Consider the following 58,464-nt stretch of genomic DNA (forward strand, 5'->3'; position numbering starts at 1 on the left):
GGACTTTATTATTTGTATGAAAAGTATGGTCTTAAAATGTAGAAAATTATGTTTGTAATTTGTAAATCGTGTGTTGTATTTGTATTTACAGCCATTTTAGAATGAGAAATTATATTTATACAACCATTTCAGCATAATTTTTGACAATTTTTTATCTGATACTCACATTATATTCTTATTCTCTTTTCCTTTTTATCTTTATATTATTTTTGACAAATAAAAAGAGAGAACAACAAGGTTGTCTCAAAAATTGTTTCAAAAGAGTTGTACAAATATCATTACTCTTTTAGAGAAGAGTATGATGATAAGTGATCACACATTTAAAAATATGTCTTCCTTGGAGGATGGAAACATACCAAATAACATTGAAATATTTTGTTCTTTCAAAAAACATTGAAATATTTTCGTCGAGTGTTGTTGTTCTCACATCCATTATTTTCTAGAAAAACATGAAAATGACCAAAAATCCAGCGGTTTTTCTAGTTATAAGTCAATGGTAGTTAACTATCGCTGGATGTGTTTGGTTATTTCCATATGTTTCTAGGAAACAATGGATGTGAGAAAAGCAATTCTCATTTTCGTCTGCGGGTATACAATAAGTGATGGGCCTGCATTTTACAAACTCTACTGCTTGTATTGGACCTAACTGTTCCGTTTCATAGGATTGTTAGAAATTTACTCATTAAGCTCATAATATTGTTTTACACACATCTATTATCATTTGGTTAGCGAAAAATTAAATATTGTTTTGCTTCAAAATGATAGTTAATTGTTGTTCTTAGCTTTTTAAATTGATTAAATCACATTTTAAATCAGATTAACCGATTTAAAAATTTTCCCGAAAAGTAATTAATTGTAGTTGGGGTATTTTGGATAATTTGGGTCGACATTGGGACTGGGAGAAATTTGGTAGATGCCTGAAGAGCAATTTTCATACATTCAGGTAAGTTGAGGGGATCATAGAAAAAATTCTTTCACTAATTTTTCAAACTAAGCTCATACACCGTCGGGAAATAGAAGATCAAAGTAGGGTAGAGCCACGGGCGGGTTCGGGCTCGAACTCGGCAAAATGTATGAAATCGATCATCCAATTTAAAGATCCAATTCCGCCCACAAATTAATACGGTTTGTGCGGGTTTTGGTTTGGACGGCTCTCGGTTTGATCGGGGGTGGGTTGATTCGGTTATTTCTCCAATATTTTTTTATTCATCTCAAATTTATTTTGCTATTCTTTTAATAAGACTTTCATCAATAAATTAAAAAGAAAAAGGCCATAGATCAAAGTATCATAACAATCATTAAAATATCACGTTATAAAAAATTTAACAAGAAGAAATGAAGAATTATATATATTTGAGGGTGATATGTATAATGGATTGGGCTTTGTGGAGTAAATTTTCTTATAGGACGGTCGGGTTCGGTTTACACGGTTTTAGATTTGTAAAAATCGGGCCCGACCGTCTAAATCCACATAGACCCTATTTTTTAAGATTTCTTCATCCGAGACCCGTTTTAACCCGCCCGATAGACCTGCGGGTGACTCGGATATATCGGTTGGTGGGTGGGTTCGGATTTTTTGCTCATCCCTAGCTCAAAGTTCCTACAAAAATGCTCTTTTGGAACTCATGGTTGCTCTCGGATACTCGAAAACCGCCATTTTACCTCCAACTGCTGTTAACTACAAACATATACATGTTGGAACTAATAGTTAACTGCTGTTCCAACAGTAATTAACTACAGTTGAAATCTCGTTTTGATTACATCGTAGCTAACTCTCATCTTTGATTGAGGTCTTGTTAAAAACAGCATTTCACCTTCTTTCTTGGATTCATCCCTATCAATTGCTTCTATATAATGATGATGGTCTATCATGCAGGTTCTTGGCTATATCAAGCCGGGCACTAACTCAAGGACATTTTAAGAGAAGTACGTAGAATAAGAACACGATCACTTATCCAAAAGACACCAATAGTATGTGTTAGTAAGGTGTGAAACATAACCAAAAAACCCTGATGTACAGTTAGAAATTTAAATACAACATGCATATTGATGGCACATACTAACACTGACACATTTTCATCGAACAAATTTAATGTCAATGTCAGGTTAAACTTCTCCAATTATTTGGAAAACTGTTGTTCACACATTTGATAAGGCTGAAAAACATATGTAAAAGACGAAAAGCCCCCTCGGCAGTTAACTGTCAAAATTTATTGGAACCGGCTACAGTTAACTACCGAGGAAAACCTCGGTAGTTAACTGCCAATGTTATGTTATAAGAACAGAACATACATAGTTCCAAAACTCCATTGTTACGTTTTTTGTTCTCCTAGGTGCGATTTTGAGCAATTTCAAGCCATTCCAAGAACATTTCAATCACAAAGAAAAATAAGTTTTTTGAATCCTATTGCATTGCTGTTTTGGGGTTGATTTTTTTTTTTTTTTGTTAAATTTCGATTATATAGGTTTGATTGATTTTATGATTGTATGATGTTAGATTTATGTTTAGGTTTTATTGTTTTGACGATTTTATGATATGTAGAATTGTTTATTTTATGATTTTAGGATAGTTTAGGTTGTTATGAATTGTTTGTTAGGTTTAGGTTTTGATGAATTGTTGTAGAATTGTTAGAATTGTTTAGTTTTAGATGTAGGTTTTGATGATAGTTTAAGTTTAGGTTTAGATTTAGATTATTTGATTTTATGGCATTGTTGTTTAGTTTAGGTTTTGATCGCCAATTTTTTTTTATGTAGATATGTCTCAGAATCAGAACCAGGGTAACGTTTAGGGTGATGACAAGAAGAAAGAAAATTCGCCTACGACATGGCACAAAATTGTTTGTGATGGTTCCAAAAAAAAAAAAAAGGGTTCGAAGGTGCCGATGTACAATCAGTCGAGGTTGAGGAGGAGCGGGAGGACATGCTATTTTGGTCCTCAACCAAAAGAAGGTGCCCCAGGGACTAGCGGGAAACCCGATTGGCTTGTGTGACCAGGAAGAATGAATGTAATGGCTTCCAATGCCTAATTATTTTGGATTTTTTTATGTTTTTTTTTTGTGTCGCGCGCATTTTGCTTGTCATTATGGTACTTTGAATAAAATCGCGTTTTGAATAATTTCGGTTAAAATCGCGTATTTCGATTAAACTTGCGTATTGAATAATTTCGATTAAAAATTGCGTATTTGAATAAAGACTAATTAAGTCTAACGTGAATTCGAATAAAAATTGTGTCATGAATATATAAATTCGAAAAGTGGTAAATTCATTACATTATATTACATTACATTCAAAGGAAGACAATTGATGATATCTTTAGTTGATCTCAGCAACGTCACCCGCATATCGATCCACTGAAAGATGATGTGCTCCCAAAACATGTTCGTCACGTTTTCGTCGTTCGTTAATTCCACCCAACTAAATGATACTCTTCCCTCGTCGAGCATTGGACGTTTATAACGAACGTGTTACACCCTAATTGTGTCTCCGAGGTTGACTCCTTGGTTGAATTCATTCAGTTCATCCTTGAGACCTCTTAACGTTACACCAAGGCACCGAAATTTCAACCTCTGAGGTTCTCCGCCGTTGAATTGTGCATGAAGTCGATCCACCCGGCCATTGTTTCAAATCTACACAATAAGAAATTAAAAACAATCAATGAAAAACTCATTCAAACATTTCATCAAACACTTGATGTGCAAATTATACATAAACCCTAAAAATCATAAAAATAAAAAATAAAAACCTAAACTCTAAAAAAAAAAAACATAGAAATGCAAAAAGTGTAACAAAATTATTCAACTAATATCTACTCTTAAAATAAATCATATACTCTTACATGTAAATATACTTAAAAACTAAAATAAAAAAATAAATATAAAACACCAAAATAAAAAAGGCTAAAATATGGTTTTGGTCCCTGCAAATATGCCTCGTTTTGGTTTTAGTCCCTGCAAAAAAAATTTGTTGTTTTTGGTCCCTGCAAATATGTCTCATTTTGGTTTTGGTCCCTGGCTCCACTTTTGTGATAATTTGCACACGTGTCACATGATGACTTAACCATTTATTAGAGAAATAGTCCCTGCAAAATCTTTTGATTTTGAAAAAGGTCCCTGCAAAATATTTTGTTTTTGGAAATAGTCCCTGCAGGGACTATTTCCAAAAACAAAATATTTTGCGGGACTATTTCCAAAAACAAAATATTTTGCAGGGACCAAAAACAACAATTTTTTTTTACAGGGACTAAAACCAAAACGAGACATATTTGCAGGGACCAAAACCATATTTTAGCCAATAAAAAATAACCCTAAAATTCTAAATTATAACATAAACATGATGCAAACATTTTAACAAAATTAATCAATTAACATCTACTCTAAAAGTGAATTATAACATATGTAAATCTACTCAAAAACTAAAATAATTTAAATCTACTCAAAAACTAAAAAAAATACCATTTATAACAACTAAAATGTAAGTTAATAGCATTATGATTACTTACTTGTGATTTTGTTGAATAAATTTGGTAGGATTAGCTTGGGTTTTTTTTAAATGAGATTTGAAGAAATGTGTTATGAGTTTATGCATATGAGAAGTCTGCTAACTGTCGTTAAAGGTAAAATGGTCATTTTAGAATACTTAAGAGCAAATCGTGATGACTAAAAAGCAATTTTCAAGTTCCTAATAGATTTGTGACTTACAATTCCACACACTCTTTATTGACATTCTATTTGTCTATTTATTTTTATATTTATACCAGTTAAAAATCCATGCATCCCACACTTTCATCTACTTCATCGAACTTTTTGATCTGTCGTATATGGATTTCTTTATTTTGCCTATATTCAGCACTTTGTAATGTGGCAATTGTTTCATACTCAATTTATTTTAGCTATACAGAATAAATGTGTTGATGAAGATGGATTTGGCGTGCTTAAATTGGGTTTTTTTATTTCATGTCGTGAAGGCGCGGGTGATATGCTGTTATTCCTTGGATCACATTTCAATAGTCAATCATGAGTTATAGAGCATTGGAGCTCAAAATGTTTATACACCACTAGGAAGAAAATTAACAACTAATTAAAATTTATTTAAAGAAAACAAAGAAAAAAAAGGTAAAATCTATATTTACGACTAATTCTTATAGCAGTGATAAAATCAAAGGTGAATTTTCTTTTCTTTTCTAAGTCTCCATTGCTTAATTAATTTTATATTTTTTTCATAACAAAGAGTTTAGATGAGTTGAAAACTCACTAGGATCATGGCATGTTTTAAGGTTCATCAAACAAATATGTTCTCACCCAAATGGTGCATAATATTTGTAGATGACTTTATCATGGTAAAAAAAAAAAAAAAAGCTTAAATAAGTAAAAGGTCCTTGTAAGTTCGTGAGATTTTGGTTTTCGTCCCTGTAAGTTTTTTTGTTGCGAGACAACCCCTGTATTTACCAAACGTTTTGACATTCGTCCCTGCCGTCCAATTCCGTGAAAAAAAAACGCTGAGCTGGCTAACGGAGGCTTATGTCGCACTTTGTGACTTGGCATTAATTGATGATTGGGATTAGTATAGGGACTAAAATCAAAAACGCATTTTTACATAGAGACTAAATTAAAAAAAAAACGTAATCTTCAATTTTTGAATTTTAAAACATGAAAATCCTCTCTCCTCTCTCCTCTCTCCTCTCTCTCTCTCTCTCTCTCTCTCTCTCTCTCTCTCTCTCTCTCTCTCTCTCTCTCTCTCTCTCTCTCTCTCTCTCTCTCTCTCTCTCTCTCTCTCTCTCTCTCTCTCTCTCTCTCTCTCTCTCTCTCTCTCTCTCTCTCTCTCTCTCTCTCTCTCTCTCTCTCTCTCTCTCTCTCTCTCTCTCTCTCTCTCTCTCTCTCTCTCTCTCTCTCTCTCTCTCTCTCTCTCTCTCTCTCTCTCTCTCTCTCTCTCTCCCCCCTTCTTCCTCTATTTGCGCCCTAAAACTCAAAACTCATTTCCTTCAACAATGTTCAAGTTGTGTATTTTGGTTTGTAATGGTTTGGTTTATTTCCTTTGAAGTTTGATTGTAATTGAAACATGGATTGTAATGGTTTAATTGAATTAATGGAATGATGTTTGTTTGTTGCCCTTTATAGTATTTTGTGTGCTGAATTTGATAAAAAAAAACATGATTAAGTACTAACAAGCAGATAAATAAAAGTAGCTAAACATTAACTTGTCAAATTGATTGTAAATTACAAGTCATATGGCTATTAACAAAAGTCAGGTTACATCAAAACATGAAAAGGTTTATAGCAAAATTACTTAGATATTAAGTAGACATGTTGAAAGCAAAATAACTTAGACATAATTTAGACATGTTCATAGCAAAATAAAAGCCTAGTTGCATCTATTATGTAGGTTCTGTATCTTCCCCATTAGCTCCACCTCCTTTTTGTGAAAATTGAGACTGATTTTGAGTGGTTTGAGCAGGTTGTGACTGAGCTTGAGAAGTAGCTTCAACTACAGTAAATTGAGAAGGCTGAGACTGTTTTTTTGCAATCACATTTGCATCAGTGTAGCTATGTTGGACCTAAGCATATTAAAATCAAAATTAGATACACCATAGTTGAGCATATCATGAATGTTTACATACTTGATGTTTACCTGTATAACAATACCAGAACTTCTAGGCCTTTTTATCGGATTTTGATTGGCTTTAGCATCCTCATCCTCAATCACCAATGGTGCCTGAGCATTACTTCCAGCTCCATGCTTGTTTTTCACACACTTGAGTTTCCTGCATCTATTACTCCTCCTCACACTTGACTGATTTACAACCTTAGCTGGGTTTTCTGCATCTATTGCTCCTCCTCCTCGCACTTCTAAGCTTTTTCACACACTTGATTTTTGTTGAAGGAAATGGGTTTTGAGTTTTGTTGAAGAAGGAAAGAATAGAGAGAGAGAGAGAGGGAGGGAGAGAGAGAGAGAGAGAGAGAGAGAAAGAGAGGAAGAAGGAAGAAAGAGCAGGGAGAGAGAGTGAGAGGAAGAAGATATGATTTTCATGTTTTAAAATTCAAAAATTGAAGATTACGTTTTTCTTAATTTAGTCCCTATGTGAAGATATGATTTTCATGTTTTAAAATTCAAAAATTGAAGATTACGTTTTTCTTAATTTAGTCCCTATGTAAAAATGCGTTTTTGGTTTTAGTTCCTATACTAACCCAGTCATCAACTAATGCCAAGTCACGAAGTGCCACATAAGCCTTTGTTAGCCAGCTCAACGTTTTTTTTCACGAAATTGGACGGTAGGGACGAATGTCAAAACATTTCGTTCATACAGGGGTTGTCTCACAACAAAAAAACTTACAAGGACGAAAACCAAAATCTCGCGAACTTACAGGGACCTTTTACCTATTTAAGTCAAAAAAAAAAAAAATCCATTTACTATCACGAAAGGTAAAATATTAATGATTTTCCTTTTGAAGAAAAAAATGATTAAAATTTAGTAAGTGATACTTCCTCTAGTCCCTATTAGTATAAGTTTAAAAAAAAATTGGTCCTATTTATAAGAAAATTTCATAACTTCTAAAGTGTAGTTATTTTTTAAATGACTTTTCTCCCCTTCATTTAATGATTATTTTTAATATTAATAGATGTATTTGTTGGAACAAAATGTATCTAGCAATAATAATCCTTAAGAGTTTTGATGATAACAAAGTAGTAAAAATTGTCAATTGGATATGCTAATATTTGTTCAAGTGTATAGGACTATAGACAAAATTTGACATCTTAAATTGGTCTTGAAAGAACAAATAAAGAGCAAATACATCAACAAAAAGGGAAGCTTAAAGCATCGGAAGAAAACTGCTCCTAAAGTGTGAAGTGATCCTGAAGACAAAGTGCTTCTGAAGTGATGACGTCATCAGAAGCTAGTTCATCAGAAGTTGTGTATCACCAGAAGGTACAGTTCATCAAGAGGTGGAACTTAAAGTTTTCAAAAGTTGTTTCAAGGACTCTAACTCGCCTAGAAATTGCAGAAGACTGGAAAAGTATGGCAACGACTATTTTGAAACGCATTGGATGCTTATTCTTCAAAGAGTGTTGACATAGTACGTTTGTACGAAGTGTACAACCACTACTTCCACTACTCTGTTTTTGTCTCTGCTACAAGACAAGGATAACTACTCTGTCTGCAACAATTTTTATTCACATTGGGAACGCATTTGAAATTGATTCTTCATAGGACAATAACCATATCAGGCAAAGGATCATTGGTGATAGATCAAAAGCTTCAAACGACTCTATTTTGAATGTGATGACATTTCAACGTCTCTTTCACACCTCTATATAAAGGAGTGAAAACTCAGAGTTACATAAGAACAATATCACGCATTAGCTAAGCCAAAACTCTGTTGAAATTGTTCTCCACTTCAAAGTTCACTTAGAATTTCTTAACAAAGCTTATATCTTAGGAATTCTAGAGTCTTTAGAGTCTGTATCTGATTTGTATTGTGAACACCACTGATTGTATATCAAGTGTTCAACCTCAAACATTTTTCTTTATAATTCTGTTTGAATTAAGAAGTCTCTTGCAGTTGTGCTTGAGCAATAGAAGTCTCTTGATTGTGTTCAGGAGCATAGGAAGTCTCCTGCAGTTGTGCTTGAGCAATTTTAAGTCTCTTACTAAGTTTAGTAGTGAGCATTTGTAATCAGATATTACATAGTGAACTCCCCTTGGAAGTGCAAGGGGGACAGGACTGACTTCCGGTTTGTGGAAGGAACCTGTATAAATTGCTTGTGTCTTTCTTCTCTCTTTCTCTCTGTTTTATCCGCTGCATTTAGTTCTGAACATCTCTTCAGAAGTAGAACTCTATCTGCTTCTGAACTGCTTATTTCAGATAGGAGAAAAAGAAGAAAAAGCTAACACAATTCAACCTCCCCTTCTTGTGTTTTTCTCACCTTCAGTATTAAACTTTCACAATTTTTTTTTTGTAGATAGACGAAATGGCAAAATCATTATAAACTCACACACATAAGTGGAAGTACTGGGGTTCGAACCCCGATCATAATATCCAACCTAACAATTTCTACATTTTGGCAGTTGAACTGGAACTTGTGGACTCTTTCACAATTTTTTATACGTTGAATATTTATAAACATATTCAAAAAGTTACGACAATTATTATGATTATCAAGTTTATTATATAACCCCTTTTTTAAGTATACTAAAGGGACAAACACAATAAATTAATATATTCAAGAGGCATTTAGCAATGGTTATAATTTTATAAAGGTTTTTAAAATTTCATAAATGCTTAAACGAATTAATTAATTTTATGAGAGCAACAGCTTTATACACTATAATAAAGATATCAAATTACATCTTATTTTTTAGATACAAAGAGGAAAATATATGGCTGAAACTTTAAAGTTTGTTTACGTTATGATTCTATTTTTATCCATATTTCTTGTTATAACAATATCTAATTCTAATCCTTACATTATTAATATTTTGTGTAAAACAGATAAAGATTGTCCAAAAGTTCAAGGAGCTAATATTAGGTGTCGTAGTGGCAAATGCGTACAAGTCTAATTCTGAGATGAATGAGTTATTTTGCTAGCATAAGAATAGTAAAATATACTATATGCTAGAATATTTCACAAGCTGTCATTTAGTTTTTCTGTATGCACTAGAAAACTGTATTTTTTTTATTTTTTTTTCTGTAAAATAAGGAAGGATGTCTAGGCTGGAGAGTCTTTGAGCATGGAAGACAACTATTTTCCACTTTTATTTCAGTTAAATTATTATCTATTTTTTATTAATAATTTCGGCACTCTTTTCTCCTAACAGGAGTTTTTAACAAATCCTACTCCATTTATTTTAACTGTTGTGTAATGTTATCGGAATTTATAATAGGAAAATTGTATGGTGAAGTCATGAGAATGATTTTTTTGATGAAGTTAACACTATAGAATCAAAAGTGTTGTGAGTAACACCTCACTTAGTGGCATCAAAAGTCCAGTCACCATAGTATCATCAATTCATCAGATTAACAAGAATACACTTAATCTAGTTTTTATCCTACCTTGTTTTAAGTGTAACACCCTACAAAGTGTAACACTTAAGACTATCACATGATATCAGCAACTTTGTTTCCATGTTAAAGATGTCAACAATAAAATAGTACCGGTAAGTCCAAGATGTTGCAAGCATTACTAGTTGAATTATTATTGATCATTAATCAGTAATCAACAATTTAAAAATGATTCAAACATTAAAATTAAAATTAACTTTTTCAAAAAAATCAGTTTCATAACTGCACCGTAGAAACTCCCTTTTATAATATGGTATTCATTTAATTTCTACATGCTTGTAATTTTGGTAGCAAGTGGAGTGGAACAACATTAAAAGCAGTAAGCCTCTCTAAATAGGTTGAGCACAACAATAATTCTCCCTTAATAGGTTGAGCATAGTAATCCTCCCTCAATATTTTGTGCATATTAAGCCTTGAGGATCTCTTAGACTTAAGAAGCATCAATGAAAGGTTATTATAAAAATTCTCGTAGACTCGAGAATGAGATTTTAATTTTGTACATGTCAAATCATGACTTAGTAATTGCATAAAATCTCCACACAAAAAAAATACCAAAGATTCCTTTTTATTTATTCTTAAGCAAGTCCTCAAAAGTTGGTTAGTTAAGCCATCAATTCTATTTGTCTTTCGTTTCGATAGATATATCTATTAATTATGATTATTTTTCTATTGATTCTTTTCCAATTATGTATAGATCCATAAGTCGATCCATAAGTCTATATGTGTGTGTATAAATCATGTTCATAGATTAAGGAAAATGTATGAAAGCTCTATTTGCCTTCTCCATTCTTTGAGTTTAGTCCTAACATGAATGAGTTATGAGTTTCTGTATATGACAAATTTGGAACGGTAATTAACTATTGTTCACTAACAGATGGTTATTAACTGTCGTTAAAGGTAAAATGGTCATTTTAAAATACTCGAGAGCAATTCGTGACGACTAAAAAGCAATTTTCACATTCCTAATGATTTGTGACTTACAATTCCACACACCCTTTATTGACATTCTATTTGTCCATTTATTTTTTATATTTATACTAGTTAAAAATCCATGCATCCCACACTTTCATCTACCTCATCGGAACTTTTCGGTCAGTTGTATATGGATTTCTTTTGCCTATATTTAGGGATGACAATGGGTATCCAATGGGCAGGGTACTATACTACCCATCCTCATACCCACGTTTGTAAAAAATACCCGGGCCCGTACCCTCGTGGGCAACAACTTTAGTGCCCTTCTCCATACCCTACGGGCACCTAAGTGCCCATACCCGCACCCATTACCCACAGTTTAACTCTGAAAAGACAATAAAAAAGCACCACAACTGAAATACAACTATGATCCAGAAAATTTCAAATCAACTCATAAAAGAATATGAATGGTACTATTTAACCAAATAAAAAAAAGTATGAATTGTAGTATTTTGCGGGTACCCATCAGGCCTGGGTCCAATGATATCCCTTTAGAAATATGAGATTCAAGAAATAGTTACCGGGAAACATAAGAGATGGATAACAAAAAGCAACGAAAGGCATGCAGACGACAGAGATTCAACGCAACAAGAGGCTAGGTTTTGGTTACTGTAATAAGCAATTTTTAGGTTTAGGTTTAAGCTTAAATAGTTAGGTAAATTAATTAATTAATTAATATATAAATTATTTATTATATTATATAAAAACATATATGTGGGTTGTAGGACTGGGTAGTATAGTGTCCATACCCGTGCCCGTACCCTTTTAAGTTTGCGGGTAATTACCCGGGGCCCATGCCCATATCCATGAAAGCTGAATTTTACCCTATCCATTGCAAGTATTTTTTGTGGATGTCCATCGAACCTGAATCTAATTGTCATCCCTACCTATATTCAGCACTTTGTGTGCTTAGTGTTGTGGCAATTGTTTCATACTCAATTTATTTTAGCTATACAGAATAAATATGTTGATGAAGATGGATTTGGCGTGCTTAAATTAGGTTTTATTATTTCATGTCGTGAAGGCGGGTAATATGTTGTTATTCCTTGGACCACATTTTCCACTCTAAAATAAGATTCACAAATATACATAAATAATAACTATTATTTTTTTTTTTTTAAGTTAAGAATTAAAATTAATTTAAAGAAAAGAAAGAAAAAAGGTAAAATCTATATTTATGACTAACTGTTATCGCTAAATTTAGTGATAAAATCAAAGGTGGATTTTATATACTTTTTTCTTTTCTAAATTTCCATCGCTTAATTAGTTTATATTATTATTATAGCAAGGAATATTAGATGAGTTGGGTTCCACATTCAACATGATCGTGGCATGTATCAAAGGTTCATCGAGCGTTAGTTCACAATCTTGTTGTGTTGGTTTTGGACTTCAGAATGTGTTTCTCTTAAGATATTCGATTTTCTTTGATGTTAATTTTGGTGGGTTAATTTGAATTAAAAATAACTTTCCCCTTAATTAATTTAAGGGTTAATGGTGCTTTACCCCCTGTAATATATGTTATTTTTTGTTTTCTCTCCTGTAAAATATTTTTTTTGATTTATCCCCTGTAAAATATATTTTTTTAGAATACCCCCTAATAGGTCATAAAAAAACGACTTTATTTTTTTTTTCATAATTTTTTCGTTTTTTTATGACCTATTAGGGGGGTATTCCAAAAAAAATAAAAATTTACAGGGGGTAAATCAAAAAAAATATTTTACAGAGGGGAAAACAAAAAATGACCTATATTACAGGGAGATAAAGCATCCTTAACCCTTAATTTAATCTAGTAGTAATGTGATGTCATTTTAATAATTTTTTATTTGAAAAGTTCTTTATAAAGATTAAAAACTGCAATCACATGAACCCATGAACATAGTTCAGTTGACATTAACTTTGCAGTTTGTAAGGGTTTGGGTTCGAACACTACATTTTCCGTTTAATAACATTAAAATGTGAATTTTGAACGAAAAAAAAAAAGTTAAAAACAACAATTACAAAGAAATTAAATTTCAATCAACTATGCCCAGCTATCATTAACGAAAAACTATGCAAACCCAACCAACTACGTAATACTATAGAGTATAGACTCAAGAAAAAAATTACAATCAAAGTTTTACTTAATTTCCAAACCAACGCGACCAAATTAGTGGATGGAAACGTAACCACTCCTCATAAAAAATCTATATATTAATTTACAAAACAGTAAAAGAGGGATTATAAATAATGGATAACAACAATGATTGTTTTTTCCCTAAAAAAAACAATGATCGTTTTTAAGAACAACAATAATACTTAGTTTTAATTTTTGCAGCACTTATTCAAAGCATTATTTTTTTCTCGATCTCTTTTACTATCACATTATTCTCTTTTATCTCTTTTTCTTTCAAGTCTATATACATATCGGATATCTACCAAACATTTTGGTTAGAACATATTCTTATTTTTATTTTTTTTTATAAGTTTTTAGTTTTTTTTTTCTTTTGAAGAATTATAAGTTTTTAGTTGATATGTCGTTCTTAACATTTTATATGTCCAACTAGTGTGTGCGTCTGTCAGAAACTTCTTTGTTTAGGTGAGAGTGAAAGTAACGACACAGTTAAGTTTCAAATGATAGCAAAATATTACCTAATACCTAATCACCATCTCCACCTAATTTCCAAAACCAAATTCATTAAAAAAAAGCTCAAATATATAACCGTACCTATTTTGTTATTCAGTACAATCATTTAAATGAAAAAGGCCAAGTAAAGTGATTATGATAAGCAATCTTCCACACACACACTTGGCTTTGAAGCAAAGCAACATATATAAAGCCCTAATAGTATTTCAACTTCTTCTCTCAAAAAAAATAAAATAAAATAGTATTTCAACTTCTGAATCACGCACCACCCACCATATATATTTATGTATCTCATATTTCTAACTAAAGTATATGATCATTTATATTTTCATGTTGTTTGTTGGTATAAAAACACAATTATATGTTGAGGGACAAAATGTCTTAACTTGCTTACAACATGTAAGAATGATAGTTTTTCTCCAATTATCATTACCTGGAAAAAATATTTAATGTAAATTATAAGATGTAAATAAAATTATAGAAAGTATTATAATCATGCTATTATACTTAAATTTATTTATATAATTTCATCTCGCATCTATCACTATGATTCACTTCGATAATTTCTAATCAAGTTAAAATAAACACAAATTTTACGAAATGAGAATAGAAAACGGTTTTACAATTACTTCGAGAACATCAATATTCATTCATTCAAATTGTAAAAATTACATCGATTTAGACCAATACAAATCTCAAAATGCTAAAATTAAAAATGATGAAATCATGAACAAACTCATAACATCCAAGTTTATAGTAAAAAACGACATAATGCATACAAAACGAGACAACATAAAGGTGTTTGAAATACTCATGTCTCTAGATCAATAATGTTGAAGATGCAAAAGTTATTGCTTGAATTTATACTGGACATCAAACGAAGAAAAATCGTCAATTTGAATCGAAGACCACAACAAAACGAAAAATTAAAATACTGCACCAAGACAATGAACACCTACACAACAAAATCACAGATAGAACTCAAAAGAAAAACCAAAACTATAAAAGAAGAAGAAAAACAAACAATTTTATAGAGATGATTTTGAACCAAAAACAACCTTAAATCATCCCTCTTCCAATGATGAAAAGAATGCAGCGGTTAGATTTTTTGTTGGGTACTGAAACATCTTTTTGTTGGGTACTGAAACATCTAAACATCATATAGTTATTCCTTTTTTTATATTAACTTTCTTTGTTTAAATGACATTACATACACATTTCTCTTCTATTTTTCCCCTTAGGCATCTACGATGGTAGGTATTTATCCTTATAAGCGAAAGTGCTAAATAGACATTCTCATTGTTGCATAAGAAATATGAGTATTTATAGAGATTTTTTGAAAAAAGAGTATTTATAGAGATGTGTACTTTTATAGTGACTCTCTTCAATTATTATTATATTTTAATATTAAAAAAATTAAATGATAATGATATTGAGTATTGTGAAGCCAATTTAATAAAAATTCTAGAGGTGTTAATTTGAAGATTTTTTTTTTTTTGGTTACTTTAATTTGAAGATATTAGGTGCTTATTAGTTATAACTTTTAAAAAATTATAAAATTAGTTATACGTATATGAGGGACCACTTAAGTGCCCAAAAGAGGGAACTCCATTGTGATATCTTATTTTGTAAGGAAATTGATTTTAATAATTTCATTTCCATCATCAAAAGACATAAGTTCAATCGTTTCTTGACCTTCCACTTTCTCATAATATACTAGTACATTCTATGATTTTATTTTATTTTATTTTTTCTTCCAAGTCTTTTAGAGTAAAGTACTAGTTAGTTTGCTATATTAACGTAAATAATAGTGAATTGAGTTGGATTTGGTGAATGCATGCAAATAATGAAGCCACCATTCTCACCTTCTTCCATTCTAAGAAGCAAAGGTCGTTTCTCCCCTTACCTTTTCACCCTTCTAGCTTTCATTCTTTTCGTTACTATTCTCTATGGTGAAGATTTCATGTGCATCTTTGGTGAACAACTCTATAACTACTCTAACCAAGACAAATTCTTCTCCACACCTGGTGAGTCCATTGTTTCAAAAAATCCTACAATTTTTTTTATTTTATTTTATGTTTTTTGCATCAAAAAGTATAGAGGATATATTCATACCCATAATAGAGTTCGAACCTGCGCACCAACATATTCATAAGATTTTATTATTATTAATATCTTAAGATTTCAATATATTATGTTTTTTTTATGGTTTATTTGATGTTTTTGTATTTGGGGGTGAATTATGAAAAAGAGAGGGTGAAGAAGCAGATCAAGGTGCCATTTGCGGTGGGGAAGACGGAGGAAGGGTGTGATATATTCAGTGGAAGGTGGGTTTGGGACGAGGATACTCGACCGTTGTACGAGGAATCAGAGTGTCCGTACATACAACCACAATTGACTTGCCAAGAACATGGGAGACCCGACAAAGATTACCAACATTGGAGGTGGCAACCACACGGTTGCGATCTTCCTAAGTAAGTGTTTATTTATTTTGTTTACTTCTTATTCAAGTTTGTAGCTATAAAAGATGATTTTTGTGTGACAAAAATGCAGATTCAATGCTAGCTTGATGCTTGAAACACTCCGTGGAAAGAGGATGATGTTTGTTGGAGACTCTCTCAATCGTGGTCAATATGTTTCTTTTGTGTGCCTTCTCCATCAACTCATTCCCGAGGATGCTAAATCCATGGAAACCTTTGATTCACTCACTGTTTTCACAGCAAAGGTAAATCACATGTTATCTCCGATCGAATAAAGATCATAGTGATCACTAAAGAAGCAATAAGAGTATTCATGTAGGAGATTAATAAAAGAACGAGATAATAGTACAATAGAGAAAGTAATTTATAAAGAGTGAGTTGGTCTAACTAACTCTAACTACCTATCAACTAACTCTAGTTGATTCACTTTAATGTAATGATTATAAGCAAAAAAAAAAAAAAAACTTCATACTTATTTTTTTTTTTGAAGGAAAAAACTTCATACTTATTAAAAAATCATTTAAGTGCAAATAATTTTTCTGATCACATAAAAGAGAACTTGTTCTAGTTATATAGAAGAGTCCTTATAGAATAAATTATAATACTTGAGGTTTTTTTTTTTTTTGGCGTAAACTAGATATCTTCCGCACGCAACTGCAGAGACTAATTCTCGAACCTTGTAGAACTTAAATGGACGGCAAATTCTTCTTAAAAGTTTTAACGTTGTTACATGCTCAAAGTTGAGATATATTTTAGAAATGATATTAAATAGAGTAAAAGTAGTTAATGATAAAAGATTTATAATTAGCCATGGATCATTAGATACAAATTATAGCATATTAACACAATAAAGAAGGAATAAGAGATTGTGTACCTTTAGGATTTAGGATTCATGAAGGATAGCTGAAGGATGATAGGGATGACTACCCTCATTCCGTTTAGCATCAGAATGTTCAGAATAGTTTAACCGTCTGATGAATGACGTTTAAATAGCTAAACGGCTGAGGGCAGGGACCTCTCATTGGGCTTAGCGAAATGGTCCAACCCATCACAGTCCATTTAGAAAGAATAGTCCAATCACACATATTCATCAACTAATTAGTGCTTAACACAATAATTTATATTATGACATTAACTTATAATAATTGATTATTATCAATCTATAATTGATTAATTAAATAATTAATCCAACAGTTGATTTGTTAATATTTGAGACCACTAAATATAATTAATTTTGTGTCTATATTTGAGACAAGATCTAGGAGTTAACTTAATAGTTATAACTACATAAAAATATGTACCATTTTGTATTGTTGATTTTCATGTGTTTAATCAGGAATACAATGCAACAATAGAGTTCTATTGGGCACCTTTTCTTCTAGAATCAAACTCGGACAATGCTGTTGTTCATAGGATATCAGATAGAATTGTAAGAAAAGGTTCAATAAATAAACATGGTAGAAATTGGAAAGGTGTTGACATTTTGGTATTCAACACTTATCTTTGGTGGATGACTGGCTTGGAGATGAAAATCTTGTATGTTCCCTCTTTTGCTTAGCCCTTTTCCATTTTTATTATTTGAAAATTAATTAATATAAAGTAATAATCCCTTTTCAAATTTTTTAGACTTGGATCTTTTGATGATGAAGTAAAAGAGATTGTCACAATTTCTACGGAGGATGCTTATCGTATGGCTATGAAAAGTATGCTTAGATGGGTGAGGTTGAACATGAATCCAAAGAAAACTAGAGTCTTCTTCACTAGCATGTCACCTTCTCATGGAAAGTAAGTATAATTATCTTCTCTTTCTCTAACCATCTCTCATTTCCACACTCTACTCCTTAAAAAAAATTCTCTACAATTTTGAGGATTAAAAAGAGCAATTAACCTCAAATTAACAAGTAGCATGTACACCCTCTGATCACTATTATAAGCAAAACTTTATTCTTTAAGTTTATTCAATAAATTACGTATGTAGTCTATATTATAGACTAAATATATCACTTATTCAATGAACCAAAATGTGATTTTTTGCTTATAACCGTGATCAGAATGTATACATATATTACTATCATAATACACCAGTTGTAAGTTCTAATATTTCAACAAATATATGGCAGGAGTATAGATTGGGGAGGTGAACCAGGAGGAAGTTGTTACAATGAAACAACTTTGATTAATAATTCAACATATTGGGGTTCTGATTCTAGAAAGAGTATAATGCAAGTGATTGGTGAAGTTTTGAGCAAAACAAAAGTTCCAATTACATTTCTTAACATCACACAACTCTCAAGTTATCGTAAAGATGCACACACTTCAATCTATAAGAAGCAATGGAGCCCTTTAACTAAAGAGCAATTATCTAACCCTGTAAGCTATGCTGATTGTGTACATTGGTGTTTACCTGGTCTTCAAGATAATTGGAATGAACTTTTGTTTGCTAAGTTGTTTTATCCTTGAAAATTGTACACAGTTATACAAATGTATTGTTGTTCTTTTGGATCATGGACTCTTGGATGTGACACTTTCATTTGTACACGGAAAAATGTATAGCTACGGTCATTAATCTTTGTTTGCAAAGGGTATATGTGACGATAACAAGGAAGATTCAAATCAAAGAAACAAATGAGGATTTGTGTGTAATGTTAGTAGTTGCTCAAGGAAAGGGAAAAAAAATAAAAAACAAATATATGAGAAAATTTGATTGATTTTTTCCCCCTTTCCTATAACTGAAATACCAAATTCCAAATTTTTTGTAGTTTTGGTTCTAAAGCTTGATGTTACCATAATTTTTTTTTATAACATTGAATTATCTATATATTGTAAGGAAAATGCTAACTAGTGTCACAAAGACCCTAATAGTTAAAAAACAAGTATAATGTGCATATTTCGAAAGCACTAGTTAGTATAACCCTCATTGTTGTTCACGACCATCTTAAACATTATAATTTTTACTAAATGAAGTAAAACAAACTCAAAATTAAAGACCTCGATTAGTAACCAAAAAAAAAGACCTCGATTAATTTTGAGAGCCTATGAGTGCTATTGGCCCCCTTCCACCCCTTAACAACCGATTTTTTTTTTGTGGTGTCCTGGGTTTGAACCGTAAACCTTGTATTCTTTATGCATTGTCTTTACCAACTGAGTTAAGCTCACGAGGTCTCTTAACAACCGACTTTGTTGTTATCGAATGCTTTCACATGTTTGCATGACCATTTCAATTTGTTGGGCTGCACTCACTTGTCCCATCTACGAAATGGGCCAACACTTAATACCTAACGTGAGTAGATAGAAAATTGCTATTCTCACTTTTATTTTTGCTCATTTTCTTAATTTAGCGTGAGTTAACTCACGCTCGACGCTTTTCAACTTGAGTTAACTCATGCTGACATTCTTAAAATCGGTTGAACTGACTTAAAAAATAATTGAACCGATCTTAAAAGTGCTAGTGTGAATTAACTTACACTGAAAAATGTCGAGTGTGAATTAACTCACGCGGAATTAAGGGAATGAGCAATTTTGAAAGGGGAAAGAGCAATTTTCGAGTAGATATGTTATGGTTAGTTAAATATACCTTGTAACTAACTTTTTTGTCTTCTAGCTTAGTTTGTTAGATATGAGACATTATTTGCCATACAAGTAACTGCAGTCTGAAAAATGTTACATAGACACATTTTATTTCCATACACCCTTGTACACCCCATGCACTAGGAAGAGAAAAGAGGAGAGGAAAGAGAAAGTGTGCTTGTGTGGGATCCACGTAACTACGTGTCAGATTTTTGTGTGGGTGTCAAATGATGTATTGCCACCTAAGGGTGTCTATGTATCATAACTCCTGCAGTCTAGGTGTATAAATGTTACTATGATTACTTCACCAAAAGAGTTAGAGATGAGTTGAAATAAGTCCAACTTGGTTCGTTAAAAATTAATTCAACATAAAAAACTTGACTCTATATAAGTTCGAACTTGACTTAATTCAAACTTACAAAGAAATCAATTAAGGTCAATAACTCGTCTCAATTTAAACTCATGACCAACTCGGCTTAACTCAATAACACAAACCAAATTAACCAAAAGATAAAAAACAAAAAAAAAAAAATCATATTTCTATAAATTATAAATACATGAAGTCATCAACAATCATATGTTGATGACCAACCTAGTTCATTTTTTACTGAGCTCATTTTTTTGTCTAGAAGTAATATGATTAGGTCCTCATGAGAACCGTATATATAGGGTGTAGTCATGAATGTTATATTTTAAATGACGTTTATTTGGATTTCAAAATAATATTTGCAACTCAATACATGATATGATCATTGTGTTCAAAATCATCTTCGAGCATCTTTATTGTTACCTCCAAGTCAATTTTTATTTCATAGTAAATAAAATAATTATATGAAATTAATTAATTAATAATTATGTGTGCTTGAGTTGAACAAATTAATTTGACTCATAGTTCAACATTGATTCACTTACTTCAATAAACTAATTATTCAATCGAGTCTTAAATTATTTTTGAGTTTTTTATATTTATCATTCTGAAAAACACTAAAACATTTTTATGTTAAGATTAATTTTAAAACTCGTTTTTTTATTCAATAAAACATATATGAATGTCATCTTTTTATGTGAGATCTATTTTTAAAATATACGACTCAAATAAATTTCATGTAATAAAATAGTGATAGTTAGAGAGTGTTAAAAAAAGTTGTATAAAACACTCCTCCTTTAAAAATAAGAAGTATTGATTCCAAGAGGATGGCATTCTATCACGAGTTTATCCTTCAAAATTGCTTTATCTTTATCAATTTGTCGGTTTAGTAGAAAAATTCTTGGCTTCCTTTTCCCCAATCAAAGGAAGTATGATATGGCATGATTTATGTCGTTTATCAAGCTCATCTTTGTGCACAACAACACGTCAATCATTTTATAGCTTTGTGTGCTTGCTGAGAGATGCATTATGAGTATATAAATTGTAGTAATTGTAAATCATTTTGGGGTCTTGCTAACCTTCACTCAAAAAAAAAAAAAAATTCTTGCTGACCATTGCTCGGAGGTTAATGGTTAAGAAAGCCAAAAATATCATATTTGCATTAGTTTCAACAACATTTTAACATTTAAAAAGTTAAATTTATCACTTTTCACTATTTTCCAATGTTATATTTCTATTTTTATTCCCTTATCCAATACCCCAAGAGCAATGATTAGCATTCTCCATCATTTTATATCATTTTTGAGAGGTGTATTGGAGATATGTAATTAAATTTTTTTTTTTTTTAAGAAATTAAAATGAATTATGTAATTAGATAATAGTTAATTAACATATATTAAAGCTCGATCCTTCAAAAAAAAATTAAAGCTTGATGTAACCACTTTACAATGACTTTTATTCATTCAACCAAAAATCAAATTAAATTTTCTCTCCGTTCTCTATTTTTTTTTTAGTCATTCAATTTTGTGATTTGTCTAATATTTATGACTTGTAACAAAATATTAGATTTGACATTGCAATTGTTACTTTGATTTGGCATGTGATCTTATAAATTGTACATTATAAAATTTTGATCTACTATATGACTCGTAAGTTGCACGCGGGTCTAAAACTAGTTTTTGCAATATAATACAAACTTTAGAATAAACAAAATGAAAAAGGCCCCTATTCATGCCTACTAGGAAATCAACTTGAAATTTCATCGACCACTTCCAACCTGTCTATAGGGTGAAGCTAACATTTGTACTATTGTATAATGATAATGATGAATATTATATTAAACACGACAAAAATTAGGGAGAATATATATGTTAGTTAAGATTGAAGAGGCAAAGATTCAAGGCAACTTGGTTTTTTTTACGTCTCAAGTTGAGATCATCCAACACAAGTTGCAAATTCGGTGATTTTTTTGGTTCATATCAACCATAGAAAAGTTTAACGTGACGTCGTAATCCATATTTAAATAATAGTATGGTTTCAATTCCTATATCTTTTCTTGACTAATAAGGATTCGTGTATGCCTTATGTCCAGTAAAAGTTAACAGAAGCTTCATAGAAATTTGCAATTACCAATGACCAATGTCTCCTCTCACGTTAAGGACTGACAAGTAAAACCAAGAAGCAAAGAAATTCACTCTTGCCTTCTGAGTCAATGGAAGACTAACATAAAAGGTAGACCGGCTAGATTGTCTTAGATTGTTTGGAGTGCATTTTCAAGAGTCTCAGATCGGATAGATAAAAGTGTTTGATGTGGTATTTAAGGTTAGCGGATAATTTTTTTGGGTTAGACTCTACTCATGGGTTTAAACCTTAACAATTGGTACTCTCGTAGTGAGCTGGATCAGGGAAATGGCTACTTATAAGTTGGATTAAAGTGCTCCAACGAACACTGATAGGTGAGAGAAGCCTCCAAAAAAGAAAGGGCTACTATCGGGTTAATGTCGGTAGAGTGAAAGTCGTCGTGGATGTCAGCTTTTTAAAGACATGACAATGTTAGAAGTCCCGCATCAGGTAGATTAGGAGTCCAACATTAAGTAGATAAAATTGTTTGATGTGGTAGAAGCATTGTGCTTAGCAAGTCAATCCGCACACTCGTTGCCTTGACAGAAGGTGAAAAATAACAATTCAATTTCGATGATGCAATTGGGCAATCTGACTAATCAAAGGAGCATATGGATGATGATGTTGGGCATCCAACATGATTAGATCAAGAGTCATCCAAGAATATGATTCAAGAATAATGTTCATGTGTCCCGCATCATACGCAATACAAAGGTCTTGAAAAATGACATGCAATTCGGCCGTCAAACAAGAAGTAATACCACAAAAACCAGAAAAAACGCAACAACCAATCATCATTATTATTTCTTATAATTATTATTGAGAGATCCTAACTTAATAATATTATACTTATTGTGTTATGTTTCTCCAAATAAAATGAGAAATTTAAGTTTTTGTTGTCCCACATAAGTAATTTAAATCACACCACACACAAAATCACTCTTTCTTAAAAAAATTGTTACAAAGTTACACATCTAACCATTGTTCTCAAAATCAAGATTTTGCTTCTGATAGAAAGAGGATATCAAAATTGAAAATTGTAAAATCAAAATCGAGGATTTTATTAAACTACATTTATAGGATCCATACAAGATAGAAAATTCGGAAAATCGCAATTGAAGGATTCTACCTAAATGACTTAAAGTTAAAACATAGATGATACATCAAATCATACACATACCAATTCTATGGATAAACCCTCATCATATTGACACCTTCATCTTTATCAATTTCATTATTTCATCCATCATCACGCATCATTTCCATTTTCACCTTCATTGTCTCTTTCTTATCGAACAAAATAAGAGTTTGACGAAGACGGTGACAGATGATGGCAACAAAATGGAAACGATTGAAACTGAACTCAAAATTGACCATTAAAAAAAAAAAAATAAAAAGGTCTTACTAACGAGTGTCCTAAGGGCAGTCATTAAGGATACTCAATCAAGAAACTATTCATTGGAAAAACTTAATATTTCAATTTTCGATGCATAGAATTCACAAATTTCTATAAACCCTTACTATTTAAAGTTCCGATAGAGTGCCCTTAAGGCACACATTATCATTTTCCATTAAAAAAATGCCTAGAATCCTTCACAATCGTGTAAAAACCTACGATTTTCCAACGATTTCATGTGATTTTGTTGGGACCTTACCACAATTTTGCATTTTTTTTTATTCTACTATCGATTGGATTGAAGAGGGTGAGCAAAATCACAATACCATATAATTTTGCAATTTTGATCGCGATTTTGACAACTATGCACCTAACCATTATAGGTATGATGCGGAGATTATGAAACTATGATGGCAAAGTTCTTTTTTTTTTTTTTTTGAGAGATATGATGGCAAAGTTTGTTAATATGCGATTATATTAAATATATAATTAAGTTTTAAAAGATAATCTTAAATCAAAATCGGTTTCATTCTCGAGCAATCAAACATGTCAAAATTAATTTTACATTTTTAAAATGAATTTTAGCTCGTTCAAAATTATAACAAAACATACACCAAATTTTACAAGTAATGCAAGTATGCGAATAAGCTCTCACTTCATTTCAAAACTAACCAAAGTTACAAGAAAAGGAGGAATAACATGAATACATATGACTGTCAAGGGAGTCAAGAAGTGATCTGTTAATTAAAATATTAATCAACCTATTTTCTACAAATCAAAAAATAAAAGAACACTAATGACCATTCATCTAGTGCAAATGAAAACACCAGCTTTCATCATTCCTAATGAATGGTAAAATATAAATATAAAAGAAGATAGAAAGAAGGGAAAAAAAACTACATAATAGAACTCCATATATACCAACATTATATCAAGTATCAACACATGATATAACATCATATATAGTACATTAATTCCACCATTGCAGTTTTCTCTAATCTTCCCCAAAATAACCTATTGATTTATCTACCCAACCCACCCCCAATTTCCAATACAGGCTTACAGTATCAACATAATTACATATGGATCCTGATCTGAAACCTGTATTTGAAACAAAAAAACTCAAAATAAAAAATAAAAAAACTATCTTTTCCCATCTCTGATATTCTCGCGCACCCTATACGGATTATAAAATCCGGAAAAAATGGAGAGTTTTAAAGGGTGTTTTACACTTTTCGAATTATATTATCCGAAATTTGAAGGATGCGCGAAAAATCAGTAAGATGGAAAACGAAAACATAGAAGAGAGCTTCTTTCATTTCTTCACAGTTTCTCTGCGATCTGAGCCAATGACTGCAAATTACACCGAACAATGGTATCAGCAAAACTACATGTTTCTTCCTTAGTGTTACCCTGTGGTACATCAACAACATATGATTCAATGACAACTGTTCCTCCGTTACCATCACCGTGCAACGTTGTCACTGACCGGTAATTCCTACACCTATGAACACCACCAACAACACTGAAACTAATAACATGGCGTTCTTCATCAAGAATATCCAACCTCTCGGTGCTTGAAACAGCAGGTAGACCGGAAACAAGTCGAACTTCACGAAGAGCACCAACACGAATGCCGTCACCGGAGGCAACTACGTTGCAGCTTTTAACAAAGTGTTTGTAGCCTTGAGGATAATCAAAGCGGCGGACGACTGACCAGACGGTTGAAACGGAGGCGTTGATTGTTTGGATCACGACGGAGTAGCATTGGTTTTGTCCCACCACGTGCATGTGGTGGTCTACAACCGTTTCTGGAACAGAAACGGTTGGTTTTAAAGAAGAAAGCGCGTAACGACACGCTTGAATTTGTTTCGGACAGTTAACACCGTTAGTAATAGCAGTGTTAGAGTCGAACCGTTGGAATTGAACTGGTGAAGGCATTTCTATTTTGCGAATGCACGAGTATTTTATTAGTAATGAAAATAAAGAAGAAGAAGATTAGTTATGTGAAGTTAAAATGTTAGATTAGATATATATGTGGAGGGTGAGAGAGGGTTTGAGAGGCTATTATTTTTGTAACACAAGTTGGTGGTATTTAAGACTAAATAAGAGTTCTCTTTCTTTTTCTCTTCTTTTGTTGTTCAAAGAGACAAAGAAAATAAAAGTGAATCATAGTTGCTATTGAATTAATTGAAGCAATGACATTACGCGGTGGTTACATGCAAGTGGATCAACTTGTTGTTTGTAAGAATGCAAGTTGCATAACATCTTTAGACTTGGTTTTATCAATTACATTTATTTATTTTATTTTATTTATATCAAAGTGCAACTTTGCCGTATTTTATGTATTAATATTAATATTAATATTTTAAGGTTCACTTGCTAATGAATATTCTCTATTTTATTCCACCAACTTCACCTTCTAGTACCACCAGTCGTTGCAATGTTTCATGTTGTTGTTTATTTTATATTTGAGAAATTCTTTTTTATTTTTGGTGGTGTTAAAATAATGAAAGTCATGCACGAATTTCAAGGGTATCTTAGGAAACGGATAATGTTTGAAGGAACAGTCTAGAAACTCCGGCGGATAGGCAAGTTGCTTGCGATATTGTATTCATCAAGTGATAGAAGTTTATCAAAAGAAATCAAGTGGTAGAAGCGGCACGCATATTTTGAAATTTATATATGAATTAAAAATGCTTGGGAAACATTTTTCTCTTGTCTAATTTTGAGAAAAAGAAAACTAGTTGTTGGTGTGATCACACAATTGTAAGGATCTATAAAGGAAAAAAAAAAAAAACCATTAGAAAGGACTAAGAACATCCACACTAAGGCTCTATTCATCTAGGTACTCTTAAAAGACCTAAATTAGTGTGGTATAGATAATCACATTAAATTAAGAACAATTTTAAAAGAGTTAAAATGTTATTCTTTTCAATCATACTTGTAATGTTAACATCAAACTTCTATACGGTATGATACCTTTTTTTTTTTTTTTTTTTAATCTAACATGTCGGGAACTACCTATGTTTTTCGTAAAGTTTTGAGGAGGCTCCCCGCATCCTTGATCCAACACTAGACACTACTCCCACTCTTTCATAAAGTTGAATCAAAATACGAAGGAAAATTATCACATAGTCTTAAAACAATCACACATGTGAGTTTAGACATCACATTTCCACCTAAAATCTTAAAATATTTAATAAATGAGTCATCTTATTTATATATTGTTCAATATCAACTCGTCCATTCAACATGAGACATCTAACTCACATTTAACATATCAATAATATTTCGAGTCACCTCTTTATCTTAGTGTTTTATCATGAAACATCTCAACACTTCTTTGTTGAGTGCTTGTTCTTTAGTATTATTACATTTTGTGCTTGATCGATTGAACAATAGATTTAGATGTGTTATACCAAATAATGTTATAGAACATGTTCAATTATTTTGTAGTCCATGTTTAAATAGTAAATGTTACATGCGGTTTGAACGACTTGTGTTTGATCTATTTAGAAAACTCAAAATACTAAGATGTTTCAACTAAAGGAACTTGTTAAGGATAATATTACTGTGTCCATTAAAGGGTTGATTTACATTAATGGTTGGTGTGATCTAGGCGTGACAATGGATTGGAATGGGGACGGATTTTATGTTTCCCGTTACTCCTAAATATTTACATGTTATCTTACTTATATTTAATAAGGATGAGAAATTGAATTTCATCCCCGTCATCGACAAGTACGGATATTCCTACCTCATTTCCGTTTCTGCGATAAAGAGATGATGGTAATCAATGTTTATGGTGATGGAGAAGAAAGAGACCGGGGAAGTGAGATATGGGAATTGCACTCACTCTTTCATAAAGTTGATCAAACACTGGGAATTGCACTCACTCTTTCGTAAAGTTGAATCACACTCTGATATCGGTCTAGAACACCGAAGTAAATTGTTACATTGATAAAAAAACAACGACAAATGTGAGTTTATACATCACTTTTTTTACCTAAAATCTTAAGATATTTAACAAATTAATCATCTCATTTATATGTTATTCAATATATACTCATCTATTTAATGTGAGACTTCTAACTCACACTTAAAATATCAATAATATTTCGATTCATCTTTATGTGTTAGTGGATTTTCGGCGAAGCTCGCACAATTTACGAAGGGGCCAAATATTAAAAAGAAATAAAATTTATTTTAAAAACTAGTATATTAAAGTTAATCAATAAATAAAATAAATTTACAATAATTTTTACTTATATTTAATGAAATGACAACGAAGAAAATAAAAGTTAAACAATAGTTATTTATAAAAGTTGAGCTTTATAGAGTTGTAAGAACTAAAATTTATCCATAATTGACACTAAACTAAATATATTATCAATATTTGTTCAATATCATCTCTTTTTAAACCAACAAAATTGTTTGGAGTAGCCAAATAATATATCAATGGAGTAGTTACATATAAACCTATACTAATTTTTAAGTTTTTCTTATCCTTTTGGTTGCCAATGCTGCTTGAACGGTTGAACATTAGTTAGTTGTGTCATAGCGAATAATGTGATAGAACATAGGCTTAATTGATCTGTCAGTCCCTGAAGAAGAAGAAGAAGATACGAAGAAGAAGAAGACAAACCTGAGGATCTTCTTCACCAGCCATTCCCGTTCCTTCGTTCTCACCAAGTTCTTCTGATGTTTTTCGCTTTCTCTCACTAAGTTGCACGTTCTCTCTCTACGTTTCTGGAAAACAAAGAGTTATGCCACGTAAATGCCTATCTGAACTGGACTTAACGTTTTTTGAAAAAATATGACGGAAAGGACTAGATTAGGTAACGTCAGCTAAGTTAAGGGACGCGTTTGACAAAGTTAAGATTTATGAGACCAAATTGAATAAAAGAAATAAGTTAAAGGACTGACAGATCAGTTAAGCCTAAAACATAATAAGATGTTCAAATAGTAAAGTGTGCCGTTTAATTTTACATTTTGTCGGTCAATAACATTTTGTGGTCCATGTTTATTTAACTAGTAAAGTGTGCCGTTTAATTTTACATGCGGTTTGAATGACTTGTGTTTTCAACTATTTAGAAAACTCAAATGAAAAGAGTAAAATGTTTCAACAAAATAAAGCTGTTGAGGATAATACTATACTACTGTGGCCATTAAAGAGTCGAGTTACATTAATGGTGGACAAATTCTACATATGTGTTTGGGATGAGAGTCGTGCTTTATTCATATTGGTCGTAGGTTTTATTTGGACGTGGAGTTATAGTTAGTTTGATTTTGGTTTAGTTTTTTTTTTTGGTCAAGTAAATGTGTAGATTTTAGTTTAGTTGATTGTATAGTTTGCATTTAATTGTATCTTTATCTTTGGCACACCTTGTACAATAAATAGTTTTTACTAATTTATTTCTCTAACTAACAAGAAAAATTCGAACCAATTTTGTATTGAAAAACGTATATTTAAAAAAAAAAAATTTGAAATAATAAACTAATACACTGCTGTATACCCAACACTTCTTTCATTTCTTCTTTTACTTATTCAAGTCTTAAGTAATATTCCCTCTACAAAAAGTCGTGAGTACTATTTCTTTTGCCATTAAAAAAAAGTATTTTTGCCATTTCTTTTTACATATAACTTGCAGCGTATCTTTTAGAAACAAAGAGATATATCAACTAATAAGTTTTTTTTAAGTCAAACTAATCCATTAAAATTGACACAAGAAAAAATAATAATAATTTTTTATTTATTTAAAAAATGAATTTAGTATAATATACATTTTGTAAAATAATAATGATTTTTTTAACATACATATGATCAATAATTATACGGTTTGATTAGTGATTCGTTGATTTGACCAATTACTCAGTAGAGTCGAACACTATTTTGGTTTTAAATATATAAAAAATGGTTTTTTTTTTTTTAATTGACTACAAAATAATTAAAAGAGGTTATGATTCAATGCTCATTTTCTTTTCTCTCTTTCATTATTCAATGGTCCAGTCTTTGGAGGAAAACAATCAATACAATTTTCTGAAGAATACAATTTTAAATTAGCCACTTGATTAATATGGACCAATTTTTTTTTTGAAGGATAATATGGACCAAATTGAAAATTGAATATAGAAGCCAAAAACTCTTTTGAGTTGATATAATAGTGTTGGTTTAAAACCTTAGAATGTGTTCATTTTAAAATCTTATTTTAGTGGATAATTTAGCTTCTTCAAAACAAAAAACAAAAAAGTCAAGACCTATGTTCTTTTATAAGCAAAATATTTTAATGATTAGAATATATTGGGTGGTCAAAATTTTGTTACAACAAGTCAAATCAAATATATTGAAAACATATGAGGGGATTAATCCACAAATTAGAAGAAGAATAAGAAGAAGAAAAATCTTGGTTCTACCTTCTCGACTAATTAATCAAGACCAAGACAATCGTATAGTCTTATCTATCACCTATGCATTGTTATCTACTTCTATATTGAATAAAATATCGCGATGCTCCAACCAAATACACAATAGTGAAGTTAATCAAATCAGATATATCGTCTTTTTTTTTTTTTTTGACAAAATGAATCGTCTTCTTATCATTCTTCCCTTTACAAACCACATTAAAGATTAGAAAATTATCAGCCATTTCAATTCCGCAATTTTTCGCATTCCATCTCATTCATTTGAAAATCAAATTACAAATTATCTTTGTTTTTGGGCAACTTGCGAGTAAATGGCTAGTAGTTTCAATTTCATTAAAACATAGCACCTAACATTGTTGATGCAATCACGAAAAACTGGCTATTCTCCATAATTATACTCGGGTTGGTAATTTGTCTTGGGATAATCTCCAACCAAACACAACTATTTTTTTGTGCTATTGAAGTGTTCCACAACCACTCAAGAACTCCCAACATTAAAATCATCACGAATCTGCATATTTTTCAACGTCTGATAGGATCCTTTAATAGTAAAAATGATGTTTCCATCATTCATTTAAATGTATACGCCACTCGATATTGTGACTGCACTCTAGAAAATTTTTGTGTCAATTCTTCAGCAATAATAACCTCTTCATGGCTTCAAAATCTGAACCAGCCTTAGGACCACTCTTAGAACATTATGCGTGAATTGAAAATAAAAAACTCTAGACTCCCACTTTGGTTAGTAGAGTATATTAGTGAGTGTGAGTTGAAAAACACTAGTCTTACATTGCTTAGTTTTGATTAATTTTCAACATTATGTAAGGAGTTCTCATTTTCTTTCCAAAACACTTACGATGTGTTTAATCTGTTTTATTGGACAGAACAGTGCAAGACAGAACAGCACATCACAAGGCAAAATAGTATTGGATAAATTTTTATGGTATTGAATAATTTTTTGTCTAATACGATTTTTTGGTAGAGAAAAAGTTATTTTAGTATTTTATGACAAAAATTTGTTTTGTAGTTTAGTGCGGAACAAGAATTTCAGTTTTTGTCTTGTCTCATGCCTCCAGTTTGTCATGTCTTTGAAACAATTTTACAAATCAAACGCAATACAACAAGAGTTGTCCTTCATTTTTTTTTTAGCAGATCAAACACACCATTTATGATCCACTTTTCCCTTTTCTTTTTTGTTTCTTCAATAATTTTATCCTTTTGAAAAAAATTTGTCCCTTAATTCTAAGAGTGATCATAATACCATATTAGAGTGATCATAGTCAGGGATGGATGCAGGGGAGGGCAAAGGTGAGCTCCTGCCCCTCCCTCCCCCAAAACGAAATTAATACTAATACATTGAAATAAATTTGGATACATTAAACTTTTTTAGTTCAATAATTTTTGGTTTCTATAAGTTTCTTCTACCGGAGAAAATCGATACTAAATAGGACTATCTCTTTTAGTTGAAATTTGAAGAACTTTAGTTTGTCATGCGGTAGAAGTAGAATGTTCATTCAATCTTTTATCTCTTAAGTAACAAACATTGGACACTTTTATTATTTTCTGTCAAATTTTTTCGTGTCTGCAAAATTATATTATAATTAAAATCTTTTTAGCCCCTTGTCTCATAAGTTTTTGGATCTGTCTATGATCATAGTACCATAATAGAGTGGTCATAATATCATATTAAATCGGTCTTAGAACCATATTTAAGTTTTAGAACATACCTACATTGCAATAGGACTTCAAAACTATTATAGCCTCACTATTTTGTCTTGAGGACGTCGTGGTTAATAGTCTACTAACAAAATTTTGGGCAATGTTAAGAAACATCTTAAAAAAGCGATATACTCCGTGACTTATCACAATAGTCTCTTCGATGGCCGAAAAGTTATTTTTAAAAAAATTTAACTATTTTTCCAACAATTTTAAGACATTTCATTTCTATCATGTTTATCGAATAGCTCGGGTTCCATAGTTCCTGACTATAAACAATTTTGGTTTGAAGGGAGTCATTTCATAATATGGCAACAAAGGATGTTGTTCTTCCTAACAACAAAAAGAGTTGGTAATTTTTCTAAGGATCGGATCTCAATAGTATTTTAAACGTTTGAACAAGAAGAAAAGGATAAAAAAAAGCTAGAGATATACTCATTTGAAATGACCACTGTGAAGTTTTTGTTGTCTCGAACAAGAATGCTAGAGAGAAATTCGCATGGTTGGTACTGAAGTCGTCAGGAAAATTATTCTCAAGAATGTGATGCATAGACTCCAGAGATAAGAAAGAATATGATTTCTGAATTTTTAATAGGCAATGTTATGTTCACTAAGACTTTAAGAGAAGATTTGTACATCATTACTATAAATGGTATTTTTGTTTGGAAAGGGTATGACACCGATGACATATTCAGATTAAATATTGATACGAATAAAATTTATCTTTTTATTTACATGTTGTGTATTTTAATATTTGACATGTTCGATTTTGTCATGTAAACAAGTTTGTAATTTCAAACTTGAGCAACTTTAGTTTAATTGCAAATTTATTTGTAAATGATTTTTAAAAATGTGATTTCTACATTCAAACTAAAATAAGCAAAAGTTCACATAAATAAGTGTTTAGAGAATCTAACCTCTAGACTTAATACATTCTAGTTCTAATATATGTAAACTTGATGGCACCTTGACCAAAAGTAGTAAAATATATTTGATCACTTTTATTGATGATTGTTATGACTATACTTTTGTTTATCTTATGAAAAATAAAATTAAACCGCTTGACATGTTAAGATTTTTGTAATAGAAATTAAAAATCAATTCAATAAAAAGGTCAAGCGATTTCATAGTGATAGAGGCACAAAGTATTATTTTCACATATTCTCCTCAAATGAACAGTAAAACTAAAAGAAAGAATAGAACCTTGATTGAATTAGTTGTTGTTATCATGTTTGATTATGGGTGCTACATCTCTTTGATGGGGGGAAATTTTGTTGATTGTTTTCTTCATGTTAAATAGAGTCCTTAAGTTTGAGAAGAAAAAAAAATTCTCCTTATCAAATTTTGAAGAAAATATAACCCTACTTAACTTTATTTTCGAACTTGGGTTTATCTAGTCTATGTTCGGATCCGGAACTCCAAGAGAGTGAAATTCACTAGTAAAGCATATGTGTGTATTCATTAGGTATGCACTTAATATCAAACCATACATGTTTTATGGTATAAATGTTAGAGTGATCGGATCATAAAATCAAACGATGTTGATAAGGAGAATTATTGTTTCCGTAATGGGAAAAACAACAACCGATTAGTCTAACCCATAAATAAATTATTGTTTAAATTTACATATGAAGTTTGATTCAATTTAGTTTTCGAAAATAAATATGAATTAATTCAAATATTTCTAATGATATGACATAGTATATAATTGATTGATAATGTAAACCATCTTCACACTAACAGAATATACAAATTAAATCCAAAAAGTACAAATGAAGGATGAGTTTTAAAAAATATATAGTTTGGCAGTATCTTTATTGTTAAATTGGCATGACATCAGTCCTAATTTTATTCTTTAGTTATAACAAGGAGTGATCATGTTGGTGTATCAATTCTCCAGCATGCCACTTAACTTAGTGTATGTTTGGTTATGTGTTGCAAAAATTGATTTTGGCTAAAAATAATTGAAGTTAATGTGATTTATGTTTGAATATATTTATGTAAAAGTGAACCAAACAATAAATTTGGATGTTAAAATCAAAGCTTCAATTTCTAACTTCATGTATAATCAATTCTAGAGGCAAAGTCTATTATACTCTTGAACAACCAAACATGTCAGAATCAATTTTACACCACTAAAATTAATTATAGCCCATCTAAAAGTACCATACATACAATTAGGTAAACCTCCAAAGTACTAAAATTGAAAGAAGAAAAAAAATGAAGTTTATCACTAGTACATAACTGGAATTTGCCTGAACCAAATCCACCAGTTTGTTAAATAAAAATAAAACATACTGGACTCTCCATAATAAAGATTGTTAAGAAGTGGACTTGGATCCTTTATTGATGCTCCATAATAGTCCTGTGTTGTGTAAGGTAAATGTTAAGAGAATTTCAACCAATGACATAAGTAACTAGTTATAGCAGGAATAAATAATCACATGTTAGACTTGGAAACAAATTATATTTGAAATCTTTTATGGCATGATCATTTTACACCGACACACACACACACACAAGAAAAGGACATAGCAGATAACAAAACATGTGACAAGTATGAAAGAATCTATATGTAACACAGATTTATGTTCCTTATAACAATGAGTATTTACCTTTTATGTTTTTGTTGAAGCCTTTTCATTCTTCATGATCATATGGAATGATTTAGACTTATCCTCCTCGACCATTTCCCTTAGAATATCATCTTCAATCTTCTCAGCTTGCCAACGAGAAGGATCTTCGACAAATGCCTCGCTGAAAATCATGCTCGACACCCACTCTTTCCAAGTGGTTCTTCGGTACTTATCTTCCTCCAACGAACCTGTCACCAAGAGCTGATAAACATAAACCATTTTCTGCTGACCGGGGCGAAACGCTCGCGCAATAGCTTGCTTTGTTTTAGAAGGGTTCCACTCTGAATCCAACATGATCACACGAGAGGCAGCTGTCAAACTAATCCCTTCAGCACAAGCTGTGATTGAAGCAAGTAGAATCTTTGATACTCCACCAGGCTCCTCAAATTTATCCATTATTTTCCCACGTTCAAAGAGCTCGAGTTCCCCGGTTAGTACTAAAACTTCACGGCCTTTTTGCCATCCAAAGTACTTCTCGAAATATTCTTGAAATAAGCGAACAGGCGCAATGTTGTGGCAAAAGATAAGAACCTTTTCGTTCTTGACAACACGATAGATAAGGCTCAAAACAAATCTTACTTTTGAACCTATTTTCAAATCAAACTTGTACTTATCAAGATCACTCAATTGCTCCTTTGTTAAAAACTTCTGAGAACACACCGCGGTTTTGACCAGCCAAGGATGTATTGATCCAAGTGTTATCAAAAGCTCTAACTCGAGAGGGTATCCACTGCACTTAAACATGTCGCTGTGAAGTTTCTGCAGAATCTCATGCTGTATATCGGTTGTATTCATTAGCAGTGTATAAATTTGTAAACCTGGTAAACCATCAGAACTTCCAGCTTCATAAACATCGATAAAACCATTTGTCACATTTCTCAACATGTTTAAGCCTTGAATTCTTTCCTCTCCAACATTAGAGTCAATTTTCCTAGCAATTGTATCTAAGAAGAATTTTCTTGCCCGTGACTCGATCAAATATTGCGCCTTTTCTGCTCCTTTTTGGTCTACTCCTTTCTTTTTCCTCTTGTATTTAGGGTCTAATGCTTTCAACACTTCGTGAGGGAATTTCGGTCTTGCCAAGCATAGAGTGTTGAAGTATTCGCAGAAATTATTTTGAAACAAAGTACCGGAAAGCAATATTCTCAATTCGGTTTGCACTTTCATCAAACATTTTCGCAACCTTGATTTGGTACTTCTAGGGTTGTGACCTTCATCAAGTACCAAGAGTCCAGGACTTTCCCTCAACACTTGAGCCATAAACTTTCGGTGTGCAAACTTTGAATCCTCTCGCATCAATGTTAAAAACGAAGTGTAGCCCATGATTAGAACACTCGGATGCGAATGCCATTTTTGGATCTTCTCAAGGCAATCCAAAACATGCTTGACATCATCGGTAGGCTTGGGAACTCCAGGAAGAGTAGCAACTGTATTCTGCTTGAACACCCTATAGGTTCTACGACCATGAATCAAGTACACCGGTATAGGAATCTCCCACTTGATAAATTCTTTATACCAAGTATAGAGCGTAGTTTTTGGAGCAAGAACTAGAGGTCTCTTCCCCGGGAATAACTTCAGGTAGCTAACAAGAAAAGCAATGATGAGAAAAGTTTTTCCGGCTCCAGGAGTATGAGATATCACACAGCCACCTCTTTTTTTGGATTCGGCTTCAATTAGCCCTGGATTTGTTGACCCTGCAATGTTTCGCCAAAGAAACTCAAAAGCTTTCTTTTGGTGCACATGCAATTTTTCTCTGAGTTCAGGAATTAATGACCAAACGCTTTGGTTTTCTTCCGATATCGGTTCATCACGAGAAGTGTCGGTCGGGAAAAAATGGAAGTCATCATCTTCATCATCCTTGGTGGCCTCTTCTTTATCTTCTCCTCCATCAATCTGCTTCTCCTCTTGGCGCCACACTGAATTTTCAACCTGCCAATACCAACAAGATTATCATATAAGTATTTATGCATAAACTATTTCTATAATAAAAGATAAAATAAAGTCAAACTATTTCATATAAACTATAAGTTGATTTCATAAGCTATCCTGGAAAGCGTAAAGAAATAAGCTAAAAACATCTTATGGACATGTCGTAAGTTGCTTCCATAAGCTCTCTCAAATAGTCTGACATTGCTTATGCCAATTGATAAGCTCAAATAAGTTAACCCAAACAAGCCCTCAGTGGTCATAGCAGCTTCTACCCTAATGGGGATAAGGCCGCGCAAATCTAACCTTCACTGTACCCCACACACAGTGATGGGAGCCTCATCCATCTAGATGCAATGTATAGAAACCAGAATACAAGAATGAAAGAAAAATGCATAAAAATCCACATATGAGCGCACGCGCTCACACACACATCTTTATAAGTTTTAAACTTGACTTACAAAAATTGGATTAACATCTCTGATATGGGTGGTCACAAAGCCACATATACAGCAGTATATTCCAATTTCTTCATCCAATCTATTATCATGTTCACAAACTTCTTCTAAGTTTTTCTCTGGCTCGGCCAAAACAATTGCATTTGAAACCTGATTAAATAATGGAACTGATTAGCCTTAGAGGAAACAGAGAAAAAAAACATAAGGAACTAAGGAAAAACAATGGCTAAACGATTACACCTCTGAGTCATCAAAATAACTCGATGCCAGTGACACTTCAAGTTCTTTCCACAACATATCTATTTCAGCTTTTTCTACATCATCCTCTCCATGAGAAATCTTGGTTTCCACATTTTGTCCAACACCGTTTGTTGTGTTACATTTCTTCCACTGGTCAGTGATAGGAGGTTCTTCTATGACCGGTATTGTATTAATATTCTGTAAATATGAATGGATCAAACTCTTGTATGCAGCCGCATTTAAAGTTCTGTCTTTATAATTGTGACTTCTTCCTTCGCCATTATTTCTTAAATGAGTTGAGCGATATTTTCCCTCATGAAATCCTGTCTTCGATTTTCTTTTTATCCCTTCCCATCTATTTCCAAGATCGATATCATCCAAGTCACCTATACTCTTCCTTTGTAACTTAGTAGAGCCAAAAAATTGACATCGTGAAGAAACATGGTCGTTCTTCTCAGCATCATCTGATTTTCCAGGAACATCTAATAAATTGATGTTTTTCATTGGTTTAGGATTATTAACCAAATGACTATACTGCGAAGTAATATCACGTGATTGATGTTCATGACTTCTAGCAACGTTGCCGTTTGGATCGTAATGCTCAACGGCTATTGGATCAGCATCTTGATCAGGAAGAGGAATGATAGCAAGTGAATTTTTATGTACCTTTTGATCAACATCGCCACAAGTCTTCTTCCCCTCTTGGGTTTTTGCCCTCCTATTATACACCAGAAGCTCCCGACAAGCATTTGGTTTGTTGGCCTTCTGACATTTGTCGGCACCCTTTTCCGGACTGCTCTGCGGCAAACGGAACAAGAATGATAACGGCAATGACATTTCATCTACTACTGCTTTGGATGTTTCTATCCTGACAGGTGGCATGTTTCTAAAGGTACCAACATCCAACTCTTTAACTTCGCAGCCAACGTAACGCTCTGGCTGTACATGCCTGCGTTTGGAACGTCGTAGGCCGTCGACATTATAAGATGATGACGCTTCATCTGCACGCGATTCATGTGCATGATCAGCTCTCTTGGTGTTAGTTATAGCAACTTGAGAAACAATTGGTACTAACATGCCATCATCGGTTCTGAATCCGATGACATCAATATGAGACTCGGTGTTCGACGATGAGCTATTACTACTATCACCTCCCAAAATTTGATACACCATCTTGTTTTCTACTGATCTTGCACAGAACGAAACATTCTTGACAACCGATGTAACAACTAACCATGAAAGATCGATTAAGAACTTTCCCAAAAGCAATTTGGTGTGTGGTAATGAAGAGGAATCCTCGGATGAAGACCACCGGTGGGGCTGATTTTCACCTGGACTGTGTTCGATTTTTTGGAGGATGGCGATCTGATTGAGTCCGAATACTTTGACATCCTTACAAAGAGTTCTCATTTCTAAACCAAGTGAACCTTGTTCAACATAGAAGTTGACGAAAAACTGACACGAGCACTCTGAGCCATGGGGTTTTCTCTGTATAGAACTTATTCTAGCATCAGCCCAAACCTATAATTAAAAAGAAAAAATATAAATGTAAGATATACCTTAAATTTTCCAACTACAGTTCATCAATTAAAAAATGCTGCAAGTTATATGATTTTGTAATTCTGCTACAATTGTTACTATAAGGAAGTTTCAACGAAGCACTGAAACAGATACCAAACACGGCACTCTCAGGGAAAAAAAAATACATGATTAAAAGTTCATCTTAAATGAACACTTACAGGCTCAAGATTTAAACCAACTGAATCATTGGCTCGTTTAGGGGGTGATAGCACGCATACGTCGATTCCAGGACGTAAGAAACAGGAGCAATCTGACACAGTAGCTTTCCTTGACCTTATACGAATGTCTGATAAAGTACCTTTGTCCATAACCATATGGTGATTATCTGTGAAATGAATGCTCATAGATCCTGATTTAACTTTTATGAACTCCACAGGATGCCATGAGCCAAAGATAACTGCTTCAAATGCTGTTCAGAAGGAAAATTTTGAAGAAGTTAATAGATTAAAAAAACAATCTTTGCTAAAGAATGTGAATGTATGATCATGGAAAACTGAAGGCAATCAAGTTTATCCTATAGATTAATAAATCCGTGCTTAGTTAAACAACTTAACTAAGCACTTATAGCATAAGCGATTATCAAATAAGTGCTTGTGTATAAATTATTTCTATAAGAAAAGATCAAATAAAATTAAACTGTTTTCATATATAAGCTTTCCAGGATAGCTTATGAAAAGCTTATGGAAATAAGCTGAAAACAACTTATGGACATGTCATACGCTATTTCCATAAGTTCTCCTAAACAGACTCACACATAGATAAGCTCAAATAAGTCAATCCAAACGAGCACGTAGTCATTTTACTTTGATCTTCATTTTAGTATTGTAGAATCAGAATGAGTTATACTCCATTGATATTTATTCTATTCAATGAATTTGCAGAGTAATCATTTGATCAAAAAGAAAGAGGAAAAGGCTTACGGTCAGAATTGAATGGATTCTTTGAATCATTTAGACGCCTCTTTCTGCTCATTGTTTGTGATTGCCAATGTTGTATATGAGCAACTTCAGCAGCTGAATTGGCACAGAAATTTCCACTTACAGTCAAGGCTTCATCAGCACACAAAAAATGCTTATCAATCATTGATATACAAATGCAATGGATATCTATGGATCAGTTAGAACAGCAAAATGAAGACATGAAACAACGCAAATGGAGAGCACAAAATATATTTGATCACAGAATTCGGCCACTTTTTCCTACTTCTTCGGCCGCAGTGCAGCTCACTGCACTACCTTTTCAATATTAATGAGAGCTTAGGGTTTACAGGTTGCAAGCTGTGTTTAAATACTCCCAGCTCTAGGGACCTGTTCCGGCCCAATAATCTTCAAAAGTAAGTGAGGTCTAAAGCAATTTTTTTTATTTGAGGCTTTTTTGTTGGTAAGCCTAAAGCGAGGGCTTTAGTGGCTTACCCTTGGGCTGGCCGGATCACTTATCAATAAACTATGACTCATACCCAGCAAAATTGTGTCATAACAAATGTCTTTTAAAAAACTAAAAATTGCTTCATTTCATATCTGCCTTTTTCTGCCTCCAAAATTATGAATAAAATGCTGTGGTAGGGATTATAAAAAAAAAAATAAAAAAAAAAAAATCTTTCAAAAACAAACTATGTTCATCTATTTAATTTCCCCCAAACATTAAACTTATGAGTTATGATTCATAGATCAAATTCTACTGTCGATTTGAGAAACTCGTTAATAGGTAATATATAATTATCTCGATTGACACTCTTCTAAGTCTTAAGGCCGTCTTTTGCCATCATCGTGATCTAATTCACCTAAACTTTATATAATCAAATTAAATTAAAAAAAAAAAAAAAAATACCATAAAAGGTACTGCCAATTGAGCCTAGATTCTCAAAGGCAGTGTTGTGTTGGTTAGCAGAAAACAAACACATTCAAACATGTGAAGATTCCAGTTCAGAATTATGCTAAAAAAGAACAAGAAAGAATTAAATTACACATTTAACCTAATTCACCTAAACTTTATATGATCAAATTAAATTGAAACAAACAAAAAAAATTACCATAAAAGGTACTGTCAACTGAGCTTAGATTCTCAAAGGCAGTGTTGGTTTGCAGAAAAAAAAACACATTCACACATGTGAAGATTTCGGTTCAGAATTATATGCTAAAAAAGAATAAGAAAGAAAAATATACATTTAAGATTATGACACCAATTTATGCACACAATTAGCAACATTTTAGTTACAAAACCCTCAGAAAAAAAAACATGCTAAAAGTCATTCTTAAAATAGGCAAAAAGCAATCTTTTTCATCTCTTTTAGTAGAAAGAAAAGAAAAAAGGAATCGCCACAAAAATTAGTCCAATTTTTTCTTCACGACACAACCTAAGTCAAAGTGAAAAAACATATAAAAACGTTCATATTATTAACTAAGTCAATCAAAAACATGATCAGAGTTTAGAATCAGATTGATGACTTAGTATAATCAATGAAAGATATTTTTAGATTATTTTGATGAAAACAATAAAAAAAAGTGATGAAATTCTTACCAAAATAGAGATAACAGGTAGGTAATTACTGATGAGAGAATCTAACAGAAGAAGATGTTACAGCATGATGATTTTGTGATGAAAAAGAGAAGAGAGAAGAAGATGAGGTAATAATAATGTTGCTGGAAATGAGGTAGTTGAGTTGAAAGAGTGAAGTGAGTACAGTTATGAGAGAGAGTAAAGTGTGAAGTGAAAGCTGACATAAAAAGAGGAGCAGAGAAAAAGGCCTTGAAGTTCGTGCAGTTGCATGAGAGAGAGAGAGAGAGAGAGAGAGAGAGTGGTGAATATTCGCGGTTAATAGGGGAGAGGACCAAATATTTAACAACTTGGACTGTTTATGAGTCTATGGAACTAAACAATTTACGTAGATGTCTAGATTATGTGTCAGAAAAACACAAACATTTAGGTTAGCTGAAAATAAACACACACTTTCAGTTGGGTGGTTGAGTCCAGCTGGAATAGTAAATGTATGTTTGGTTTCACTTTTTGTTAGTATAATTGATTTTGTATTTAGAATTGATTATAAACACCTAACTTGGAGGGTGGTGGGTCATCTCCTTCCTGCTGACCAATGAGATTTCAACGATTATAAATTATAGCTTCGTTCTCACCACACGTTTGATGTCCATCGCAATTTTTTCAATGCTAGACAAACACTTGATAAAAATTTGAAGTTCAAGATCGAGTTTTGGACCTGCGTTAGGATGGGCGAAGCAAGATCGCAACACACAAGATCACAAGTAGGATCGAAAGATACTACCTAAGTAATAATTATGTAAGATCTTATAATAAGGGACGAAATGACTACACTTGTGAACGATGTACTTTAGTTCCAACTATCCGAGTAAATAGTACTAGTACATGTTTGGATTCCCTTTTGTTAAATATAAAACTTGTTTTTGTATTTAAAATTGATTCTAAACACCTACTTTGTGAAGGGGTAGGTCATCACCACTTTTGTTAAATAAATGTGTTTATACATAATCATTTTACATTCAAATACACTTTTAATCACAATGAATTTTATAAAATGAATGCAATCGAAACTAATTTTCGTTACAAAATAATAAGATACTCACTTAATAAAGTAAATCAAACTGAAATACATTGTCTCATATCATTAGTCTAACAAACAACATAAGTAGTGTATGTCTTTTTTATTCCCTTTTATATATAACAAGTAGTGTATGCCTTGTTTGTAAAGGTAATTGTATCATTGAGATACCTATACCTTATACAACAAAGCAAAGCTCAAATTATGGGAAGGTCAAATGACTCCTCGAATAGCAATCTTTCCAATATAAGAAGACTCGTTTACCAAACAAGCCCAAACAAAATGAAAATAGCAAAACAATAGTTCTTGGTGAAGATTTAGATATTTAAATACTTATTTTATGATATTAGTGAACTAATAATAAGATGATAAGATTACTACTTTAATTAATAATATTTCAAATAATATATAACATTAGCATTTATCAAACTAAGAAAATAAAGAGAGAAGGAAGTAGGATGATATATTTTAATATCTTAAAAATGGTGAGTTTTTACATGGACCAAAGTGTGGTATTTATACTACTAAATTTACCACTATTACATGAGTGAAACTATTTTTTTTTTCTCATTACAATTTACAACAACAAGTATTAACTTTTTGGTTAAGGGCAGAAAAAATAAGTTAAATTACATTCATTACAACTACTACCATTCAATAATTATTTTTATCATTAATAAAAAAAAAAATCTGGTCAAGATCGTTAAAAAATTGAATGATGTTAAATTGGGACAAATATTTTATGGGTAACGTAAAACATGATTTGAGAGTTGACTCAGAATATAATCAGTGAAGATTTAAGAAAAGGGTGGTAATGATTTGATTTGATAGTGTAAAAAATGAATTTTCAAACGGCGTGGGTATCAAATTCTGGACTCAGATTCTTCTGGCCATTCAGACAAATTAAAGGCTTCACTTTGCGCAGCTTGAAATGCTTTCTAACGAGGATTTTTTTTATAATCTCTGTCTTGTAATAATTGAGTTATTTATAAAAAAATATTACTACCAATTGAAATAATAATAATAATTGAATCTCCTTTCAATTGAAATAGGTCAAGATTTCTAAAATCCTTTCAATTGAATAATTAGTAATATTTTTAATTATTTTCAATGCAATATTAATTATTTTTCTTCAATTATAACTTTAATTAATAATACTTTCATCACTCCCAATTGAATAAGAATAAACCCTCATTTGGATCCCTGAAAGTTCACATCGTTATCAGCCACATCCTCGAATCAATTAAACTAACCAAAAACTCCCCCAATGTTTGTTCCGTTAGTCAACCACGTCCAAAACATTAACGGGCCCTTAAGTGTGATGATGTGTCAATTGGAGAGGGGTGTGAATGAATGTAATATCCCTCAATTTTCGGGAAAAAATTAACAAGTTCATATATTCATCTTCATTCATACCCTCCATCTCAAAACATTCCAAAAGACAAAAATAATCTCTCCTTTATTCTCACTTTTCTTCTTCTCCCCTCCATCCATCGCACACACAATCTGCCATCTTAATTTCAAACCCTAGACCCCAATTTCTCCTCTCCCATTTTCGAAGTAGTGCAAAACGGCAGAAAGGTTACAAAGAAGTGATGCTCACACTTCCACCTGTATATAAATCAAAACAGCAGGAGGAAATACAGCACAAAAACAGAAAGAAAAAAAAAAACACCTAGAATGCCTAGAAACCAAAATAGAACCAGCAACAATAGGCAACCTGTTAGGCCAAAAAGAAATTCCGCAACCGTATCAGTTTTGCAGCCGCAGAGCCTAAACCAAAAACCTCAAATACCTTAATTGATTTTAGAAAGCTCAATCCACCAATAATTTGTATCAATCCCAAATCTGTTGTAGATTCTCACCCACAAATTCTAATCACTTATAAATTTATAAAGCATTCATTTCGGTTCAAATTCTAATAGACAAGGAAAAAAATTGGGGTTATTTAAAAAAGATGAAAAATTAATTCGAAATTTGTTGTTGAGATTGTTTGTGTTGATGAAGTTTGAATCTGTGTTGTTGCCACTGTTGATGAAAATTTATTTAGAAATTTGTTGTTGTTGCTCTCTCTGTTTCACCATTTTAGTATAGAGAATTTGTTGTTGTTCTCTCTCTAAACCTGCGCAAAATAAGCAGGATAACAACCAAAAAACTGCAGCTGCACCTTATGAAAAGCGAGCAACAAAAATCAGTAAACAAACACAACCAACTGTAGGCTAAACACCGCCACACAGTTGGACAGTTTGTGTACCTCCCCCAATCCAGACAGCTGCACCTAAGTGATATTGTTAGAAGTGGGATTTTGTAAAGTTTGAGCATGAGTGAATCAAGTTTGGTGGGCATGAGTTCATGAGTAGAGTTGGAGAAGATGAAGGAATTCGGGGCCTTGAAGAAGATGATGGCGGAAACATGATTGTTGTCATTTTGGTCCCTCATCTATGAGTATAACAAAGTTAACACCAAGTTAACGTTTTGGATGCATTTGACTAACAAAACAATAATTGGGGGAGTTTTTGGTTCGTTTCATTGATCTATGAATGTGCCTGATAGCGAACAACACTTTCAGGGATCCAATTAAGGGTTTACTCCAATATATTCTACTTTATATTTATAATAAAGAAGAATGTACTAATACTTGACAAAGACACTCAAAACTATTTTTCTTTCTCTTTCATTTATACACTTTTTTTAATCTGTATAAAAAGCTAAACTAGCTCAGTTAAATTGGGACGGAGGGAGTATTTAAAATATCCCTTTTTTAAAAGTACTACAAAATGATAATAATAAAATAACCCATTTATTATATGATTTATATTTGACGCTTACTTTCTAACATCAAAAACATCAAATACAATTGATTTTTTATATACTCTATCCGTTTCTAAATATAAACAAATTTTACTTTTTAGATTCATTTAATTAATGATGTATGTGGTCTATATTATAAACCACATACATCCTCCGGTCACTAATATAAGCAAAAATCCACTTTTTAGATACATTCAAATTAATGATGTATGTGGCATATAATAAAGACTACATACACCATTAATTGAATGTATCTAAAAAGTGAATTTTTACTTATATTAGTGATCGGAAGATGTACATCATTAATTGAATGGACCTAAAAAATAAAATTTGTTTATATTTAGAAACCTAGTAAAGAAAATAGAGTTATAAGAGTTTGTGTAGAAACGTCTACTAAGTCTATAAACGTTGGAACTCTCACCTTTTTTTTTTTTTCTTTTTTTTATAATTTTTTTTTTTTTGGCATAAAGGAGGGTTGCATATGGGGATGTAACCTCTACAGTGTTGTTTTTTTAGTAACTATTGAATTGAATTCTAAAATTACGAGCGTCGGTAATTTGAGATGTACCAAAAAAAATATCATAGTTATTTCTAAAGCTACATGAATTCTTTAATTTGTTGACAGCATATATATCATCATTAAACTTGCTCAATTGGATTTGAAAAAGTGGGGCAGGGATCTTTTTAAAATAAAAAAAAATTTGCAGGGATGTTTTTAAAAAAAAAATTATAAGGACGAAAATCAAAACGCGTCTAAATTACAAGAAATAATTGCATATTTAAACCAAAAATATTTGTCCTTGTCAACAAGAAAGAAGTTTTTTTTCTCCTTCCGGAGAATCTCAATTCATAACCTCGAACTCTTTCAACTCTTGATTCAAATTAGTTGAACTACTCTTTTTCTCAAACTTAAAAGTATAATACTCATTTAATCTCATTGCCGCTATTAATGAGTCCCAACACCAATCTCTTATTTAGGAGCGAGAGGTGAAGATTGCAAAGACTCCCATGAAATTTCAATACTTGAGATTTTTTTTCATATTTGCCATGTTGCGAATCAAGCCGTTGTCTTCTTAGCCAAAATTTGCTATTATGTCTTCTTTTGATTTTGTTTGGGTTGAAGAAACCCGTCTTATTTATGCTATTGAGGCTTTCGTTTTATTGTCACCATTGGTTTAATAAAAGCAGGCAGTTCAAAAAAAAATATCACATGTAAACACACAATTGATGAATTTGGAAACATCAAAGGCTTAATGGTGCAGGCTTAAAATGTAATGTTTGAACTAAAATTGTAGGACTTTACCCCAAAAGGAGTCCTTCCAGAAATTCTCGAAGGCTTGAGTTGCCTCAAGCCTAAGAGGGGGTTTGGAAATAGTTTTCAACCAGCAATAGACGCGCCTCGGTTATAACCTCATTAGCTGCGTCATTGCCCCAAGCGCAAAGATGGTTTCAACTACTCAACAAACCTTGTTTTTATATAGACTTCAACCACACCTTGTGTCTCATATGGGCGATGTGGGATTAAATATGCCTTACTTGAAAATTTAAGTGAGCACTCGCCACACTTTTGCCTTCAACACATGTCCATTATACCTTATTCAACAACCTTTAGACTGAACAAAAACAGTTTAACATCAAGCTTATCATGAATTTACATGTAACGAAATGGTAGATTGTAAGAGTCTGATGATAATGAAAGAAAATATAGAAGAAAAAACCATGAGCTTCAGTGCTGCAACGCTGTCCATTCTCTGTACTGAACAAAAACAATTCGAAATCTAGTATTTCATCATACTTAACATATACTAAATGTTGGATCATTAAAGTATCATGATAATGCTACGGACTTCAACCAGTGGCACCAAAGATCAAGAAACTATGCAAAATGTGCATCAAAATAAAACTTGGACTAGAAAAAAAGGGACTAAATCTGTGGCTGAGATTCTAGCAAAGTGGAAGGAATACAATGAGAAACTATATAAAGATGACGGTAAGCCGAAGCGGAAATCAGGGCAAAAGGTTCAAAGAAAGGGTGTATGAAAGGGAAAGGAGGACCTCAAAACCCAGAGAATAAATATAGAGGTGTTAGACAAAGGGGGGAATTGGGTTGGTGATATTAGGAAACCAAAAGGTAGTAAACTTTGGTTAGGTACTTCTCTTACTGCTCAAGAAACTGCTCTTGCTTATGATTATGCTGCCAGAGTCATGTATGGTCCTTCTGCGCGACTTAACTTCCCCGATACCGCAGATTATAGTTCATTAAGGAATATTTGAAGGATTCTTCATTGGCTTCTACTAGCTGCTGTTCTTCGGTAGTAACAACTCCTGTAAAATCTGAGACAACAGCTGTGTCTAGTCATTATGAGGCTTGTACTGCTGAGGATGTTAAGGAGATACATATGATGCCTGTCAATATGAACAATACTGTTGATGAGCCTGCTGATACCAAGATGCTAAATTAGAAGGAACACAAACATAGACACATGATGTTGTGGAAGTTGAAGAGGGTGTATGTGATGAGTTTGATCTATCATGCATTGATAACTTTGATTTCAGTGATGATTGCTTCAAGAGTTTTTCAATGGATGATTTTTTCAAGTGGATGAACTTTTGGGCCATACAGATAATAATAATAATACAATTGGTGAATTTGGAGGGATGCAAAGTTTGAATTAGATTCTTAAAAATTGATTTGGATAATGATGTGCATCTTGATTCAAGAGGAATGTAAGAAAGTAAGAATGATTAGAGAAGACTTTGTGCACAAGATACCAACTGGCTTGAGCATCTCCTTATAGCTTTATAGGTGCATTAAAAAAATACAAAGTATGTGTCTTCTTTATGTTGGTTTTTCCTTCGTCTTTTATATATGCTAATTCTCTATAGGTCTTTTTTAAATTGGGGAATTTTTAGCCAACAAAATTTGTTCTTTTTTTAGTTCACTTTGTTTTTTGGGTTTAATAACTATGTACAATACTTTATAGGTCTAATCTCTAAGGCACATATACTTCTTCTTGAAGGTGTGTCAGGTGTGCAACATGTGTTCATGTACAACACTGACTCATGTGATTACATTCAATTATTCTATTTTATTAAATTATTACTAAAATCAACGTGTCTATGTCGTATATGGTGTATGTGTCTGGACTAGTGATTCATATGGTTTAATACAACACCTTAAGCGCTAATTTTGATATTAGTTTTTTCGTGTAATATAGCAAGGACAACTAGTATATCTCGAGTATATTTCATGTTATATGCTCTGAATTTACATACTAAAAACAATCTAAATGATGTTGGTGTTTCATTCGTGCTCTACATGTGATTATATTGGCTATTATTGTTCTCTTTGGCCCTTCAAAGTGAGCTACTCTTCTCCTCTCTTCTTAAAAACTGTTCTGTAATAAACCTGATTGATGTAAGAAATGGAAATTCACAATGCATGTTTGCAAAATATGGTCAATGACCCTGATTTTGTAAAAGCTACACTAATCGTGATTTTGGGTTACCCAAATTGCTAACATTGACATCGAGGATCATTGTTTCATTATCGAAGCATGCTATTTAAACCACCTATCTTCAATATTTTCTTTTTGTGAAATGATATTTGTACAATCATTTTGTTACATTTTTTTGACAATTTTCTCTCTTATACTCACATGATGTTATTATTCTCTCTTGCTTTTTCTCTCTCCATTATTTTTATCAATAAAAAGAGAGAAAATAAGGTTGTCACCAAAATTATCAATAAATTGATGTACAAATATGATTGCTCTTTGATTTTTTTTATAGGGAAACATGCTTGACTAGTACAGTATTACTATCTGCTAGTTGCCCTGACTTTGTCCCAACCTAAAGAATAGAGGCTTGCTGAGAGAATAGACAGACACTCCTCGGAAGTTGCACTCATACAGTACCATAGTGATTTAATAGGGGAAAAGTTTGAGGATTGCCATGTGACCAAGCTTGCCATATCCAAGACCATGAATACTACATCTATTTCTAATTAGAAAGAGTGGTATAGGTACATCGTTGGGGGGGGGTTGGTTTGATTTTTACAATTTTTTTCTTCGAAATTGGAACTAAATCCGAGTTAAAAGGTTGTCCCAATACCAATTTATATTAACATATAAATCCTTAACCCTTTTTTGAATTCACCTTCCAAATGTTCATTTTAAACCGTGCACTTTCTAGAATATGCATTTTGTTAAGGTTTACTTGTATAAGGTTCATTTCACAAACAGACATATTTAAAAATAGACTATTTTAAAAATATATACAACAACCAAGTCATGTCCTACTAAGTGAAATCGGTTAGATGGACGTGAGAGTTTAAAATTTTACCTACACATATTCCCTTTCATGATTTGGACCTTTATGAGGTGCAGCCTCTACATTATCTTCTTTAACTACTTAAAGAGGTTTTGGAGGAAGAAAAAACACAGAATTTAAACAAATTTATCAAACCCTTGTAGAAGTAAACCATTTTGCAATATAATGAAGACTCAAGAAGGAACAAGTTAGCATGGTCTAAACCTAAAGCAGGATCGATAAAAATGCTCGATGGAGCACGGTCCACAAGTGTGACCCCTTTTACTGTTGTAAATCGTAGCACATCACTTCAACTTGACACATCCATTCTGAATGTAGTAAATTTTCTCCACCCTTAACGAAAAATTTCATATATATACATCTTAAAAAACTGTAAATTATCTTGTTCAGTAATTTATCTTTTGAAAGTGCATTTTTAAAACTACATAAGGTTTGGTTTTGGAGTGAGCTTTTTAAACTGACCAAACTCTAAATAACTGCAGGTACCATATAGACTATATGATTATACAAGTCTAATACCATCCGTAATTAAGGCACTTCTCATGTGTAACCTCTTGGTCACATAAATCATAGTAATTTGAGTGTTAGAGTGCATAAGGATACACGGCCACTATCGGACACCATCGCGCCATGAATTTCAGGCATACCAACCAGTTATGGTCTTAAGGAATTGTTCTTCCACATCTCTGTGGTTTTCCCTTCCTTGCATCGCTTTCAGGTTCACAACAGAACAGTTTTTAACATGAAAGGAGAAAAGGGCTAGGTCCCTTTGAAGGGCCATAGAAAACAACAGCCAATATAATCACAAGAAGAGCACCAATAAAAAACAGTAACAAAATTTGAGAATGTTTTCATACACAAATTTCAGAATATATAAGGCTTTGTTACTTATTTTGTCTCTAAACATAAACAACAGCAATGATAAAGTACTGTACATGAGTTGTAACATGAAAAGCTAATTGTCTTCGTATAACTAATGTCAAAATCAGTGTTCAAGATGCTGTATTAGACCTATGACATATGTGCATGAGTTATAAGGCAGTCCAAATTAAACCCAGAAAACAAACTAAACAAAAAAATAAACGAATATTGTCAGATAAATCCCCCATTTTAAAAACCATATTGATGATTAGCATAGCAAAAAGAAGAAGAAGAAAAACTAAACATAAAGAAGATACTTGTTTCCTATTTCTTTTATGCATCTATAAGCTAAAAGGAAAACAAATCCAAGAGCCAAGCCACAATCAAGATGTTCAGCTGATACTAGTGAGGGAAACTAGTGCACAAAGTCTTCTCTAATCAGTCTTCCTTCCTTGCATTCCTCTTGAATCTTGATTTAGATCATAATCCAAATCAAGAAACGGTGTATCTTCTCCTTCGCCGTTGAAGTTTAGAGGTAATCCATAATCAACACCTGATGGTGTGTGCTTAGCATGAGGCAAAATCCCCGACAGCATAGCATCTCGATTTTCCAATTCATAAAATAAGCTTAAAGTAGTCCCCACATGAGGATTATTACTCTCTTTAGGGGAACCAATTTGTACAAAATCCAAACTTTGCATTGCCCCATATTCATCAATTAGATTATCATCTATATGCCCCAAAAGCTCATCCATTGAAAAACTCTTCTCCTCGGGGGAACCAATTTGTCCCAAATCCAAACTTTGCCGCAGCCCATATTCATCAATTGGTTTATCATCTATATGCTCCAAAAGCTCGTGCATTGAAAACTCTTCAAGTATTCATCTGTAATGTCAAAGTTATCCATCCACGAAAAATCCATCTGGTCATTACACACACCCTCTACAACCTACACAACATCATGTGTTTGTGTTTGTGTTATTGTTCCTTCTGAATTTGCATCTTGCACCACCACCAAATTCTACGATTTCAACACTATTGTTCATATTGACTGGTAGCTTAGGTATCTCATTAACAGCTTCAGCAACACAAACCTCAGAATGACTAGACGCAGTTGTTTTCTCAGATGTTGCAGGCATTGTTGCCAGTGAAGAAGAACGACTAGCAGCAGCCGATGAAGAATCCATCAAATATTCCTTAACAGAGCTATAATCTGAGATATCGGGCAAGTTAAGTCGTGCAGAAGTACCATACATAGCTCTAGCAGCAGAATCATAAGCAAGAGCGGCTTCTTGAGCTGTAGGGAAAGTACCTAACTTAAGTCTACTCCCACTATTAGGTTCCCTAATTTCAGCCACCCATTTCCCCCAAGTCCTTTGTCTGACACCTCTATATTTATTCTGAGTTTTGAGGTCCTCCTTTCCCTTTCATACATCCTTTCTTTGAACCTTTTGAAGGTGCTTTAGCTTCGGTATACCATCATCTTTACCAGCATATAATTGCGCATTGTATTTCTTCCACTTCGTTAGACTCTCGCCACACATTTAGTCCTTTTTCTTCTACTCCAAGTTTTATTTTGATGCAGATTTCGCACATTTTGCATAGTTATTGATCTTTGGTGCCACTGATTGAACCACCATCATTGAAATCTTGAATTTGACTTTTTTTCTTTTGTATCATTGTTAGAGGTATCTATAGCAGAGAAAGAAAGGATATAGACCAAGCAGAGAAAAGATAACAGGAAGAGGAAAGAGTCTACAAACAGAGAAATCACTAACTGAGGAAAACGCTCAATAAACTAAGGAGAGAAAGAGGAAAAGGGTTCTTGGAATGAATCTTGGAGAAATATATCACAGTTACATGTTCAGTTTTTTTGCTTAATACAGGATCAGAGTTTTTTTGCTTAATATAGGTGTTTGGATAGTTACTAAGAATTTGAAAATATAGTTATATCAAATTTAACGAACTAGAGACATTAGTGAAATTACTTAAGAAAGTGTTTCAGAGACATGCATATATCAATGCTACTTTTCTACTAGTTTTGCTTTTTCGAGTTTTTCCTCAACTCTCCTCTATAAGAAAAAAAAAACTCAACTACTCCACGGAACATTTCAACTAAGCACTTAAAGAGGTTCCGGAAGAAGTAAAAAACACAGAATATGAACAGCTTATTAAACCCCTCTAAAAGTAAACCATCTTGCAAAATAACGAAAACTTGAGAAGGAACAAGTTAGCAGGATCAAAACCTGCAAAAGGGTTCAATAAAATGCCCAACAGAGCAAGGTTCACAAGTGTGACCCCTTTCCTGCTGTAAATCATAGTATATTCCTTGGACTAGACACCTCCAAAGGATAGACATGACCGCTAGATACAACCGACACAAAGACACGCCTTCAATCGAAAATGTCAACGCTATAGGGCTCGACACATCCATTTTGAAGAGCGTAAAATTTCTCCGCCCTTCAAGAAAATTTCTAATATATGTACATCTTAAAAACTGTTAGTTATCTTGTTAATTAATTTTATTTGTCTTTTAAGAGTACATTTTTAGACTACAACAGACTTTGTTTTGAAGTGAATTTTTAAACTGACCCAATTTGAATAGCGGCAGTTAAACATATAGACTCTATAATACGCCACCTCTCACTCGCTAAATCATACTAACTTAAGTGTAAGAGTACATAGAGATACACTGCCATTATTCAACACTCACGCGTCATGAGTTTTAGGCCTACACAACCAGGTATGGGATTGTTCTTCCATATCACCGATACTTATTCTTTCTTGCATTGCATCACTTTCAGTTCACGACAGAACATTTTTAACAGCAGGAGAAAAATAGCTCCCTTTAAAGGGGCCATATAAAACGACGGCCAATATAGGCAAAGCACCAATCAAAAACCAGCAACAGAATTCCAGACTGTTTTCATACATAAACTCTGAACATTTTTTTCTAAAACTAAATAACAGCAATGATAAAGCACTGTACAAGAGTTGCAACATGAAAAAACTACTTGTGCATTTACATATAACATGAAAAACAAAGTACTGTACAAGAGTAGCAACATGAAAAAACTACTTGTCCATTTTACATATAACATGAAAACCTAATGTCAAAATCAGTGCTCAAGACGCTGTATTAGACCTAGAAAGTACTGTACATGGGTTATAAGGCAGTCATAATTAAACCCAGTAAACAAACTAAACAAAAAAATAAACGAATATTGTCAGCTAAATTCCCCATTTTAAAAACCCTATAGGGAATTAGCATATCAAAAAGAAGAAAGTAGCTTATTTCCTATTTTATTTTTTATGCATCTATAAGCTAAAAGGAAAACAAATCCAAGGGACAAGCCATGAGCAGGATGTCCAAGCCAGTTGATACTTTTTTTTGAAGAAACCAAGCCAGTTGATACTTGTGAAGCAAACTTGTGCACAAAGTCTTCCCTAATCATTCTTCCTTCCCTGCATTCCTCTTGAATCGTGATTTAAATCATAATCCAAATCCAGAAACGGTGTATCTTCTCCACCGCCATTGAAGTTCAGAGGTAATCCATAATCGACACCTGATGCTGTGCGTTCCATATGAGGCAAACTCCCCAACAGCTTAGCATCTGGATTTTCCAATTCATAAAAGAAGCTTGAAGTAGTCCCAACCTGAGGATTACTTTCTTCAGGTAAACCCACTTGTCCAAAATCCAAACTTTGCATCACCCCAGAATCATCAATCGGATTATTATCTAGTTGCCCCAAAAGCTCATCCACCTCAAAGAAATCATCCACATGAAAGAACTCATCCACTGAAAAACTCTTCAAGTAATCATCATCGAAGTCAAAGTTATCCATCCATGAAAAATCCATCTGGTCATTACACACACCCTCTCCAACCAGCACAGCATCATGTGTTTGTGGTTGTGTTAGAGTTTGTGTTCCTTCTGAATTTGCATCTTGGATTTCACCACCACCAAGGTCTATGATATCATCAGGCTCATCCATTGGCTCTTGCTTCATTCTACTAGTTGGAGATGTGGCTTCATAACCTTTATAACAAACATCAACAGTGTTGTTCATATGAACAGGTATCCTAGGTATCTCCTTAACATCCTCAATAGCACAAACCTCAGAATGACTAGACACAGTTGTTGTCTCAGATGTCGCAGGCGTTGTTGCCACCGAAGAACAACAGCTAGCAGCTGCTGCTGAAGAATCCTTCAAATATTCCTGAATAGATCTATAATCTGAGATATCAGGAAAGTTAAGTCGCGCAGAAGGACCATACATGGCTCTAGCAGCATAATCATAAGCAAGAGCAGCTTCTTGAGCCGTCGGAAAAGTACCTAACCAAAGTCTACTTCCTCTATTTGGTTCCCTAATCTCAGCAACCCATTTCCCCCAAGTCCTCTGTCTAACACCTCGATACTTATTCTCCGAGTTTTGAGGTCCTCCTTTACCTTTCATACACCCTTTCTTTGAACCTTTAGCCGGTGCTTTACGCTTTGGTTTACCATCATCTTTACCAGCATAAAGCTTCTCATTGTATTCCTTCCATTTTGCTAGAGTCTCAGCCACAGATTTAGTTCCTTTTCCTCTACTCCTAGTTTTCCTCTTTTTCGATAATTCCAATGGCGCAAGAGAAACATTAAAACATTGATCATAAGCAGGAGCACCCATCTTTCAATTTCCAAGTAAATCAACAGTAACAGTCAACAATCTGCTACAACAACAAAAGAACCAAGTCAGGAACAATCTTCAGAAAACTCCTTGTAAATCAGACCCAAACTAGGAAAAGTACAAAAACTCCAAGCAAATCAAAACCCAAATAGTGGAAAAGTTCAAATTGGATTTCACAATATAACCTTATTATAATAATTAATAAAACTAAATAATAAATAAATCAAACCAAAAATTCCAATTCCTTAGCCACCAAGTAATAGACACTGATTGAAACAAAAAATCAAACACTTGGTGGGCAAGTTATAATTAATTAATTTTCAAGTAAAAACAAAACATTTATTCATTTTTTGTTTTTCTCACTACAAAATCAAGCAAACCCAAAAACAAAAATCAAAATCAAAACTTCCCTAACAATTGTAATCACAGAGAGAAATTTTATTTAACCTAGAAAAAAACAAAAAAAAATGAGAAAAATAAGTGAAAGCTAACAAATCAGAGAGAGAAGATCGGTGAGAAATGTAACTAACCTTAACAATAGTTGAATTTGTGAAGAAAAGAACGATTTTAGGGTTTTTGTTTATCTCTTGTTTTTCTGTGAGTGTGTTGGGTTTTTGAAGCGAACGAGGTTTTTTTGTTTTGGTTTTGTGAACAAACAACGTTATAGCGATAGCGAATATGAGAGAGAGAAAAAATCTTCGATTTGGCACACAGAAATATCTATTTATAGCCTTCTCTAGATATTTCTGATATTTTTTTATTACCAAATCGGTACCGAGTGACGTGGCGTTTTCTTAGTCGTGTTGTTTTGCTTCGGTTTCCCGAACCTTGTGGCTCGAACCTTCCCGAGCCGCTAAAACGTTCTCGTTTCGCTTTCCCTTCTTTTGAGTTTTGCTTTTTTTATTTTTTATTATTGTGAGATGAATCTCTCCGATAGGTCCATTTTTTTTTTGCAATATTTTCGATGGACCTTGCTTTGAGCTACAAAGTACTCCATTAGTGTTCTTAATTTTATTTGTATATAAGTGGGCCTTAGGAAAATTACTATTCTCCATTTTAAAATTGTTTATTCTCACCTCAAACTTTTAAAATTAATTTTTATATAAATTAATTTATGTTCGACATTCAACGTTAACTTAGGATAATATCCAAAGACAGTTAACTTACACCCACCATTTTGTGATTTAAGATTTATGCTTTATTTTTTGTAACAACTACTGCTGAATTCTATATTGTGAGCGTTTGATTGATTTGGGGATTTTAGTTTGCTATTGTGATAGTTTTTTCTTCATCTTTTAGTCAAATTTTCGTTTTGAGACACAAGTTTGGAGGTTGTGGGTTATGTCACTAAAATGAAATGTTATATGCATTTTATCAAATTTTATTTCATTTAAAAAAATCCAAGTCAGAATAAAAATTTGTACGATGAAATTTCATTCATTTTTTTCTAAAGCAAAAGCATAACATAAACTAGTGGTCTCGTTTGCTCCTTAAATGGTGTTTTTCTTTGTTGCTTTGTTTGTTTTGTGTTTATTTGATTAGGTAGTTTATAAAAAAAAATTATAGTAGCTAGTTTTTAAAAATTCATCTTTACGGTAATTAAATAAGTGGGATGTTTAATGTTTAAATATTGACTTTTATATACTATTATTGATGTAATGTCATTGTTAACTGAACCTTAAATAAAGAAAAATGCTAATGAATACCTTTGCGACATTGGTTAGATAAATAACTGGACAAATTAGCATGACCCTTAAATAAAAACACTTCCAAAACAAAGTTGGTTACAATTTAAAATGTGAAAATAGTCTAATTAAAATATGAGAATACTAAGGAGTGCCTTTGAAAAATTGGTTAAAGTATCAAAATAAATAATTTTGCAATAAAAATTGTGTAATTATTGTCAAGACAAAAGTAAAAATTTGTATTTTTTCAAGATAAAGTTTCTACATTGGTTGACACAACTTTATTTTCTTCCATAGATTTTTGGATTTGCCCCGGCAAGCAAACAAGGTTTTAGTGTTTGAATGGTTAATGGATTTGTCCTTGCCAGCAAGGTTTTAGTGTTTTTAATAGGGTTAATGGTGCTTTACCCCTCTATAATATATGTCATTTTTTATTTTTCTTCCTGTAAAATATTTTTTTTGATTTACCCCCTGTAATTTATTTATTTTTTTGGAATACCCCTAATAGGTCATAAAAAAACGAAAAAATTCTGCAAAACAAAATAATAAAGTCGTTTTTTTATGATCTATTGGGGGAGTATTCCAAAAAAAAAATTTACAGGGGGTAAAACACCATTAACCTTTTTAATATAAGGGTTATGTTAACCGGTGCCTCCGAAGCAACGGTTAAGAAAACCAAAAAAAAAAATTAAATTAAAAGAAATATTTTTTAAACTTTTAATGAGTTGACTGCACAAGTTTCAATTTGTTACTATATTTATTTTCTTAACCAGTGTCCGAAGCATCGGTTAACATTACCCTTAATATAATACTAATCCGACTAGACTTAAAAGTACACTAACAATTTAACATCATACTTAATTTAGTTTGTGACTTTATCTTATCATTCTAGTTCTAGAATTCAAATGAACAAAACGCCGTTGTATTGCAAAAGCCAAAGGTTACTAGTAGAATCAACAATAAGCAGAAATCACCTTCCAAAGCGGCACTCATTATCGAATCGATTATTGAGATCTGAAGTGATAAATATTGACTTCAAAATTGAGAAAAAAAAATAGAATTAAAGAAGTAAAGAAAAGGAAATATACACTTCAAAAATACAACAACTACAACTCCCAATTATGGTTCAAATGGATAAGAGGCACGTAACAAATGAACGTGTAAGATGGGGAATGGATTCCTTTGTATAAGGAATAGGAATCAGAGTAATCAGACAGCATCCCTATGTAGGGTTGACACGTCACATTGCATGCACGTGGGACACGTGCCATGTCAGCTATTGTGACACTTTTATGCATGGTAGTGGTAACACGTCATTTTTTATGGTTTGCGGTTTAACGATATCCACGAAGTCTCTGAAACCTTAGACCTAAACTTGATGAATCATGTTCTTCCTTCTGGTTATAGCTGAGTGACGACGAGCACCTAAAATAACTGATTAGCTTCTTTCTTATGGTCTTATGGTCATTTTCTGCTTAGAGGTCTCAAATTTGAAGAGCTTGATATGATACCTATTAGCTTCTTTCTTTCATTAAGGAGAATTTTCTTGGTACTTATAAGACCATAAGACCAGGATCTCACTTAAACTTAATCTTAAATGACTCTAGTATATTTTTAATATTAAAAAATTGAAATATAATTATATAAAGTTATTTATAGTCAATTAATGAGTCTTATTTAAGAAATTTGTGAAATGTTAAGTTGGAGAAATTAAGTATTTATTATGTATTAATATTAAATGAGTAATGTTTGCACATGATATCTATTTAAGTATTAAAAAAATGTGTGTCTCTGTTATGGATACTCTTAACAATGTTTAACTTTACGTGATAATTTGACATTAATCAAAATTAATTATTTGTCTTCCACTGTATATATTATATAAAAAAATTACAGCAATTTGGACCGACTTTTCCTAAAAAAAAAAGCAATTTAGACCGACTTTTTCACTTTTCAATTTTACACTTCA

General features: G+C 32.4%; 4 protein-coding genes, 2 long non-coding RNA genes, 1 other non-coding gene and 2 pseudogenes across 9 annotated transcripts; 3 read left to right on the plus strand and 6 right to left on the minus strand.

The window, feature by feature from the left end:
* Positions 1–6,182: 6,182 nt before the first annotated feature.
* On the minus strand, positions 6,183–7,004 carry LOC11424988 (uncharacterized). Its single transcript, XR_003011901.2, has 2 exons — positions 6,625–7,004; positions 6,183–6,550 (listed from the first exon to the last, which is right to left on the minus strand). It is a non-coding gene; the product is annotated as an uncharacterized lncRNA (long non-coding RNA).
* Positions 7,005–9,291: 2,287 nt separating this feature from the next.
* Positions 9,292–9,845, plus strand: LOC25494898 (uncharacterized). The gene is made up of 2 exons (XR_003012566.2): positions 9,292–9,390; positions 9,486–9,845. It is a non-coding gene; the product is annotated as an uncharacterized lncRNA (long non-coding RNA).
* A 5,485-nt stretch (positions 9,846–15,330) lies between these two features.
* On the plus strand, positions 15,331–18,851 carry LOC11420723 (protein trichome birefringence-like 33). The gene is made up of 6 exons (XM_003616645.4): positions 15,331–15,677; positions 15,902–16,124; positions 16,204–16,375; positions 17,467–17,666; positions 17,757–17,915; positions 18,251–18,851. Exons 1-6 carry the CDS (start codon positions 15,488–15,490, stop codon positions 18,588–18,590), a joined length of 1,284 nt encoding a protein of 427 aa, XP_003616693.2. The 5' UTR covers positions 15,331–15,487; the 3' UTR covers positions 18,591–18,851.
* A 5,366-nt stretch (positions 18,852–24,217) lies between these two features.
* LOC11424989 (abscisic acid receptor PYL4) lies at positions 24,218–25,744 on the minus strand. The gene has a single exon (XM_003616646.4). The coding sequence runs from the start codon at positions 25,520–25,522 to the stop codon at positions 24,905–24,907; it is 618 nt and encodes a 205-aa protein (XP_003616694.1). The 5' UTR covers positions 25,523–25,744; the 3' UTR covers positions 24,218–24,904.
* Positions 25,745–33,754: 8,010 nt separating this feature from the next.
* Positions 33,755–41,381, minus strand: LOC11435042 (SNF2 domain-containing protein CLASSY 1). Of its 2 annotated transcripts, none has more exons than XM_024783396.2 (7): positions 41,082–41,381; positions 39,485–39,577; positions 38,723–38,973; positions 36,984–38,504; positions 36,747–36,893; positions 34,339–36,288; positions 33,755–34,088 (listed from the first exon to the last, which is right to left on the minus strand). In XM_024783396.2, the coding sequence occupies exons 2-6, from the start codon at positions 39,534–39,536 to the stop codon at positions 34,342–34,344; spliced, it is 3,918 nt and encodes a 1,305-aa protein (XP_024639164.1). In that variant the 5' UTR covers positions 39,537–39,577; positions 41,082–41,381; the 3' UTR covers positions 33,755–34,088; positions 34,339–34,341. The 2 variants fall into 2 exon arrangements, with proteins under 2 accessions (XP_024639164.1, XP_013454259.1); XM_013598805.3 differs by having other exon boundaries at positions 39,485–39,613.
* A 4,860-nt stretch (positions 41,382–46,241) lies between these two features.
* On the minus strand, positions 46,242–46,391 carry LOC112422327 (U4 spliceosomal RNA). The gene has a single exon (XR_003012692.1). It is a non-coding gene; the product is annotated as a U4 spliceosomal RNA (small nuclear RNA).
* A 391-nt stretch (positions 46,392–46,782) lies between these two features.
* On the plus strand, positions 46,783–47,728 carry LOC11421269 (dehydration-responsive element-binding protein 2C-like; annotated as a pseudogene).
* A 2,845-nt stretch (positions 47,729–50,573) lies between these two features.
* LOC11420724 (dehydration-responsive element-binding protein 2C-like) lies at positions 50,574–51,744 on the minus strand (annotated as a pseudogene).
* A 1,397-nt stretch (positions 51,745–53,141) lies between these two features.
* Positions 53,142–55,508, minus strand: LOC11424990 (dehydration-responsive element-binding protein 2A). 2 transcript variants are annotated; one of them, XM_039834495.1, is made up of 3 exons: positions 55,341–55,508; positions 53,541–54,850; positions 53,142–53,509 (listed from the first exon to the last, which is right to left on the minus strand). In XM_039834495.1, the coding sequence occupies exon 2, from the start codon at positions 54,808–54,810 to the stop codon at positions 53,587–53,589; it is 1,224 nt and encodes a 407-aa protein (XP_039690429.1). In that variant the 5' UTR covers positions 54,811–54,850; positions 55,341–55,508; the 3' UTR covers positions 53,142–53,509; positions 53,541–53,586. The 2 variants fall into 2 exon arrangements, with proteins under 2 accessions (XP_039690429.1, XP_024639092.1); XM_024783324.2 differs by having other exon boundaries at positions 53,142–54,850.
* Positions 55,509–58,464: the final 2,956 nt, after the last annotated feature.

Source organism: Medicago truncatula, chromosome 5, assembly GCF_003473485.1.
Source record: "Medicago truncatula cultivar Jemalong A17 chromosome 5, MtrunA17r5.0-ANR, whole genome shotgun sequence".
NCBI classification, from domain to species: domain Eukaryota; kingdom Viridiplantae; phylum Streptophyta; class Magnoliopsida; order Fabales; family Fabaceae; genus Medicago; species Medicago truncatula.

Excerpts from the sequence above, each read along its gene's own strand:
- LOC11424990 (XM_039834495.1), bottom strand. The coding sequence starts at position 54,810 with ATGGGTGCTCCTGCTTATGATCAATGTTTTAATGTTTCTCTTGCGCCA.
- LOC11420723 (XM_003616645.4), top strand. The coding sequence starts at position 15,488 with ATGCAAATAATGAAGCCACCATTCTCACCTTCTTCCATTCTAAGAAGC. Across the intron at positions 16,125-16,203 it reads CACGGTTGCGATCTTCCTAA|ATTCAATGCTAGCTTGATGC; the intron begins GTAAGTGTTTAT and ends ACAAAAATGCAG. Across the intron at positions 17,667-17,756 it reads GGCTTGGAGATGAAAATCTT|ACTTGGATCTTTTGATGATG; the intron begins GTATGTTCCCTC and ends CAAATTTTTTAG.
- LOC11435042 (XM_024783396.2), bottom strand. The coding sequence starts at position 39,536 with ATGAGCAGAAAGAGGCGTCTAAATGATTCAAAGAATCCATTCAATTCT. Across the intron at positions 38,505-38,722 it reads TTGGTTTAAATCTTGAGCCT|GTTTGGGCTGATGCTAGAAT; the intron begins GTAAGTGTTCAT and ends TTTTAATTATAG. Across the intron at positions 36,289-36,746 it reads GAGATGTTAATCCAATTTTT|GTTGAAAATTCAGTGTGGCG; the intron begins GTAAGTCAAGTT and ends TGGTATTGGCAG.
- LOC11424989 (XM_003616646.4), bottom strand. The coding sequence starts at position 25,522 with ATGCCTTCACCAGTTCAATTCCAACGGTTCGACTCTAACACTGCTATT.